Raw genomic sequence first — 72,089 nt, forward strand, 5'->3', positions numbered from 1 at the left:
AAAATTAATTTATGTTTTGGACACACAATAAATTTTTATAAAAATTAATATCATATGACATTTTTTGAAGAATTATATAAATTCTTTATTAAAAGATATTTTTATTAAAAATATTTATTTTTATCCTATATAGTATTATACAGTACATTACCAAATACTAGATGATATTTTCTTATACAATATATTATTTTATACAATACTGTGCCAAACGCTAGATAGTATTAAAATTCAATCAGGTCTTATACAATCATGTCTTATACTATCAGGCCTTATCATATACTATGCATCAAACATGCCCTAAGTGATTAAGGGCTTATGGCTTTGTGAGAAGCCTAAAGACACGAAACGTAAAGGAAAGACGTTGTCTTTATATCATATGCTTGTAGAGTATGAATATTGATATGATTATTGGTCCAAACAGATTGTGATTGTGTTGTGTGTGGACTTTGAGCTGGTGTGGACCTTGGATTGGATTGATTGCTTAGAGGCAAGCTTTCGTGTCCTCGGTTTAGCCATTGTTGGTTCCACCATACTCCATGGGGGCATGGTTTATATGAATGATGTGTTTTCATGTATTACTTTATTGAAATGCTTTTAGCTGTTAAGTACAAATGCCTTATGATATGTATGTGATGTTTCGCCTAGACGGGATAATGATCCTATGGGCAGGTAAGGCATGGACGTGTACTATGTGGGTAATAGACGTGTGTAAATCCTGCATTTCTCTGGCCAGTAGAATAGTTAACTCACATGACATGATTATCTGCTGCATTGCACTGATTTGGAAGTTATATTGTTAAGCTGCTTTTTGAACTTATATTGCACGTGTAAGTGAGCTTGGGATGGAGAAATTCTTGAGGACCCCTTGCCTTACTGAGATTTCTGTTTAGAGATCTCACCCCACGTTTGGGACGCTTATTTCAGGTTCAAGTAACCCAGGGGTTGAGACCTCGGGCGGCAGGAGGCCAGAGCTTAGTTGATTGATGTTTACCTGCTTATGTTGATTATGCTTGGATGCTGGATTATGTCTTTTGCTATTATGTTATTAGCTTCATTTTGTGGATTATTGAGCTGAGATTTTTTTGACTATGTTGCCTTATTTAGTGAGCATGGAGATTGTCCATGCCACATTGATTATATTTTGTTTACTTTGACTTTTTATGTATAATGAACCAGGATATTCTCCGGACTACGTGTTGTAGATCCGTAAGTAGATACACATCTTTATTATGAGGTATTTTAGTTAGTTGTTGAATTGCAATTACATTACAGGCAATGTTTTGAAAAAGAATTAAGTAATCAACTTGGTAATTGATAATGACGTCATAATTGAAAAGAAAAAGATATTCCGCATTTTTAATTAAGCGTGGCTTAATACGATGACATGTTAACAAACCGGGTATACTCGGGGTGTTACAATAATTCTTAGAAAAATGTCTAGTTCAGAATTTTAAGTTTGGTAGAAAAATAATTAACAGAGTTATTAGAACTAATATTGTTGATTAGTGGGTATAATAATATAAATAGTCATTTGCACTAAACCTTAGGTCAGTTTTTTTGATCCCATGGCTGCCACTTTCCTCCTCCATGAAAGCTTGAGTTTTGTGCATGAGAATTTGGTGTAATAATTACGTTTTTGATCCCAAGGTTGATCCCATGGTATAATAATTACTTTTGGTTTCTGATCCGGATAAAATATAGGCCCAATCATGGCCCCATAAGGAAAGCCCAAGCCCCTCTGAAGCACAAGGAACAAGTATTGGCGCGATGAACACATCGCGGCGTTCCAGACGCGATGTTCCCCATCGCGACGTTCCAGACACGACGTCCCCCATCGCGACGTACAGGCCTCGATGGTCTCATCGCGGCACAACAAGACTCGATTCTCGTATTGCCCATGAAATCTTCTAAGAGAAGTAAACGTACGGCTCAAGGTAACTCCACCGCGCCTTAGCTCCAGTAAACAACAAACACTCCAGCTTGCCTCAAATCTACTACTAGACCCTCTAGAAGATAAGGCTACACAGGTCCCCTAAACAACCTGCAGCCCAAAGCTGGCCACTCAGAAGCCAAGCCGCCTTAACTAAGGCGGCATCCCAGTCACTATATAAATACACGATATACCACCAAGGTACGATCATCCTTTACTTTCACAACATAAACACTTGCCTCTAATACTGACTTAAGCATCAGAGTGTCTTCGCAGGTACCCCCCCATTTGGTGCAACGAGAAGGACGAAGGACAGAGAGCTTAGGCTCACCCCAACTGCAATACCAGGACCAGACCTGAAACTACCGAAGGAGTCCAACCGTGTTCGATTTGGGCTTAATACGTATTGAGCCACTCATACCGTATTTGGTCCGATCAGTTTCTAAAAACAAAAAAATTCCAAGGTCAAAATCTTTCCCAGAATTTGATTTTCTTCAAAAAATTGAGTACGATCTCCAGCTAAAAAATTCCATATATTATATGGAAATGTTTCTTGCCAGAGCAAGTGGAAATTAACCTTGGTTATTGTGGACAAAATTAACCTTGGTTATTGTACCATATGTGACCACAGCAGAGAAGGTAAAGGTGGGGTTATTTTCGTAAAATAACCTCATATTCTCACTAATATTTAACAATCAACCAAACACACACTCAGCAAATTTAACCATAAAATTCCAGAAAAATTTGTCCATACCAAACACCTTTTTAGTAACATTCTAGTAAAATATATTTTCCATTAAATAAAAATTTCTCTTCTATCAAATGCCCTCTTAGTGTACAAAGATTAAGTAAAGAATTAATTCAACACAAAAATTTAAATTGCTAATTGAAAGCTCGTCAATAATTTATATATTTTTCTAATATGCTCACTCACACTAGAGTTTATTGGACATGAATAATAGATAATGCTCAGACCCATTTATTTGTACTAAATTTTGTAAGAGAAAGTGGAAGGATAATCAAATCCATAATAACAAAATTTTGATATCATATAACAAATTAATTCAATCCAAAAATTTAAACTGTTGATCGATAATTTATATACTTCGACTCTAGTGAGAGAGAATAATCAAGTATGAGAAAAATCATGTGTTCTTACATGCTTGGGTGGCCTGGTCATCCGACTCATCCCAACAGTCCAAAACACTTTATTTAACATTTTCCTTTTCAAATAATTACAAAGATTCTTGTAAACTGGTTTATGGAGGAAGTTGCTTTACTCAATGCATATTTGACCCATTTCTTTTCAAACTCTGTTAAAGAAATGGAAATCAACGGTAGTCATCCACAGACACAGTGAAAGTGACAGAGCTCCTAAAAAACAAAATGCCTTAAGGAGCAGACCAGAGTCCAGAGAGAGAGGAAGATGGTAGGGGAAGATTCGACTCAAGTGCTGTTCTGTATCTTTTGAAGATTCTCCCGTGCGCGCAAAATACATAGTTTAGCTGTAGCTCTGTACTTATGTGACCCAAAAGGTTGAAAGCTCGTGGAAACGCAATTAACACCACAACACTGACAACAGCCTTCGGTCAGGGTACTGTCTAAACGGTTCGTGCAGGCCGGGTCAGGTTCACTGGTTCATTGTTACTCTCCGGTTTTCCTATAAAGATATTCTTTGATGATAATTCTTTTTAGGGAAATACTTTTCTTATATTACAGGAAAATTGTTACCTCATGTTGTAGAAATAAAATTATAAGTAAGATTTACAAGTAAGAGGAGAGAGATAAAAGAGTGGTGGAACTTAATTTTTTTTTTTTGTGCGTAAGAAAGTTGTTTATCTCATATAAAATGAGATAAACACAACCCTTCTTTTTATATATTGATGTTTCTTATATGAAATAAAATTATCTCATATACATACATAAAAATATATTAGGCCCATGTGGAGTCAGGTAGAAAGAAGAGAGAAAAAAAATTATGAATTTCACACACTTTTATATATATAAGAGATAACATTAATATTCATTCTTAAAAGGCTTGATGTTTCTCATATTATAAGAAATAAAGTTATTTCTTAAAAATATGTGGTGTCTATGTAAGATTATATCAAAAGAAAAGAGAGTAAAAGAACATATGATGAGTGGAAATTAAACACACTGCAAGAAATTTTTCTTGTTTCATCTCATTGAATATATATCAATTTTTTTTTATACAATGATGAAAATTCAACACATGACTTAATACCAACTACCAAAATCTCTCATCATTATATCAATCCTAGTGGTTTAAATATGTATATATATATATATATATATATATATATATATATATATATAATCAAAAAATAAGATATAATAAAAAAATTCATAATTAAGATAATACAGTTTAAATAATATAGAGCATATTTTTTTTTTAATTTTCTGTTAGAGTTTGTTATAAATTCAGACTCGATCCAGATACTAAATTAATAGGTCACTAGTATAGTAGATGGATAATTAGTTAAACAGCTTGAATTGAATTTATGTAAAAAGACATACTACATGTATAAATAAAAGTTATAAAACAAGTAAAGTTTGTCTTCCTAGAGTTTTGCCTATTTCTCTTCCATTTTCCTAACTCTTAATTTGCTCCACCAGCTTCTGCAATATGATGTAATTAGTAAAGCTCTGATAGTGATAGGTATCAGATAGCAGGACATTAGTTTTTTTATTTTGATTTTGATCGAAAAGAGCAAAAGGTCTGATAGATCAATGGGAATGCTTCTTTTCTTTGAATTTTAGAATGATGTTGGTCTCATTTGAGGGGGGGCAGCATGTCTGTTAAAGTGAGGAGGTTCGTTTCAGGAACCAACCCGCACATTGTGCTTTGGGAGTGGAAACCTCAGTGGAATCGCTTCTTTAGCTTCAATCTATTTCTGGTGAAAGTGACTTCAAATTTTTCTGCTTAATTAATTAATTATTAGTTACGAGGCATACATATAAAATAGAAGAATAAAGCAAATTTTAAAAGGCATAAGGAATCCCGGTGTTGGCAGCAGGGTAGTTTTTTTATTCATACTGAATTGCAGTACAATCCGAGTTTCACTTCGTAATCATGGTGAAAAGTATGTAGACGGAGACGAGGTATCTATGTTCAATTTATATATTCAACTAAGGGAAAAATTATTCTCATGTTACATGAAATAAGTTTTTTTTCTTATGCACTCTTCGATAACTGTATCAGTATCATTTTTTTTTTTTTCAGGTGATGGAGCTCACAAGTTTGTATATGAGATAACTTATCTCCTTTAACATAAAATTAATAAAACCCTTAAACTAATTTATTGATTGAATTTAAATATATAAAAGTTTAATTAACATATTCTACATGTAAGGATGTTAACGGGCCGAACCGAGCTTTGGTCTTAAAAGACTAAGCTTGTGTTTAAATGTGTCGGCCTGACCAAGCCATACCTGTTATGAATATAATTTCAGCCTGTGGCCTGTCTTATTTACAAAAAATAAAAGTCTGGTTTAGCTTGTTAGCTGGTTTAAAACAAAACAAGACAACAAAAATTTATCCAAACAAAATATACAGTCAACAACACTAGTAATTCCATAAATATTCATAAATTTAATGTATATCCAAACAGCATAATATAAAACAAAATCATTCAAAAAGTCTTTAATTAATAAAATGAGATGAAATGGATTGAGGAGAGAGAGGGGGGGGCTATCACTAGTGGTATAAAAAATATAAAATAAAAATAAAAATTAATATATTAGGCCAGCCTGAGAGACTTTAAGGCCGAACTTTTAAATTGGAGCCTGAGGCCTTTTTATTAAACGAGCTTTTATACAAGTCCAAGCCTGGTCCAACAATCAATTTTAGACATAAAAGCTCAGGCCTTCATGAGCCAAGCCAAAAGCTCCTGTAAAGTCCCTGGCTCGTTTAGCACCCGTATCTACAGGTGACAAAATGAGCAACCCGGTAGACCGACCCATCCCGTCCAAATATGGTGGGTGGGTTATGTTTTATAACCCGTCTAACCCACCCCCGCCACGAGACGGGTTGGCCAGTATAACCGCATCCCCCCTTTTTTTAATGCATAATTACTTGACATCTAAACTTTGTGTTTGGTCATAGTTTAATATTTGTTATCTTAATATTGACTTGTGTTTGTTGAATACTTGTAATGGTGATTTATCAATATCCAATCTATTTTGATAAAACAAATTATGATTAATTTAGCTATTATTGGTCTTTTCTTCCCGCCTACTACTCCTTGAACGAATATATCTTATTTGGCAGGTTGGCAAGACGGGGCAGGTTAGAGGTAGGGCGAGATGGGTTGAGTTTCTCAACCCACTTTCAAAAACGGGACGAGGCGGGTTGACTTGTTTTTAGTCGGGTTGATGGCGAGGTAGACAGGTTGCCCGCTTTGCTACTTCTAAACATGCACAATAAATAATAAAAATAAAATTTATTCCATATAAAAGAAATATTTAATATCTAGAAATATATAAACGAAATTACTATGCCATTCTTCAAATAGTTGAGATAATTTGATAAATGGTACTAAATATTTCTTAATAATGTTTAAGAACAACTTATCTGACACTAAAAAGCAATTAAACTCACTTAATGAGTCTAACTTCGTTAACAACATAGACTGAATAAGTGGAGAGAAAATCTGAGTTTGATTTCATCAAATACATCTTTGGGGAGGGCTGAGAAACTTTAACTATGTCTAAACCCCAACTCAAGATAAGTATTAAAAATATAATTAGGGTCGGTATACCGTTATTCTACGTATAAAATACATTTTTTTATAAATTTTGGACATAAATTATATTACATATCATTTATTATAAATTTTGTAATGATCGATCATAATAAACGATCGGCGAATAAAAAGATTCTCCCCTTTTGATCTTAATCATCATTATTTATTTATGTGATTTGGGTATATGTGTGTGTGTCAAACCGCTTGACGTCCAACAAATAAATTCAGGGAATCTTTACGATACAAAGGTGGGTGAAAGCATTAAATGTGAGAAATCATAACCAATCTTTCATAACCAATCAACGGTGTAAGACCTATTGTTAGACGTCCAGTAGCCGGAGAAATGATTTTATCACATATATATATATATATATATATATATATATATTAGAGAAATATAAAATCATTAATGTAGCCTCACCCAACAGATTAAGCTTTTGGGTTGAATTGGTTCTTTACATTGTATCAAAGCCTCGGTGTTACGTGTTCGGTCCTATTAAGGATATTATAGTTTTTTTGTATTTTTGTTACAGTTTTACTGCTTGTTTTTTTACCTCAGTTAATAATTTCTAGAATAGGTGAGGTGTACTAATTCTAGAACTTACCTTTGTTGTTGTATTGCTGAGCTATCATGTGCAGCTCCACTATTTATCTTATTGCACTGTTCATCTTTTGTATCAATCAGAGAATATACAGAACATTTTTACGTTTTGACTCTTTTCTATTGTCTCTTCTTTTCTTTGATGGTATCAGAGCTCCATTTGAGGGCCTGACCTAGAAATCTTCCCTACTTAATGGCTTCCGTTGAATCCAAATTTGGGCTTATTGCTCACCATATGACGGTGAAACTCACCGAAAGCAACTTCCTCATCTAGAAGCAGCTCGTAAAACCAATGATAAAATCAATAGGCTTCAAAATTATCTCGTTAATCCACAAATACCACACTAGTATCTTTTAGAAGAGGATCGTGTTACAGATCAGGTCAACCCAGCTTACATTGAGTGGGAAACCCAGGATCAAACTCTTCTTTCATGGCTGATGACCACATTGTCAGACCTGATATTGAACAAAGTCCTTGGTCTTGTTCACTCTTGGCAAGTGAGGGAGAATATACATAAATATTTTCATGGGCTCATAAAATTAAAGGCACGCCAACTGCGAGCTGAGTTAAGGAGTATCAAAAGGGGAGGAAGAACCATTTTTGAATACCTTGCTTGAGTAAAATCTCTCAGTGATGCACTCATTGCTATTGGGTCTCAAATTTCTGATGAAGAGCAAGTGAAGCTCATTTTGAAGGACTTCCATAGGAGTATGACTCATTCATTACCACAATACAAGCACGTGATGTTCCTTTCTCGGTTGATGACCTTGAGATTGAACTCCTTGCTCAAGAGTCCAGGTTCATTAAACATCAAGGATCTCTAATTAATGATTCAATATATATTAATATAACACATCAATCTAACTTCTCCAAAGCCCACTAACACTAGTACAACCCAATATTTGTTTAACCGTATTTTTTAGCCTCTTGGACAGAGAATACAGCAGCAGCACTTTGGAGGCTTGTTTGATTCTAGAAAAGGTCGTGGTCATTTCAAAGGCAGAGGAAATAGAGGCAGGGGAGGAGGAAGAAGTAATCTGCAATGTCAACTCTGTTATAAATTTGGCCATGAGGTACAATCATGTTGGTACCAATTTGATCAAAGTTTTGTTCCCACTCAGCCATCTCCTTTTAATGCTCAATTCTTCACTACACAAAAACCTTTAACTTCTCCTCAGCAAAATACCCAGCCCCATCAACACCTATTTTTCTTTGCAACTCCCCAAACAAGGAATAATATTAATCAACTCCAGAATTCCTTTTCCTTCAACAATCACTATTTACAATATCAACCACATCAAAGTTAGCCTCAAGCATTATTGATAACTCAGTACTTTCCACCTAATAACCAAGGATTGCTTCCTACTCCTACTTCATCATAAAATCTGGAGTGGTTTCCCTATTCTGGTGCATCCCATCATGTGACACCAGATCCATAAACCTTCCTTCAGAGCACTCAATTAACTGGAGCATAACAAGTCATTCTAGGGAATGGTCAAGGTTTGGTAGTAATAGTTATAGGCTCTTCACAATTTTCTTCACCAACTCAACCACACACTACACTTTTTCTTAATAATCTTCTATTAGTTCGTTCCATTACAAAGAATTTGGTCGATATTAGCAAGTTTACTAAGGACAATTCTGTCTATTTTGAGTTTCATCCTCACTGATGTTTTGTAAAATCACAGGATTTTCATCAAATTCTTCTTGAAGGTGTTCTTGGCAGTGATGACTTGTATTGGTTCAAGGACATCTCTCCTCAGCAATATTCTTCTTGTGCTTTTTCTTGTCTCACTACTACCTTTCTAATAACAACTTTTTTTTTCAAGTGATACCTCTTGTTCTTCTACTGAACCATCAACTGATATTCAAGATGTTGACACTTCTTCTATATATGCTCTCTGGCATAATAGATTAGGTCATCCTCTGGCTTTAAAAATTGTCTTGAAATCTTGAAAATTTTAGTTTAGTAATATATTTTTTTTGAATTTTGTCTTGCTTGTTGTATGGGAAAATCTCACAAATTGCCATCTTCTCCCTCAAATATTGTGTATTCTCAACTTTTTTTTTTTTGATAACAGTGTATTCTCAACTTTTTGACTTGATATTTAGTGATCTTTGGGGGCCTGATCCTATGACTTCCAGCATAGGGTATTCTTATTATATAACCTTTGTAGATGCTCATACACGATTCACATGGATTTTTCTTATTAAACAAAAATCTGAGGCACTTGATGTCTTCAAACAAAAATGTTTTGTATATTCTCTGATTAATACAAAAGATGAACAATTCAATAAGATAAATAGTGGAGCTGCACATGAAAGCTCGGTAATAAAGCAACAAAGGTAAGTTCTAGAATTAGTACACCTCAGCTATTCTAGAAACTATTAAGTGAGGTAAAAAAACAAGCAGGAAAACTGTAATAAAAATAAAAAAGACTATAATATCCTTAATACATCCCCTTAAACTCATGGGTGTGATGAAAACAGTGTTGAACCCAGAACCATGAGTTTGGTTCTAAGATCAGTGAAGCGTGCTGCAGACAAGGGTTTTGTAAATGTATCTGCAATCTGATCACAAGCTGGGACATGAGACACTTGAAGTTGCTTTGCAATGACTTTTTCATGAAAAAGAAAATATCCAACTCCATATGTTTAGTCCTAACATGTAAGATTGGATTATAGGAAAGAGCAACAATATTGAGATTGTCACAGAAAATAAGAGGAACTTGTGAATTAATTTGGAGTTCGCATAGCAAAGATTGAATCCAAATCAGTTCAGCACCAGTCAAGGCTAGACTCCTATACTCCACTTCAGTGCTAGAACGAGCCACAAGACTTTACTTCTTTGACCACCAAGAAATTAAATTAGATCTAAGACAGATATAAGCACCTGAAGTAGATCTTCGATCATCAAGATCACTTCCCCACTCTGCATCACAAAATGCAGTCAAAGGCATGATAGTAGCTGGATCAGTAAGACGGAGAACAAAACCAAGGGAAATGGTGCCTTTAAGATATCTGAGAATTCTTTTAACAAACTTCCAATGTTCTTCAAGGGACTGGCTCATGAACTGACAAGCTTTATTTACAGCAAAGCTAATTTTTGGTCTTGTTAAAGTTGCATATTGTAAAGCAACCAAAACAGATCTATATTGAAAAGGATCTAAAAAATAATTAGCTGCGTAACGAGAGAGCTTGCAGCCTCTTGGCAAAGGTGTAGAAATACCTTTTGTATCCATCATGTTAGTCTTTATTAGAAGATCGTTGATGTATTTCGATTGAGAAAGAAGAAGAGCACTTGAAGTGAGCTTTTTGACCTCAATACCAAGGAAATAGTCAAGCTCTCCAAGATCTTTAAGATCAAACTGAGAATAAACATGAAAAATGAGCTGCTGAATAAAATTAGCACCATTGCCAGTCACAATTACATCATCTACATAGACCAAGATGTAAATATAGTGACTGGAAGTGTGAAGAATAAATAAGGATGGATCACAACGACTAGCTTTAAATCCAAACTAAAATAAAGTATTCTTGAGCTTATCAAACCAGGCATTTGGTGCCTATTTCAGGTCATAAAGAGCTTTGTGCAGTCTACAAACAAGAGTCTTGTTATGGGATTCAAAATCGGGTGGCGGCTGCATGTATACCTCTTCCTCTAAAACTCCATTGAGGACGGCATTACTTACATCAAGCTGCCTAAGATTCCAGCCAAAAGAAACAGCAATGTTAGTATTATTCGAATGGTAATTGGCTTTACAATAGGAGAAAAAGTTTCACTATAGTCAAAACTAGGCTGTCGATGAAATCCCTTAGCTACTAGACGAGCTTTATACTTGTTAATTGAACCATCTGGGTTTTCTTTTATGCAAAAAACCCATTTACAGCTTATTGTCTTTCTGCCAGGAAGAAGAGAAACTAGAGACCAAGTGGCATTAGTGTTCAGTGCATTAATTTCATCCTGCATAGCAACAAGCCACTTAGGATGTGCAAAGGCTTGTTTAACAGATGTAGGCTCCAAGGAAATGAGAAGAGTAGTAGGTTGGATAGCTTTTTTTGATCGAGTGATGATGGACCTGGTTGAAGATGGAGTACCAAGAGAATATGAAGGTAATTACTCTGATGGTGAGGAAGATGTCTGGGAAGAGACGGAACAAGGTGATCTTGGAGAAGAACCGTGTGAAGAATCAGTGGCAGCAGGCAAGGAATTTAGATGAGATGAATGAGAAGAGGTGCTTGAAGATGAAGCACCAGATGAGGAGCTGTTGGATGGTGTTTCTACAGCAAGTGGTTAAGTTATTGGAATAGAAACATTGAACTTAGGTACTGATCTTTGATCAGTGTTATCTTTGGTAAACAAGGCAGAATAAGGGAAATAATTTTCATGAAAAAGAACATCCTTAAAGATATACAATCTGCCATCAATACCTAAATACTTATATCCATTGTGATTATGTGAGTAACCAAGGAATAAACACACCTGAGACCTATATTGTAGCTTGTGTTTGTTGTAGGGTCTTAGATGAGGATAACAAGCACACCCAAAGACCTTAAGGAAAGAATAGCCAGGTTGTGCTTTGTAAAAAAGACTTCAAAATTTCAAGGCTGCAGTAGGCAATCTATTAATAAGGTAATCAGCTGAAATAAAAGCATGGTCCTAAAATTTTAAAGGCAAGGAAGCATAAGACAGCATAGTCAAACCCATATCAATAATTTGTCTATGTTTTCTTTCAACAACTCCATTTTGGTGATGTGTATGTGGACAAATGAGTATATGAACAATACCAAGAGAATTTAGATATCTAGTGAAAGGTCTAAATTCACCTCCCCAATCAGTTTGAAGAGCTTTGATAGAAGTCTTGAATTGAGTTTGAATTAGTGAATAAAATTGTTTGAAGACATCAAGTGCCTCAGATTTTTGTTTAATAAGAAAAATCCATGTGAATCGTGTATGAGCATCTACAAAGGTTATATAGTAAGAATACCCCATGCTGTAAGTCTTAGGAGCAGGCCCCCAGAGATCCTCACTGCCCCCATTTAATTAATAAATAGTTAAGTATTGTGGAGTTTTCTTAGCACATGTAGGTAGGCTTGTGCATTACCCACCCTTCAAGCTTAGTGGTCTCTCATGTGAGGGAGCATGTCAGAGAAATATAAAATCGTTAATGTAAAATCACCAAACTATATATATATATATATATATATATATATATATATATATATATTGGAATGCCATCAAAATCAACTTTAATAGCATTAAGAACTAAAGTTTTTTCTTCTTCAGAAAGATAATTATCCCACTAACCTTTGAGTTGACAGAGAAGCCAGAGACAATAATATTGACAATGATTTCTTCAGAACAGTTATGAGAAGTTTGATAGGCAGTTGCAACCATAGTCATATGGTGCAGAGTATTGAGTATGTTATACTCTGATTGACCATCTATGTTCCATTCATAGACGTTGTTACCATTGAAACGTTTGAAGCTTGTGTTCTTTTCTTCAAGTAGAAGATCAGGAGCAGTTGCCTTCTGATAATAGAGTTTGGAAGGGTTTCTCTAGTTATTAATACCAGTTATGGGATTAATTTCAATTTCAGAATTATTTTCCGACTCAGGAGATTCATCACATTGACTTAAAGTGTTGACATGTTTTGCAGACCGAGTGGCCATTTTATGAGACTGTTGAGTCTCCTGATCAGAATATTGAGGAGTATCAGGAATGGTTAAAGTACTTAATTTCTCATCAATTTTCTTAAGAAATTCATCCTGCGACTGAGATTGAGTAGGTTTTAATTTTGCAAACTCATTCTTAATCTGATCAGTCATTTTGAAAGGTTTGAATAAAGGTTTTTCTAAGATCTTAGAAGAAGATGCTGAGGATGAAGGTTCAGCAGTTTTGTTAAGTTTTTCACCCAAAATTTGAAGATATTTGTTGGTGTAATTGGATTGTTCAATAAGATTTTTAAAGTCCATTGGGGAGACTTGTTCATTTTCATCTTTTGATTTAAAAGGTGAAGCAAGAACAGATCTACTTTTGCTATCACAAACATTTGGGAGATGGAAAGAAGTTTTGGGAGAAAATTCAGACTTGATGATTTCTCTTCTTTCAGGCGCCAAACAGTGATGACGTTTGCAGATTGTGGAGTTTTGAATAGATAATCAATGTCCTATTGGACAGAATAAGCTTGAAACCAATCAAAGAAAGGAATGTTTAACTCTACTTTGTTAAGAAAGTTATAAAATTCTTCTTGAATTAGTTGTCTTTTAATTCCCTTATAATTTTGAAAGAGTTTTCTCTTCTTCTTTGTTTTCTCTTTAATCTTTGAATCTGTAACTGTAATCTTTATGTTTTGAATAAAACCTGCTTCTATAACTGCATATGTAAAATTAATTCTTCTCTTCTCATCCTTTCACGCTAGTGGAATTACCCTAGCGTTCACCTTAAATTTATTTATGCCTTTAAATTCTGCATTTTAATTTACTGCTAATATTCATGTAGTAGTCTGTCTACTTTCATGCTTTCCTTTTCTGCTATATTTTACTTTATTTTCCCTCTTTCCCTTCCGCAACCCACTGGTATCAGAGCCTGATGGGGAAGTAGGAATATATGGATAGATCTAAATTATCTGTTATTTATCTGAGCTTTATGTTAACATTTTAGCATGTATGATTGTAGGATGAGAAATGAAAGTCTTGAGAACTTGTTCAGCAGTTGCAGTAAGTCCCATATATATATATATATATGAGAAATATAGCTCTCATGTTGTAGGTGAAGTTTTCTTCTTCTGCAACAAATTAACACTATGTACTACGAGTAGTATATAATTATAATTTTAAAAGCTATTTTTCTCTATCCTCAAAGGTTGTCGGCTGATATGGCAGAGAGAGAAAAACCAACTTTAATATTAAAAATATATACTACCGGTAGTACATAGTGTAATTGGTTGCAGGAGAAATTTTTTCTCCTACAAATGAGAAGTTGGGGACCATATATATATATATATATATATATATATATATATATATATATATATATATATATATATATATATATATATATATATATATATAGGGTTTTATAAGAGTTATGTTGTAGGAAAAGTGATTGTGTAATGTTATAGAGATTCGTTTTGCGTGCCTTAATTTTTATTTATTTTTTTGTTTTAAAAAGTGTGGGCCCCACAAAATGTTGTGAGTGTAGGAAAGTTTGTTGTGTTATGTTAAAGGATAAAATGAAAACCCATATATATATATGGCTGGAACAGTTACCAATATGCCACTTTTTTAAAAAAAAATTGCCTAACTACCACGCTAACAGTAATATTTTTCAAAGTACCACGCGTACAAGTTCACTACAGCAGGTAACGAACTTCATTTGCTGACGTGACATGTTTCTAGTGGCCACCTAGTTCGCTACTATTAGTAGGAAACTACGTGATCAAAATATCAGTCTACTCTAAGCAAAAGCAGGATATGCGTCAGCCATGAAAGAAGTTTGCTACAGGACACAACAAACTAAGTGTAACTGTCAGAAAAAAATAGCCATTGGGCCACGTGTCTGATTGTAACAAGTTCACTTCTCATTCTAGGAAACTTGGGTGAAGTGTAGATGGACACCAAGGAAAAGAATCTATAAAATGATGAAAATCCTGAAGGCCTTTTCTTGCTGAACTCTGAATTGCTCTCTCTCTTTCTCACACTGCAAGCTATGAATCAAGTGGTTGAAACCTAAAAACAAGACAAAGAATTATAATTTATAACAACCTTTTACGGCAAAGGTTGGAACTTGGAATTATGTAGAAGCTCACAATATTTATTTTTTATTTATTTGAAATTGAAAATAAATTAGTTGTTCGTGTGGGAAAAATCTCATTGATATATTCGTTTAATTCTCATAAATAATTTTTGATTTCTAACCTTTATCTACTTAGCTTGGGGAACAAACAAAATGTATTTCCACCCCCTTTCACTATGTTCTCTTATTCACATAGTTTATATAACGTGAAAGTAAAAGGAAGGTTGAGTCTAGTTTACGCTAAATGTGTCGTCTTATTCTTCTCCTTGGTGTCAGACCCATTACTACAAAAGAAGCTACACTTCACCAAGTTCGCTAGGCTGAAAAGCAAACTTGTTACAATCAAATACGTGGCCCAATGATTATTTTTTTCTGACAGTTACACCATGTTTGTTGTGACCCGTAGCGAACTTCTCTATGGCTGACACGTATGCTGCTTTTGCTCAGAGCATACTGACATTTTGACCACGTAGTTTGCTACCGATAGTAACAAAATATGTGGCCATCAAAAATGTGCCACGTCAGCAAACGAAGTTCGCTACTTGCTGTAGCAAACTTGTACGCGTGGCACTTTAGGAAATTTTACTGTTCGCATGGCAGTTGGGCAATTTATTTTTAAAAAAGTGGTAAATCAGACATTGTTCCTATATGGCTTATCACCTCTCATGTTACTGCAGATGACACTTCTCATGCCACATAGACGAGGAAAGTGGAGCCCACCATGAAGAGAAAAATAAAAAATTAGTAGCTCAATTTTTGAAGGGTCATCTGCACAAAGTTTTCATCTGCAGCAACATAAGACTTGATTATCCCATATTTTATATATATATATATATATGTATATGTATATATATATATATATATATATATATATATAGAGGTAAGATCCTTTAACACTGGTGTCAAATTTGAAGTTTGACACTTCATCTGAGAGCCGTTAGATAAAAAAAATCAACGGCTCTGATTTGTAAGCATGTGATACCATTGATCTTTTTTGATCTAACGGCTCTCAGATGAGGTGACAAACTTCAAATTTGACACCGGTGTCAAAGGATCCTACCTATATATATATATATATATATATATATATATATATATATATGAAAAAATATTTCTCCAACCACTTGAAATAAACTTATCTCAAGTCACACACTTATAACTATGTACTACGTAGTACATAGTTATAATGTTAAAGATGCTTTTTTCTCTCTCTTCACGTTAGTAGACAAATTTTGAAAAGTGTCTGAAAAGAGAAAAAAAACAACTTTAACATTATAACTGTGTATTACCCGTAATACATAGTTATAAGGGGTGACTTAAGACAAGCTTATCTCAAGTGGCTGGAGAAATAATTATTATATATATAGATGTTTACATTTCTGTAACTACTGCACGAGCAACAATCAAATACTTGCCATATATATACATGAAAGCATTAAATGCAGGAAATCATAATCATACAAAAGATGAAAGCATTAAATGTAGGGAATCATAACTATACATCTGTCGTTGTTGTACGTAAAGCAACTGTAGAAATGATTTTACCACACACACACATATATATATATATATATATATATATATATATATATATATATATGACATTGATGCTTTCAAGCAATGTTATTAAAATCGGCCCGATCATTGACCCGGTCGAGGTACCGGGTCACTGGTTCAACCAGTGGGTCACTGGTTCAATCGCATGACCCGATAATTATATGTAATTTTATAATTTATATTAAAAAATTATAAACATACTCAAATATCTAAAAAAAAATGATAAAAATTTCAAATATTTTAATACAAAAAATAATAAATCACATATTATTATCAAATAAAAAATCAAACAAAAATATAATGATCGTGATACGGGACTTTAGGTTCATAAAATGACATCTCTAACTATAAATTAATTCAAATTTTTATGTATAGTACATAATAGAGATAATATTAGTGTTGTAGGTACATAACTTATGTAAGTCAATAAGCAAAAAAATATTTAAATATGGCTATTATGATTTTTTTTGAAAAAAACTAAAATTTGGATTTTTTTTTTGGGACCGGGCCGGGTCACCGGTTTTTTTTTATGAAAATCGACCGGGTCGCACCGGTTCTGATACATGACCGGTCCATTGCTTCAACCGAATCGATTATATGACCAGTTTATCGATTTCTGGATCGATCCGGCCGGATCGGTCTGGTTTTAATAACTATGCTTTCAAGCAACTTGCGTAATGCTAACCTTTAAATATATAAAATTATGAATTCTGCTTTATTTTCGGGGTCGTCTATCTAACTAAAAATTTGAAAAAAAAAGTCGCATTTTGATATACATGATATTAGAGGCCATTATTACTTTAGTCATGATTATCCATTGAATGGTTAAGATTGAAAAAATTTGCGTGGGGTATGTGTACGGGCATCGTGAATTGTTTAATATTGTATTAGAAAATTGCTAAAAGAATTAAGCATGGCCCAAAAATAAAGTATATTGTACACATTGGTAGTGTATGAGTACATATTATACTTAAATGACAATGTATTATTCAATAGGAAAAAAGAGGGTAATGACCACTAGGGTGTGATACCCATAACAAGTAGGATGAGTTGGGTTTAGGCTTTCACGGGATGAGAATAGAATAGGGTATCCATCCACCACCCCGCTCGTGCGTGTTATCTATCGGTGGCGGCTAGGCCATGGCTCAATTATCATCATTAGTGTCATAGTGCCAAAGCAAAACCTGTTAAATTGTAATCAATAATAACATCCGTCATCGATTCGGCAGGATATTCAGTCAATGGATTTCCGGTTCAATTAATGGATCACTTAATCACATGAAGTAAATATATATAATAAAGCGTTTGCTTTTTCTAACTTATTTATATTGAGCCCAAAATGACATCGTTTTGAGACGAAAATCAAGGTATTTTTGTAATTATAATTTATTTCAAGGTTATAATAGTCTTTTTCATTATAATTTTTTAATTTTTCAACCCAAAACAACGTCATTTTGGGAGCAAATGTAGATAACTTATCTACATTCACTTTAAAAACATTAAAATCTATAATAAAATATAAAACTAGAAATATTTTAGCCCATAATTAGAATTAGTTTAGTGATAAGTGTTATTAAATTATAATTCACATGGCCTAAATTCGAATTTTATTATCAAAATTACATAAAAGGATCAAATATATGATCGATCCAATACCTAAATGTCAATTTATGAGTCAACCGGTCGTTCGAACGGGCAGGATCAGTTTTGGTAACACAGTGAATCTCTTTGGACTCTCTCCTCTCTCACAAACACGCTCCTAGCTCTAGGCTCAGTAGGCTCTATTGCTCTTTTTCTTCAATTTTAACCCAAAGTGCGATGGGGAGGATTAGCAGAGAATGTGGGAGACAACCAAAAAACATTTGAAGGGTACCAACAGTTGATGTAACGTCTTTTTGGGGTGTTGTGGGCCATACCTATATTGCTTCTATTCCATACTTCTTTTTCCAATCCCTCTCACTCCTCACTATATTTATATCCCTTTACTCGCATCTTTCTCTTCACCACTTCCTACCCTTCTCTTTGACCAACTAAGACTAGCTAGGTCTCAATTATTTGGTCTAGTTGTTGTAGTCACTTCTCCAATGGCTGATTCAGGCTCAGGCTCTTCCAAGAGAATGTGGTGCTCCATCCCCGAAAAACTTCAGCTTCATGGAGCCATGTTGGCCCTGCAGTTTGGCTATGCTGGGTTCCATGTGGTCTCAAGAGCTGCACTTAACATGGGTGTTAGCAAACTTGTTTTCCCAGTCTATCGGAACATCATTGCTTTGCTTTTGCTCCTTCCCTTTGCCTACTTCTTAGAAAAGTTAGTACTACTCTAACAAATTAATATGTGTGTCTATATATATATATATAAATGATCCGTTTATAAATTTTTTTTACAAATTATATTAAATGATTCGTTTATAAATTTTTTTTACAAATTATATTAAATATGATCGGTCATATACTTTTGATTAGTGTATGACCGGTAAGACATAGTGTAGTTTGTAAATATAATCTTCCATGTTTATATATATATATATATATATATATATATATATATATATATATATATAAACAAACAAACAAATAAATAAATATATAATAATATTATAAGTTTTTCAATTTATAGTCCCTAATTATTTGTCTATATATCTATCTGTCTAACCTACGACTTGTTTTCCTTTGTTTCTTTTCCTTATTCAGGAAGGAAAGGCCAGCGATTACTTTAAACTTCCTCTGCCAGTTCTTTTTTCTGGCACTTGTCGGGTATGTCTAATTAATTAAACCATACAAAATTAATTAGAAAGTTCAATAAAAAAAGAATATAAAAACTTAAATTAAGGCCTTATAATTTCTTGTTTTTCTTTTCCAAAATAATATAATATAATTTAGAATGTTCCTGTGGTAATAATAATCTTGCATTAAACAGGATTACAGCAAACCAAGGTTTCTACTTGCTTGGCTTGGAGAACACAACCCCAACCTTCGCATCAGCAATACAAAACTCTGTCCCAGCCATTACATTTCTCATGGCAGTCATACTCAGGCAAGCCCTTAATTAATTAATCAATTTATTATTATGTATATGCCTTACCCCTATATATGTGACACATAAATATTAATGAGAACAATTGCATATATATATATATATATATATATGCAATTTCAGAATAGAGCAAGTGCAACTGAACCGAAAAGACGGGGTGGCTAAGGTGGCAGGAACCGTATTGTGTGTTACAGGAGCAACCGTGATTACACTTTACAAAGGCCCAACAATATACAGCCCAATACCTCCTCTAAATAGCAGCAACACAACACAAGTGTTTGATTTTGGATCACTCTCACTGGGAGATGCAAAGGGAAAAAACTGGACCCTTGGTTGTCTCTACCTCATTGGGCATTGCTTATCCTGGTCTGCTTGGCTCGTGTTTCAAGCACCAGTTCTCAAGAAGTACCCTGCTCGCCTCTCTGTTACTTCCTACACATGTTTCTTTGGACTCTTGCAATTTCTGGTTATTGCTTTGATCCTTGAAAGAGACTCACAGGCTTGGGTTTTCCACTCTGGTGGCGAAGCTTTCACAATTTTATACGCGGTTAGTAACTACTATACCAGTATATTGTAGTCTCCGTAAATCATTGGTTAGATTAAAAAAAATAAAAATAAATCACTCCCAGCTAAATACGACTAGTGAGTGCGGGGTAAATGTAGTTTTTGTACGCGGCTTTATTCTTGTATAATTGCAAAGAAATTATTTTTTGGATTCGAACTTATAACCTTTTAATCATGAATGAACATAATCATTGGTTAGATACATTTAAAAAAATTAAAATGCTTGGTCACTTTCTTGTTTGTAATTGAAGTTTGGTGTCAAAAGTTTTTTCAAAAATTGCATGGGATTGAGTTGTGACATGTTATACTTATATATACGTTGGTAGAGAAATGAGCTGTTTTTATTTTAATTTTTAATATGTATTGCAGGGAGTGGTAGCATCCGGAATTGCCTTCGCTGTTCAGATATGGTGCATTGACAGAGGTGGCCCTGTGTTCGTTGCTGTGTATCAGCCTGTTCAGACATTTGTTGTTGCCATTATGGCTTCCATTGCTTTAGGAGAAGAGTTCTACTTGGGCGGGTTAGTCCTTAGCTCTCTAATTATCCTTCTAGTTTTCTTGATATTGATGATTTAATATGACCTAATTAACATGAGAGATAAAAAAAAAAAAAAAAACTAAAAAAGCTAGAGAAATTTTTAGATAAAGTATACATTCCAATCAATAATTTGCATAGGTAAAGACATACGTTAAAGTTAAGTGCATTTCTATGTTCTAACTTAATACATATAATATATCACACAATTCAACTGGTACAGAATTATTTCAGTATAACCAATGATTTTGAGTTCAAGTGTATGAGAACACAATTATGTTAAAATTTTGTAAGGAGCACTTTGCCGCTCATTTAATCCTACCGTATTCGAATCGGACTGGTTGAGTAATTGATGAATTAATGGGTAAGAAAAAAAAAAATTAGACAATTCAACTGTTAATTTAAATGTTCAAGATAAATTGTGTTTGCTTAAAAAAAATAAAATAATTCTCTGGGTATCATATGTAATTAAAAATGCAGGAGATCTAGATCGAAACACCCACAAGATAATAATTTCAATTTTTAATGCTTGATGACTTTGGCCACATATTTTATATATTTATACCGAGTCGAAATGACCTAAAGCAAACATGATGAAGAGCACTTTTGGTTGTATGAAGATTTACAAAATGACAAAAGTCACTAAACGACAAATGAGCTAGAGCTGAGGTACTGTTTGTTGCCTTTCGGTGAGAACTGTGAAGGGCTTCAGCTTTCAATGATTCTACATTTCATAGGGTTAATAAAGTTTGAAGAATTATTATATCTATTGAATGGAAGATCGTGTCTCGTGTGTTTCTTTATCTCGTATGCTTTCTGCTGCTCCCTTTTATTTTACTTTTTTCTAAAATAATATTCTTTCTAATTTGGTTCTTGCCTTTGTGGCTGGATGTGAATTTTTTATGTTGTAGGATCATTGGGGCAGTGGTGATTGTGGTGGGACTGTACTGTGTATTGTGGGGTAAAAATGAAGAGAAGAAGGTTGCAAAAGAACAACTTGTGCTTACATCTTCAGCAGAGCATAGCATCATAAGGCCCGCAAGCCACGCCAAAGCATCACTTAATCAACCACTCCTCTCTTCATCAACAGAGAATGTCTGATAAAGGGAATCATAACTTTAAATCACAGCATTTTCTGGTGAGATGAAAAAGAAAAGAGACAAATGATGCCAGTTATACATTACTACTACCTTATGTGTCAGGAAGTTTGTGTGTGCACGAATCAGTTTTCATCTTTTCCTCTTTTTATTATTTAAGTTTTTTCTTTCAATTCAAATGCTTTCTTAGTAGATCATTTAGAATGAGAGATTTAATGGGAATGATTGTAACGGTGGATGTCACTTAAAGTGGGGCCTAGAGCCTGAAATCCCATATGATTCTATATGTTAATTTATGGTTTGGTTTACGAAATGAAATTATTTAAGATATACAGTCAATATCATTATGACATGACCGGGAAGGGACAGAGAGACCCACATAATTTCTAAGACGTGAACTCCTGTTTCGAAAGTAGGCTATAAGCATGAAGATGTTGATAAGTGATAAATAGTCACCTTCAAACGGAATCATCATTACCGTTGGATTTAATCAAAATCTCTAATTTCATTATTAGTAAGTTTAAATAAAGAGGAGCATGTTGGTAAAATATCAAGCACAAATAACTGGAGCCATTGCGGGTGTCAGAAGTAACCAGAAAGAAAGAAGCTCGAATTGAAGCACATATAATGTGCTGTGTGCATGTGCTTTAGCAATGACAGATCGAGAGTATGTGACCGCATGATTAATTTTCTGAAGGTTTAATTTATTTGCATTCTTGATGTGGAATAATTAAGCTCACTTATATAGATTTGTATCTAATTATATACATAGTGTGTCATCTTGAGATGTAGCGAAAATTTAAATATATTATCGTATTACCTACATCTGTTCAATAAAAACACAACTTCTGACATATTTCCTAAAGAGAAAGAAAGAAAGAAAGAAAAACTAAATTTTTTGTATTCCTAGAAATATATACTATGTAATTTCATTTTGGACAGGAGTGATATTCACTAATCACTACTCAGTGCAACGGTAGTGCCAAAAAGATATACTTGTGATGTAGGATGTCCAATCGGTTTTGCATTGTCTCCATTATGTCGTTAGCACATATAAGAAGACATGTATATAAAATAAGGAAATAAGGACCAATATATAGAGTTGGTTTATGAGATACTGACATGAGGCTACAAGCCAACATGTCGTTGTTAATTCTTGTGAAGACACGGACTACTTGACAAAGTTCTAGGTGAAATTTAAGTATATTCAACTACTAGATCCAAGGTTATACCATTAAAGGCTATATGAATCATTAGGATCTATGATCAGATATCAAGTTAATCTCCTTTTTTAAAAGTTTACTTTTGTTAAGATGATCGATAGATGCTTTTCCTTTTCTGATCAAAGCGAAGGGCATCTCTATCTTTTATTTGGTTTGCTCTTTTTCTACACATCTTTTTATCCTTTTGCTTTACTAGCCGTGTCAAAAGATCCTTAATGGTCATGAGCTGTTGAGGAATGGGCTTAAAATCCCTCTCTTTTACACTTAAATTACCAAGGTAAGCGGTGGGAGATTAAAGTTACAAACCTCTTACTGAACGCGCATAGATCTTACGCGCCAAATTTCTTTTCTCTGAGAAAACCTTCTGCCATGGGAGAAACACGATCAGCCTCGACTGAAGAAGAAGATAACTTGAATCGAAGTATAAAAAAAGCCGAAAGGGCTGGAGATCCAAGATGATGTGATGGATGAACACATGCATGGAGGAGATCCATGCTCTCCGGGACCTCTAATGGGGGGAGAAGTAGGTTCGGCAAGCAAGCCATTGACCCCTGGTAAGGAGACTGATGAAGCTGATCCACCTTCTAGTGGATCCTCAGGAACGAACAGCGGTCAGAGACGCAAGATTGTATCCTATAAGGATAAGTTGATACGGCTTAATGGAGTTGATGATATGTCAGACAGTGAAGATGAGGACTGGATGGAGAAACAAAGAAGAGAAGAAGAGGAGGAGGGCTTGCTAGAGGAGGGTGCTGATGATGGTCTGGAGGACCCTCTTTGTCCTTCGTACAAGTTTTCGAAGAGTCAACATAAAGAAGACTGTAGACAGTGGAGGAAAGCTCTCATTATTAAGCTACTGGGGAAGAAAATGGGAGCCCGTTTTCTGATGGCTAGGCTGGTGAGGTTGTGGAATCTTATGGGGATCTACGAGGTCATCGACATGGATAATGGATATTTGGTGATTAGGTTTCAGAAGGATGGTGATTACAACCATGTTCTTCATGAGGGGCCATGGATAGTGGCTGACCACTATTTGACAGTGTAGAGGTGGAGGCCATTCTTTAATCCTTATGATGAGCATATGAAGAGACTTGATATCTAGATTAGAATTCCAGGTTTGCCTCTGGAATTTTATACCACCCATAATTTGTGGAAGATTGGTAGTATTTTTGAGGGGACTCTCAAGATAGACAAAATTTATCTGAGGAGAAATGAGATAGGAGATGGGGACATCACTGAGAGAGCTAGGTTTGCTCGAATCTGTGTTGAAGTGGACCTTAGGAAAAGTTTCTTGTCAAAATTTAAAATAGGAGGAAGAGTGCTGCATGTGAGGTACGAGGGACTCCATATGATTTGCTTTGCGTGTGGCATGTATGGCCATAGGAAGGATTCCTGTCCTAGCTCAGAGGGTCAAAAACATATCCCTGAAGTTGGGAGAGCTGGGAAGGAGAATCAGAAGGGGGTTGAGAAGGAGAAAGGAGAGGTGCAGCTGAAGGAAAGGAGGAATTTGGCAATTGGATGGTGGTCCAGAAACCAGGAAGAGGGTGAAATATGAGAGTCACTCCAGTCAAACAAGTTGTAAATAAGGAAGGTAGTTCTAAGCCTACTGAAGAGCCAGGGTCTTCTGTGATTGAGAGTTCGGGTGTTGGAGTTTTAATGAACTCAGATTGTCCAATGGAAGAAGTTGTCCCTGAGGGTGGTATTAAAACAGTGGGGAAAAAAAGAAGATGTGGTGAATAAAATAAATTATGGAGGTGGAAATAGGAGGAGGACAAATGAATCTCCATTGATTACTAATAATGCTGGGCTTGACAAGCAAAAAAAAGGAGGAGGGAAGGTTAATGTGACTAAAGCTACATGTGCAGGGCCTACTAGGCTGCAGAAAAAAAAAAAGAATTCAAAAGGGACTGTGAATAAGGGTTATGGTTCAGAAAATCAACCTCCTAGTTCAGTCATGGTGGGATCTCAGAAGGGGGGAATAGGGGCAGAGGCCCTGACAGTGGAATTCTTCAACCTGCGAATGAGATACCTATCCAGCCTACTGGAAAATGCAAGGGATAGGGGACTTGGAATATGATGAAGTCTAGTTTGTGTGTTCAGAATGGTATGGAACTGGATCAGGGGAATATAGCCCTGGGTGGGGCTAGGAACCTCAATAATAGCTGATGGGCCAACCCTTTGTGGTTGAGGTACTTTTATTTTTTTGTACAATTACTTTTGTGAATCTTTGCTCTTGGAACTGTAGAGGGGTGTGTAAGAAGGAATTTCATGCACTGATTAGGGATTTGAAATTTAGATTTAATATTAAAGTTTTGGCTCTGTTAGAAACTAAAATTCAGGGAGACAGATGGGAGACTATTATTAGGAAGTTGGGTTTTCCAAAAAAAATTTAAACAAGAAGCTGTGGGGTTTTCTGGAAGAATTTGGATTTTATGGGATGATAGAGATGTGGAGGTGGAGATTATCCAGTTTCATCAACAATATGTACATACTAAAATTCAATATTTGGAAGATAAAAAATTTGACTTTGTTACTTTCGTTTATGGAAGTCCTAGGAGGACTGAGAGAAGTAGACTTTGGGAGGACTTGGAGGAGTTGGCTGAGGTGATCAATTCTTCTTGGATCATTCTTGGGGATGTCAATTCTGTTCTGAGCCCATATGAGAAGGTTGGGGAAAGGAGGTGAGTTGGAAGAGTATTCAGGATGTGAAGGAGTGTATGGAGATATGTGGTTTAGCTGACATTGGCTATAAAGGTCCAAGTTTTACCTAGAAAAGGGAAAGACTTCAAGAAATAATTGATAGAGCTTTTGCTAATGAAGAGAGGAACTTAGCCTGGCCTAACAGAGTTCTAGGCCATCTGCCTTACTTTAATTTTGACCAAAGGCCAATTTTACTTAGCTGCTGTCATGATTCTCAAAGAAAAAAGAGTGTGAAGCAGTTTAAATTCCTGGCTGGATGGCTAACAAGCTCTGATTTTGGGAATATTGTTAAAAATTGCTGGGATAAGGATGTGGATTGGGTGGCTGCTAGAAAGGAGTTTGAGGGGGAGGCTACCAAGTGGCATCAGAATGTTTATAGAGAGGAAATGAGACAGAAGCATCGCATTTATGCTAGAATTCAAGGTTTAGATCTCCAGCTGGAGCCTTGTTATGACAGAAATCTTGAGAGGCTTCAGGAAGATTTATAGAAAGATTTGGAAAAAAATTTCTTAAGGGAGGAGTTAACTTGGTTCCAAAGATCAAGAGTGAAGTGGCTAAAATTTGGTGATAAAAATTCGAAGTTTTTTCATTCAACTACTGTGGCCAGAAGGAGATTTAATAAGGTGACTGCCATCAAGGATGATTCAGGAAAATGGCTAATTGTGGAAAAGGAGATGGTGGATACAGCTGTAAGCTATTTTGAGAAGTTGTTCCGAGCAGAGGGTGATGATTATGAGGAATTTCCTATTAGAGATGCCTTTCCTAAGATGGAGGATCTGGAGATGAATAAACTGGCTAGAATTCCAGATGATGAAGAGATAAGGAAAACTGTTTTCAAGATGGGCAGGTTTAAGGCTCCAGGCCCAGATGGGTTGCATACAGTTTTTTTTCAAACCCAATGGCATATAATTAGCAGGTCTGTGTGTGATCTGGTCAGAAGCATTTTTGGTGAGCCTAAGAGGGTGCAGCTAGTCAACAAAACTCATATATGTTTGATTCCTAAGAAGGATAATCCTGAATGCATGAGAGAATTCAGGCCCATCAGCCTATGCAATGTGTCTTACAAAATTGTTACTAAGATGATTGCTGAGAAGTTGAGAAGCTGGATGCCTAATTGGGTTACTCCTAATCAATGTGCCTTTGTGAAAGGTAGACATAGTGCTGACAACATTCTAGTTGCTCAGGAGATTATTCATTCGATGAGAAGGAAAAAAGGAAAGAAAGGATGGATGATGATTAAAGTTGACTTGGACAAAGCCTATGCTAGGCTTAGCTGGGAATTCATTCATGAGACTCTCAAAGACATGGGGCTGCCAATTGATTTAATTTCCTTGATTGATAATTGTGTCAGCACCAGTGATCTCAACTTACTTTGGAATGGACAGCCCACTAGATACTTTAAACCTTCTTGTGGAATTAGATAAGGGGATCCCTTATCCCCTTATCTATTTGTCCTTTGAGTGGAAAGACCAGCCCAGCTAATCCAAGTAGTCACTGAGGTAAAAGCTTGGAAACCAATTTCCTTGGGAAAGAAGGGTCCCCCCATTTCCCATTTATTTTTTGCTGATGATATCATCTTGTGTGCTGAAGCCTCCATTGATCAAACTCATGTTATCAATCAAGTTCTTAGAGTTTTTACAGGGTGTTCTGGTCAGAGAATCAGTAAAGAGAAAACGAGGGTTTTCTTTTCAGAAAATGTGAGCTTCAGAAGAGCTAAAGATATAAGTGATTGCCTTGGCATAAGATCTACTCAGAATTTGGGGAAATATTTGGGTGTGATGTTGAATCATTCTAGAGAGAATAGAGCTACCTTTGGGAATGTCATGGACAGGGTTAATAGTAGATTGAATGCTTGGAGTGCAAAATCTTTATCCTTAGCTGGGAGGCTAACCTAAGCCAAATAAGTGTTATTTGCCTACATATGATATGCAGACTGCCTGGTTACCTAAAGTTGTGTGTGATGATAATGAGAAGCATTGTTGCGTAAAATCGGCAAGTGCACTGATCGTACCAAGTAATAAAAGGGTAAGTAGAGTATCGTCTCCACGAGGATTGAGGCACCAAAATTATTTTAACTATTCCTTTCTTGTTGGATTAATAAAATTGGTTTTGAGAATATTTGTGATTGTAAAAATTGAGAATTATTCAAGACTTGTGAACAATCCAAAGAGAAAATTGAAAACTTAAAATAAAAGGTTTTTGAGAAAATACTTTAAAAGCTATTGCAGTAAAGGACGTCAACACCTTTCTGATCCCCACCTTTCTGATCTCCATCAGGTTTGAATGAACTGGTTTAAGGCTCAAAAGGGCTTAACAATGGGAATTCTTATAGGTAGGCTGTTTGGCTCTAAGTTAGCAAGAATAAAAATGCCCTTATCATATCAGTAATGCATGCAAGCCAGAGAAACAGTTCAAGTTCTAGAAACTAGTACAGTGAGGCCTCTCTAAAAAAAAATAAAAATTGTTTAGGCTCAAATCCTCACAGTTATAATTCAAACTAGAATCTCAATTCAAAGTTTCACATCAAGCATTATCCGAAAATTTTAACCAAAACAGTTATAAAAACGAGCAGTCATCATTCTTAGATAAAAACAATTAATTGCTCACAGATATCATGCTTCCTCTAACTCAATCTAATTACTTACTGAGTAAGCTTAAAACACTCTGGGACTGCTTGTTCAGGAATACTCTAAAATTTTTCTCTTTTTCTTTAAAAATTGAATCTAACTAAAAACAGCAAATAAAAAAAATTGAAGGTTAAAATATCTCCCCTTTTTCAGAAAATTTCTGTTTAGACGTCTTTTCCGTGGTGTAGTTTCGCAGTATTTAGCAAGTCTCGCATACAGCATGCGACAATTCTCAGATTTAGAACGTTGTTGTCCTCAGCAACAACTATACTGGTCGAGAAGCTAATTCTGCCAGGTGGAACACACAAACACACTTGTTAAACAGTAAAACAGAATAATCATCAGAGTGTACTACATAAAGAGAAATAATTCAACCAACTAATCCAACAAAATACTCAAAACAGCAAAATAAAATGCCAAAGTAAATGTCATGGTGCAGTGAACTGGCGCTCACAGCGTGGGTTTCACGCTGTGAGCGTGGCACTTACTGCCTCATTTTTCTTGATGGAGCTCACAACGTGGAATTCACGCTATTGACGCGAGTATTTCTTGAGGTTTCCACGCTGATGGCGTGGTTACCACGCTGTGAGCGTGGAACTCACTGTCTCTTTTGGCCTTGTGGCGCTACTAGCGCCAAATTGGCGCTCACAGCGCCAATTTCCAGATTTAAAATTTTTCCATATGGTCACTAATTCACCACTTACTTGACTTATTAAAAATTAAAGTATCCTAAGAAAATAAAATAAATAAAATAAAAACAGAAAAACAACTATTGGGTTGCCTCCCAATTAGCGCTTGTTTAACGTCACGAGCCTGACGTACCCCTTGTGATTTATGGTGGTTGGAAACATGCTACCATTGATGACCCAATCTTCTTGATCCAGTATTGTTTCCTTCCATGATCATATGCATGTGGATGAGGATGAGGGTTCTCAGGAACTTTGAACTTAGTCTTCACATGCTTTTCCTTACTCTTGGGCTTTTCCATCTTAACCTTTGGCTTGCTTTCTTTATACTACTAATGGACTTCCTTATTGATGATAACAGGATATTGTTCTTCGTCTCCCAAGAAAGCATACTTAAGAGTTTGAGGCAACTCTTTTAATTCCACCTTTGGTACCAATGTAGCTGAGTCATCTTCTTTCTTTTCTAGCACCTCAAAGACAGTTGCTCGTTCTTCTTCTGGAGCAGCTTCATCTAGAGCCTTCAACTCTTCTTCAAGCTCTTGATAATCACTTTTCTCTTCCATAACCACCTCTTCAAACACTTCAAGTTTGAAACAATCACTATGATCAGAGGGATTCTTCATAGCATCGAAAACATTGATAGTGATTTTCTAATCATTCATCCTAAACTCGAGCTTTCCTTGTTCTACATCAATCATAGCTCGAGCTGAGGCCAAGAACGGTCTACCCAACAGAAGGGGCATTTCACTCTCTTCCTCCATGTCTAACACGATGAAATCAGCAAGGAAGATGAACTTGTCAACTTTAACAAGAACATCTTCTATGATTCCATTAGGTCTCCTCAAAGAACGGTCAGCGAGCTGTAGAGAGACCATGGTTGGCTTCAACTCAGTAATTCCCAATGACTTGTATATTGATAATAGCATCAAGTTGATGCTTGCTCCGAGATCACATAGTGCCCGACCAACATTAGTGTTGCCTACTGCAATTGGGATGTTGAAACTCCCAGGATCTTGAAGCTTTGGTGGGAACTTCTTTTGTATGATGGCACTGCACTCTTCAGTAAGTGCTACTGTCTCACAATCCTGTAACTTATGCTTTCTTGACAATAAATCTTTCATAAATTTAGCATAGTTAGGTATATTAGCAAGAGCTTCAGCAAATGGAATATTAATATGCAATTTTTTAAACATATCTAAAAACCTGGCATATTGTTGCTTCTGTGCTTGTTGCTTGAGCTTCATAGGATAAGGAGGTTTCTCAAAACGAGAAAAATCCATCGGTTGCTTTGGAGCTTCAACAGCTTTCTCCTTTGCTTCTTCTTTGTCTTGCCTTGCAGGTTCTTCTTTTTCACTGGCAGGTGCTTCTTCTACTTTCTCATGCTGAACCAATTTTGGCTTGTCTTGAGGAGTGATCACAATCCTACTCCTGGTTACAATGGACTTGTAGTCTGCCTTTGGATTCATAATTGTATCTCCTGGGAACTGTCCTTGAGCTCTTTCAGCCAACTGCCTAGACAACTGGCCTATTTGACTCTCCAAGTTTCGGATGGAAGCATCCTGGATCTTGTGGTAGGCTCTTGTCTCAATTATGTGATCATTAGTGATCTTGGCCAGTTGTATCATCGCTTTCTCCAATTCGGATGGCTGTTTTTGTGGCAGAGGAGGAGGTTGCAGATAGTTGTTGGATTTATAATCCAAGCCGCTCCCTTGATTCCTCCTTTGAAAGTTGTTCCCTTGACCTCCATTCTGATTTCTCTGGTAACTTTGGGTATCCTGTGGTGGCCTTGGATCATACCACACTCCATTGACTTGGAATGGTTCAGCTTCATTGAATGTAGGGCACTCATTAGTCTCATGTGGCTCTTTGCAGTACTCACAGTTGAATACATTAACTTTAGATGAGATCTGCATTCTATCTAGCTTGGTGTTTAGACTGGCTAGCTGTTGTGAGATCATCTTTTGCTCAGCTAGTGACGCATCATTGTTCCCCAGTTGTATAATTCCCCTCTTGGGTTGAGTGGGCTGAACTGGATGAGCTTCCGTCGAAGCATTATCGTTCCGTGCCATGTAATCAATCAGTTCCAGAGTTTCAGTTGCTTTCTTCCTTCCTATGGTTCCACCGGCTACACCGTTGACAACCATCCTGGAGTCGGGTGTCATCCCATTATAGAAGACTCTGCCCAGGCTGCACAAAGTGTCTCTACCGGCTGCTGAATGAAGTTGGTGATCTCGTTCACCAACTTGTTGTACTTTTCTCGCGAAAAATGCTCAGCAAAGAATATAGCTGCTAGATCATCCCATGTTCGGATACTGTTAGGGGCTTGTCGGTCTAGCCATCTGAGGGATTTCGTGGTCAAAGCAAAGGGAAACAGCCTGAGTCTGATGGCATCATCAGACACTCCATGATGCTTGGTAGTGTCACAGATTCTCAGAAATCTGTCCATGAAGTCGTGAGGATCTTCGTAATCCTCTCCACCGAAAGGGTTCTTCTCCACCAGGTTTATCAGATACGGGTTGATGTCGAAATCGTTGGCCTCTATCTGTGGCCGGACGACACTAGAGTTTGGCCTTGTGAACATAGGAGCCAGAATTGAATCCATCAACTCCGCTGCAGGTGGTGGAGTAGGCGGAGGTTGATTATTAGCAGCCATCACTAATTCTTTGTGTGGCTTTGAACCTGAAGATTCTTCTTGCTTTTTTTGCTTGGCTTGCTTCCGATTTTTCTTTGCAGTTTTCTCGATTTCTTGATCAAACTGTAAAGAATCTCGATGAACTTTACCTCGCATAAACTACAGCAAAAAGGTCAGTAACAAACAAAATCCGATAAAAAAATTCAAAAGTTAAAAATAAATTAGGCGTAGTCAATCCCCGGCAACGGCGCCAAAAACTTGTTGCGTAAAATCGGCAAGTGCGCCGATCGTCCCAAATAATAAAAGGGTAAGTAGAGTATCGTCTCCATGAGGATTGAGGCACCAAAATTATTTTAACTATTCCTTTCTTGTTGGATTAATAAAATTGGTTTTGAGAATATTTGTGATTATAAAAATTGAGAATTATTCAAGACTTGTGAACAATCCAAAGAGAAAATTGAAAACTTAAAATAAAAGGTTTTTGAGAAAATATTTTAAAAGCTATTGCAGTAAAGGACGCCAATACCTTTCTGATCCCCACCTTGTAATATTAATTAATATTTGCATTTAATTATTCATTGATCAAACAATTCACCGTCTATTAATTGGTTAGTTAAGCCCTAATCCCTTAGTGATCTTAACTTTATTAACCCTATTAGAATCCTAATCCCTTAGAAAAATTTTTTCAAGTTAATCCTTTAACCCAGTGAATTTTCCACGTTTGCAGTTCATGTAGCCTATCCCTAGTGCATACATGAACTGTTATTTTACCCTTGTCAGGAACTAGAATCCCAATATTCCTATTGAAAACCCTAACCCTCGCAATCCTAATAGAGTGATCAATTCTAAAAGAATTAAAAGATGAAGAACAGGATAAAATAAATGCAATTTAAAATAATTAAATATAAATTTAACCAAACTACATGGGGTTCACATCAAGGGTTGTGACCTTTACCACAATAATAAAAACTAGCCAGACATATTCATGCCTGACAATTCAAAGTATTGAAAAGAATTCATAAATAAATAAAAACCAGAAAATTGGAGAAGAAGATTGCTCTGCGTTCTGCCTCCGTCAATCTCTCTCTGTGCAAAAGTTTTTTTTCTCTTGAGTTCTGAGTCTCTATTTATAGAGTCTTTGACCTTGTGGAGAATCTTGATCTAATCTTTTCCGCATCTCAGTGCAATCTGTCTTTGATTTAAACAAGGATTTAATGCTGATTGTCTGCATCTCCCGCGCCACTAGCGTGGGAGGTTTTCTTCAAAATCGTGGAGCACCACGCAACTAGCGTGGTTGCCACGCTGCAAGCGTGGACTGTTTGAGGGTCTGGCACTACTAGCGTCAACCCCACACTAATAGCATGGTAGCTTCTGCCTGAATTGGATTTCTGGCGCCACTAGCGTGAATCCCACGCTAGTAGTGTGGATGCCTCTGGCTGAAAAGCTCCTTTCATGCTTTGAGCGTCATACCCATGCTGTGAGCGTGGGCCTTCACTTTTTAGCTCCAGTTTGTCTGTTTTTTCTACGAAATCAACATAAAATCAGTATGCAATCTCTTATTAAGATTTTGACAGATCAACAGTGATTATTGCCCTTTTTGCTTAAGATTTAATCAACATTCTTTCTCTTTTTGGCTTAGATTTCGTTATATGCTGAATGCATATCAAGCATACTCGTGGCTTTATATGGGGATCTTCCAAGGATAAGAGAGGCACTCATCTTGTTAAATGGGAGAGGATGTGTTCTGCTAAACAATATGGGGGTGTTGGGTTGAGGGATTTAAGGAACTCTAATCAAGATTTTTCTATGAAGGTGGGGCATGGACTGCTGGCTAATAAAGATGCTTTGTGGGCTAGAGTCTTGAGGAACAAGTACAAGTTAGAGGATAGATTAACTCCTCAGATCTCAATTCCTGACAATGCTAGTAATATATGGAAGGGCATATGCTCATCTTGGAATAACATTTTGGAAGGGACTAGGATCTTAATTGGTAATGGCAGAAAAATTAGATTCTGGTATGATAGTTGGGTCCCTGGTTTTGGCAAGCTTATTGAAAGAATTATTGCTGCAGTGCTGGAAGAAGACAGTCTATGGGATGTGGCTTTCTGCGTGAATCAAGATGGAGAGAGGGATTATGGGAAGCTCATGAGATACCTCCCCGTTGATGTTTGTGAAGCTATAATAAGGATGGAGACACCAAAGGAGGAAGGGGGGATGACAAAGTTTTTTTTGGAGGCACTCAAGCAATGGAATTTGCTCTGTGAAGTCAGCCTACCAGGCTATTGAGACTGAGCTGTCTGTGATGCAGGTTCAGAATCAGTGGTGGAATCTAGCCTGGAATTGGAGGGGTCCAAAAAGGATTAAGCATTTTCTTTGGCTTCTATTGGGAAGCAATATACTAACTAATGAACAGAGATGCCGTAGACACATGGGTGGGGAGGCTCAATGTTTTAGATGCCAGCATCCTTGTGAAGACTGTAGCCATGTGATGAGGGATTGTTATTGGGCTAAACAGGTGTGGAGATGTCTTATGCAGAAATCCAGGTATGATTTCTTTTTTGCTGATAGCTTTGTGGACTGGATTCATAATAATCTGAAGAAATGAAAGGATAATGATCAAGGCCATACATGGAGACTTACTTTTGGAGTCACATGTTGGATGTTTTGGCAGTCTAGAAATAATTTTGTGTTTAAGAAGGAAGTTTGTCACCCTGAATTTGTTAGTCATAAGATCAGGATTTATGTTCAAAATATAATCTAGGCTGAAACAACTCTTGATGAGGCTGCTATTAACTCGAAGCATAAGGATGATATTAGAGTTCAATGGAACCCTCCTGGTAATGGCTGGATTAAGATAAACTCTGATGGTGCTTGCTCTCTTGATGGAAGCCGAAGTAGTTGTGGGGGAGTTTTAAGGAACAGTGAGGGAAAATGGTTGTTAGGCTATATGAAAAAGGTGGGGCAAGGTAATGCTCTTAAGGCTGAACTTTAGGGAGCTTTGGTAGGACTCCAGGTAGCTTGGGACCATGGATTCAGGAAGATACACATGGAAGGTGACTAATTAGAAATGATTCAGCTGATCCAGGGAGGAAGTGCAGTCGATCATCCCCTATGCTCGTTGATTACCAGAATCCAGGAAATGGTTGCTAAACCATGGAGGGTTATGTTCTCTCATATAAACAGGGAAGGAAATGAAGTTGCTAACTGGATGGCTACTAAGGTGGACCATAGATCTTGGGATGTTGTTATTATTCCCAATGTTCCCCTGGATTGTAGGATGCTAGTTGAGAAGGATCTGTTGGGGGTTAGAGCCTTCAACAGTCCTTAGTCTATTTCTGGTTGTATCCTTTGACACAAATGTCAAATTTAAAGTTTGACACCTCATCTGAGAGCCATTAGATCAAAAAAGATCAATGACTCTGATTTGTAAGCATGTGACACTAATGATTTTTTTTTATCTAACAGCTCTCAGATGAGCTGTCAAACTTTAAATTTGACATTTGTACAAGGATCCTATCTATATATATGAGAAAATATTTCTACAGCCACTTTAGATAATGTTATTTACAGCTACTCCAAAAATTACGTCGTTTTGATTAATGAAGGGTGTTTTTGTATTTTAAGTGAATTAATTAAGGGTGTTTCAGTAAAATGTATATGGTAAAAAATAAACAAAATTACAAAAACATCCTTCATTAATTCACCCAAAATTACAAAAACACCATTCATTAATCAAAACGACGTAGTTTTTGAGGTAACTGTAGATAACTTTATCTAAAGTGGTTGTAGAAATATTTATCCCATATATATATATATATATATATATACATATACATATAGTGGGTAGAAGATAAAATTATCTCATACATACACATAAAAGTGTGGGGCCCATTTGGGGCCATGTGAGGAGAAGAGAGAAAAAAAAGAAAACATGAACCTCATCCACTTTTATATGTGTGTAAGAGATAATTTTATCTCCTATAACATAAGAAATATTAAACCTATATATATATAAAGAGAGAGATTTGCATAAAATGTAAAATATTGGATTAAATTCTTCAATTTTTTAAATTAGTCTCTTTCTCACACACACAAGTAAAAAATTGGATTAAATTCTTCAATTTTTGAAATTAGTCTCACACACACAAGTGGATGGGTATATATATATTAACAAAAATATTATAAATGAAAGAGAAAGTAAGTCAGGATTCCGGAATAAAAGAGAGAAAATAAAAAATAAGGAAAATTGCGAAGAAAACCGAGAAGATAGAAAGATTATTATTATAAATCTTATATATCTTTCTCCTTGATATTACTCCTATAGTCCTATTCACGAGAGTCTTAAGTTCTTAACTAATATTAAAATTGCAAAATTTAAACTATGAAAAATTCTCTAACTACTATGGCGGGATGATGCTTCTTTGGCTGGTAGGCTGCTTAATGCTTATGTGAGTACATCATAGGCTCTCAATGTATTTGGGAATGGGTTGGGCTTTTGGTTTCATCTTTTACCTTTTTTTTTTCTTTCGAATGTACTCATCTTCCCCTTTTGGTTTCATTAAAGATGACAATAATTTCTTTATTAAAAGAAAAAACCCGTAGTTGTGGAACTAGCTGTTATTTAATTAAATTAAATATTCTCTAAATTTAATTTAGACCTGAACTACACTTTAGAATTTCTAAAATAATTTTAAATTTTAGAGTATATATAGTCTTTGGTACACTTCTTTACCTGTATCAAGGGAAATGCAGAAATAAAAATTTAAATGTAATTTCTAAAGTAAAAATCTTTATAAATAATTTCTCGAACTATAATGCATAAAAAAACATTCGTACGAAGATAATAAAATGGTTGACATATATAACAGCTATGGTGATAATACCAATGTCTACTGCTTTCACATGAATGTATCACGAACCAAATTTAGATCCATCATGATATGATTCATACTTCGTATTCAGATGAAGATTTTTGTCTGTGGAGTCAGCAGAAAGTCAACTGAAATTATGTTCCAATGTGAGTGGTTGGGGGTCCGAGAGAGCCACTCCAGCGGTGATGCAGGGAGCAGCGCCCCCGAGCCCGCAGAGACATGGTACTGTTGTAAGCCTCTGACTTATAGTAATTTTATTTTTCTTAATAGTTTGGACTTGGGCCCATGCATAGTTGTTGCGACTTCGGCAAGTGCACTGATTGTACAAGTAATAAAGTGATAAGAATAAGTTGTCAATCTCACGAGAACTAATGAACAATCACTAATTTATCTATTTAAATAAAGTTGGATCGATCATGAAAGGTTGGTTTGAGAATATTTTAAAACAGAATTTTTAAACTTATTTTTAGTTTTCAATATTTAAGAAATTAAATTCATAAATAATTATGCTAGAAAATTGGTTTTAAGTTTTTATAAAAGACGTAGCTAGGACTCAACTTCCCCAATGTTTTCCTAACTAATTTACCTATTCTTATAACTTCATTCAAGCTCCGTTTATTAACAGTTCTTTCTATATTCGATTAAATCTCAATCCCTTGGTAATCCAATCCTTTACTCCGCTTAAAGGCATAATCCCTTAGTACTTTTTCACAAAGTAAGCATTAACGCAAGAACATAGAGTTATAGAATTCATAAGTCTATCCCTAGATCATACAAATTCCAGCAATCAACAAATCAGAATCATACACCAGCATCCATATTGTCATGTACGACTCATATGTTTATCTACGAGTGATCAAGTCATAAATAAAACTAAGCATAAATAACAGATTGATTGCATAACTTCAAATCAAGAATGTAAATAATAAGAAAGGCAAACAACGTTCAAGAACCCATTGGTTCCATCTCGCCCTAACTACTTAAAGAAAACTAGCCTAACATATTCAAGAAAACTAAAGAAAGAGATGAAAAGAAACAATAATTCATAAAAGAAATATAAAATCCGGTTTCCACGGTGAAGTTTTGACCGTTCCTCCACTCCTCTGCCTTCTGAATGTGCTCCTCTGCCTCTTCTTCCGAATCTCTCAAAATCCCTAATTGCGTCCCTTTTAAAGAAATAAAATTGGGCTTTTAATTTGGATCAGGTTCGCTGAACAAGAATTAATTCTGATTAATTCTTTATTTTTCTTGATCTTTATCCTTTGCAACTGCCTTTGTACCTTAATATTTGTAATTAATTACTTTAAACCTGAAACAATATTAAAAAGGATCATAATCTTATCTATTTGTTAGAATCTTGATATCTTTTGAATTTATTAATTAACACTATATTCTTAATCATATTAATCATTATTTAAACTAAATTTGTTATTAAAAATATAGTGTCTTTGACACTTATCAAATCATTCCCAGATTTTCTCATTGCTGTCCTCAGCAATGAATTAAATTTAAAACATGGAATAATGTAATAGTGTAAAAAACATGCTCAATGTAAGACTCAGACAATATATCAATCTAAAAATGATCAGACTTAGGTATAAAATAACAGAGTTTAAGAACAATAATTTAACTAAGCAGTCTTGAAAGCAAGCAAGTCATAAAAATAAAACATGAGTTCTACCAATCAAGCACAAAAACTAAATGTTAACACACCCCTCACTAGAAATATCAAGTCACTCATTACTCATCTGTCTAAGGATAAGTGTTTCACTCAATCTTTCACTGTATCAATACTCTCATAAGCTAGATAATATTCTCACTTTCCACAGTTAATTTACATGCACAAAAGATCAAGAGGTCTTTATTAGGGTTGTATTGGAGCCTGGCTAAAGGAAGGATAAATAAGAGGGAACTAGTTAAAACACCGGTACACGAAAAGATCATGGTAAAGTGTAAACACTCAAACAAATAATCATTTTTCCCCCTCTTTTCTCTTTTTCCTTTTTCAGCACTTTTATTTTTTCTGTATTTTTCTTTTTCAACATCCAATACTTTTCTTTTTCATTTTCATTTTTTTCAACACTTTTATTTGCATAGAAAAAATAAATATTTTTATTTTTCACCATTTGCTTTTTCAACCTTTGCTTTTGCTCCATTCACCTAACCTCTTTTTTCACTACTTTGAATTACATGATAAAGTACACATGTTTACACCTTACCATGAAATTTCTACAATTCAATCCTATTTAAGGCAGATGTGTATGTGGAGTGGCTAATTAAAACAACAGGTATTAAGACAAGAAAATGCTTAGGTTCAAAGGGCTAAACAAAAGATATCATAATGGTTAGCTTTTTGGATAAGTAACTAAAATAATAAAATGTCTTAATCATTTCAAACATGCATGTAAACAACCATTTTAAGGAGAAACAAAGCAAGTTCTGGTAGTATTTTCAACAATGAAATGCACACTGAAAAGAAATTTCTGTTTAGGCTCAAATCTCATGGCTATAAGTGTGCAATTCAGTAAATTATGCTCTTTCTCAATCACTCATACTGTAATTTCATTATTCTTACTGACTCGTAGACTAACTCAATCAATGCTTATTCTTTAAAATATAAAATATTTTTAAGTCATCTCATAATAAATTAACCTTACTGACTAATTCTTAATTAACATGATTTACTAATTCAGACAAAGAGAAGAAATAAATAAAAATTAAAAATAAGAGGAAATAAGAAAAAGAATTTTCCCTGTTTTTTTTGAAAAAAGTTCAGCTCTACTCATCCTCATAGGGAAATCTGATTGCTACTGTATATGATGATGCTCCCCATTCCCAGATTTAGAATTTTGTTGTCCTCAGCAATGAACTACACATCATAAACAAAGAGCACATAGCAATAACAAAAACAAGTAGTAGCATAGAAAATCATCAAATATACATCCCCATAGAGATCAAAAGTTAAAACTAAAATAAAAAAAGAAGAATGAAAACAAAAACTAAATGCAGCAAAATAAAATAAAAGCATAAATCTGTTGGGTTGCCTCCTAAAAAGGGCTTGTTTAACGTCATTAGCTTGACGTTACAACTTCTTTAGTCATGGTGGTTTGTAGCCAGAGTTCAAAGACGAGGCCATCCCTTTTCTCATAAATTGTGCTTTGTCGTAATAATACTCTCGTGCATATAGGCGATAAGGTTTGACCTCAAGAACTCTAAATTTAGTCTTGATATGATTTCCCTTTTTCTTAGGTTTTGCCCTCTTCACCTTCGGTTTGCAGCTCTCATTTTTCTTTTCTTCCTCTTCAGCCTTCTTTTCCTCAATAAAGAAAATTTTATCTGGTTGAGCTGTAGGTGGTGGAGTTTCTGTTAATTCTAACTTTGAAAACTGAGGGGACTGAGTAGCATTTATTTTATTTTGCATAAATTTGTTGTCTTGATCGGTATCCAAAGACTCAAACTCATAATCGTCAGAGACAACATCAATGGCTTTAACTACTTCTTCCAATAGAGCCTCATTTAATGGATTAGGAGATTGCAAAAACCTTGCATATGATTCCTCTATTGTAGGTGCAGAGTTAATCTCATCTGCAACAGCTGCTACAACTTCATCGATCACGTCGATTTGAAAGCAGTCACCTTTTTCTTCCAGGTATTTCATGGCTTCAAACACATTGACAATAAATTGCTCACCATTTACCCTAGATACTAACTCTCCTTGCTCGACATCAATCAGAACTCTGGCTGAAGCTAAGAAAGGTCTTCCCAAAAGGAGAGGTACTTCAGAATCTTCTTTCATATCTAATACCACAAAGTCTGCAGGGAAGATGTAATCATTAACCTTCACAAGTACGTCTTCAACCACCCCTTCTGGTTTCTTGGTAGATCTATCTGCAAGTTGCAAAGAGAGTAGTGTAGGCTTTAATTTAGTAATTCCTAGGGACTTGGCAAAGGAAAGTGGCATCAAATTGATGCTAGCCCCAAGGTCACAAAATGCTCTACCCAAATGAACACTTCTTATAGTGCAAGGTATGCTGAAACTACCAAGATCCTTGAGCTTCGGCGGTACCATTTTTTTGGATAATTGCACTACATTTCGCGATCAAAGTTACTGTCTCCATTTCTTCTTTGAGTTTGTGCTTCCTTGAAAGCAAGCTCTTCATGAACTTCGCATAACTGGGCATAGTTTCTAATGCTTCAATGAACGGAATGTTTATCTGCAGCTTATTAAACATTTCTAAGAATTTAGAATATTGTCGCTTTTGTGCTGACTGTTTTAGCCTTTGAGGATATAGAGCCTTAACATACAGGTTATCCCCCAGCAATTTCATTCTTTCTTCTAAAGGAGGTTTCTTTATTAATTTTTTACGTGGAGTATCATTTAATGGTCCTCCAAAAATTATGACCTCATTATCAACAGGGTCATTAGCTTTTTCTTCAGCAGGCTTTTCTTTTTCTGAATCGTTTTTACTGCTTGGTACAGCTATAGGCTTTTCCATAGGTTGAATTACTATCACACTCCTTGTAGTGATGGCATTACATTGTTCTTTAGGATTAATGATAGTATCACTAGGAAAGGTACCTGGAGGCCTCTCAGCCATCTGCTTGGCAAGCTGACCAATCTGAATTTCCAGATTCTTAATAGATGCTTCTTGATTTTTGAGAGATGCTGTTGTTGTCAGAGCCAATTTCTCTATAGCTATTTCCCACGCAGCAGGTTGAGGAGTAAGTTGTATTGGCTGAATTCCCAGATTAGCTTGTCATGGTGCTTCTTGATTATATGAAAGAGCAGGATGGTTCCTCCAGCTAGGATTATAAGTGTTGTTGTAAAGATTGTTCTCCCTACGTTGGTCGTACCAAAGGGAATTCACCTGAGCTAGGTTTATAGTAACCATAGCCTCACAATTATCGGCACTATGAGGTCCACCACAAGTGTTGCATACCACATGAAACTGGGTGTAAGAACTCGCACCGTTAATTAAGGTATTTAATTAATAAATTATGCAAAATTAGGAAATGATTCCATAATTGACCCTAATAATTATTATGAGGCTTTAATAATTATAGTAAGTGAGTAATAACGCTGAAAGTCGCTTTTCGGAAGAAAAGTGCAGATACCGGTTCTGCTAGTCGGTATAAATTCGTACGGAAAAAGTATCCCGGAAAATTAAAGTAAGTGTATGATAATTACTAGAATAATATGTAGGACTTGTAAAACGAGTTTCAAGTCCAGATAATGAGAACTGGTGCTAGAAACTGGTACTAGCTTGGAGAAGCGCGTACCGGAAAAGGTGCTCAGAAAAATATAAGAAAAATTTGATAAATCTTAGAAAATTATGTAGTTTCATAATCCAAAGTTTGGGATTAAAATGCTAAGCGTAGTAATTAAAATTAATATTGTGTGTTTAAGTGCGTTTGGGCTATAAATACCCTTATTAAGGGCACATTGCCCTAGATACCAGACTTTGAGCGTGAGTTGTTGGTGGAGGCTGATCAGTTTCTATTCCTTTGGCCTTCTCCCTCATTCTTGAGTCAAGTTGTGACCTTTATTGGTTTTCTTCACCCTTTCTTCTTGTATACACTTGGGTGGTGACTTGTGAGTGTGGAGAGTGGGCTTGTGGGAGTGTTCAGCCACTGTTGGTGAGGGGTTTTGGGGCTGACTTGGTTGGCTTGATTGTGAGAAGCTTGACTTTGGTTTTTGGAGGTCCAAGTGGGGAACTTTGCTCTAAGGAACCAACCTTTATGGTGCTATTTTCGTGCACCTTGTTGAGTCAGTCTTGAGGGGCTGATTGTGAGCTCCAAAGAGCAACCTCTTCTTCTGTTTTGAGCTGGGGTATGTGTACCAACCTTTGATCATGAGTTTAATGCTTGAAAATGAAAGCTTGATGCATGTTAAGGTTTAAAGATGATAACTTGTTGTTGGGTAATGTTGAACACACCTAGAAATACATGTTTAGGTGCTTTAAATCTTAAAAACCCAACCTTGGAAGGATATCTTCACGAAATGCATTTTCTACATTCTGTCGTGAAATATCCGGATATCTGCCCGTGGAATATCCGGATATTGTATATCCGGATATGGGATTCTGGATATCCGGATATTGCAATCCGGATATGTCCAGTGAGATATCCGGATATGGTCCCGAGGAATATCCGGATATTGCATATCCGAATATGGTCCCGAGGAATATCCGGATATTCTGGGATTTCGTGGAACAGTAGTTGTGCTGTGTGTTCAGTAGGCTATTAGGGGTTTGTGGACCCTAGTTTGATGAAGTTGAACTTCTGTAATTAATGAACTAAGTCAGAATCAAGTGATTAGGGGCTTATGGCTTGGTGAGTAGGTGATAGACGTATACCTGCACTGTCTCTGGCAAGTAGATTAGTATTGACACACATGGCATGATTATCTGCTGCATTGCATTGTTTTAGAAATGATAAATGATAAACTGCTTTTGAACTTATATTGCACATGTAAGTGAGCTTGGGGTGGAAGATCCTTGAGGACTCACTGACTTACTGAGATTTCTAGATTAGAGATCTTACCCCACGTTTGGCGAATGCTTATTTCAGGATTAGGTAGTATGGGTACTGATGTCTCAGGCGGCAGGAGGCCGGAGCTTAGCTGATTATGTTGTTTCTGCTTATTTGTTAGCATGACTGGATATTGATGCTGATTATGTTTTATGCCTTTTATCATTATGTTGTTGTTGAGACTGATGTTGGGCATGTTGCCTTATTTGAGTGAGCATGGGGATTGTCCATGACACTTTATGTTAGTGCTTTTGATTTGAAGTTGTATAAACTGTTAGATGGTCCGGTCTACATTGTTGTAGTTCTGTGACTAGAGCCACACTTATATTATCTATGTTATGAGGTATTTCAGTTAGCTGTTTTATTGCAATTACATACAGGCGATGCTTTATTAATTGATTATTAAGCAAGTTGGTAATGTTAATGGCATCATAATTGAAAAGAAAAAGTAATTCCGCAAGTTTAATTAAGCGCAGCTTAATACGATATTATGATAACATTACCAGATATATACGGGGTGTTACACTGGGCATTAACACTAAAGAAATCTGAGACCGAGTGAGAAGTTTTGTGATTTCCTCTAACCTCTGATCCATCTTCTCTTGTTTGGTCAGCACAACGTCATAACCTTCCAACTGCATCACGCCTTAACGCTATCGTGACCTCGTTGTCTTCGGAGGCCATTTTCTCAATTAGCTTGACGGCTCTGGTTGGAGTAATCTCTCATATACTACCTCCAGCTACAGCATTAAGGAGTACTCTATAGGTTGTCGTAATCCCTTTGTAAAAGATTCGCACCTTCTCGCCATTCGATAAAACGTACTGCGAACATATCTTGATTAGCTCTTTAAATCGCCCTCACCCCACACACAGGGATTCTCCTTCGAGTTGCTTGAAGTTGTCAATTTGTTCTTTCAAATCATAGAATCGGGAGAGTGGGAAAAACTTCTTTTGGAATTTTTAAACTAATTCTTCCCACGTGGAGATGCTATCAGCAGGTTGCAATTCCAACCAATTAAGTGATCTCCCTTTTAAAGAAAAGGGAAAAAACACCAGTCAAATTGCTTCTGACGGTACCCTATTAGCCTTAATGAGATTACACAACTGTAGGAATTTATTGATATGGCGATTTGGGTCTTCAATCGGGTCTCCTTCAAATAGATTACTTTGGATTAAATTTAGGAAGGAGGCTTTTATTTCGAAATTATTGGCTAGAATTTGAGGCCTTCTAATACTCGTAGTCGGATGCAAGAAATTAGGACTTAGGAAGTGGTTCTTTAGTTCTTCTGGTGGATTTTGGTTATCCTCTGCCATGACTGGTTCTTCAGTAGAACTGGACCTCGATGTGTCTTGTATCTTCTTCGCAGTCAAACGCTTCCTATTGGTTATTTTCTAATCGTCCAAAGTCTGGTTCATATTGTAGGTCACTGGGGTTAACAGTGCCTCGCAGATGCATAAACCAGAAATCTAAGGCTCAGTAGACCCAACTAACGGAAACCACTGACTAAAAGAAAATTTAAAATTTAAAGTAAACAAATTAAACTAAGAAAATAAAATAACAAAACTAAATAAATAACGATAAAAATATTAAACTAACAAAGAAATAAAATGACAATAAAATAAGATAAAAGAAAATAAGCAAAACAAAAATAAAAGAAACAAAAATAAAATGAAAATAAAAATAAAAAACAAAATAAAATAAAATAGAATAAAAAAAACCAAAAACTAAACTAATAAAATAAAAGCAAATGATCCAATCTATAATTTTACAGATATGATTAATGTTGATTAAATCAGTCCCCAGCAACGGCGCTAAAAACTTATTGCTACTTCGACAAATGCACCAGTCGTACAAGTAATAAAGTGATAAAAATAAGTTGTGGATCCCACGAGGACTGATGACCAATCACTAATTTACCTATTTAATTAAAGTTGGATCAACAATGAAAGGTTGGTTTGAGAATATTTTAAAACATAATTTTTAAACTTATTTTTTGTTTTCAATATTTAAGAAATTAAATTCAGAAATAATAATGCTAGAAAATTGGTTTTAAGTTCTTATAAAAGACGTAGCTAGGACTCAACTTTTCCAATGTTTTCCTAACTAATTTACCTATTTTTATAATTTCATTCAAGATCCAGTTATTAACAATTCTTTCTATATTCGATTATATCACAATCCCTTGGTAATCTAATCCTTTACTCCGCTCAAAAGCCTATTCCCTTAGTACTTTTTCACAAAGTAAGCCTTAACGCAAGAGCTTACAGTTATAGAATTCATAAGTCTATCCCTAGATCATACAAATTCCAGCAATATAATCAACCAATCAGAATCATACACTAACATCCCTATTGTCATGTACGACTCATATGTTTATCTACGAGTGATCAAGTAATAAATAAAACTAAGCATAAATAACAGTTTGATTGCATAACTTCAAATCAAGAATGTAAATAATAAGAAAGGCAAACAACGTTCAAGAACCCATTGGTTCCATCGCGCCCTAACTACTTAAAGAAAACTAGCCTAACATAATCAAGAAAACTAAACAAAGAGATGAAAAGAAACAATAATTCATAAAAGAAATATAAAACTCGGTCTCCACATTGAAGCTTTGATCGTTCCTCCACTCCTCTGCCTTCTGAATGCGCTCCCCTGCCTCCTCTTCTGAATCTCTCAAAAGCCCTAATTGCGTCCCTTCTAAAGAAATAAATTTGGGCTTTTAATTTGAATCAGGTTCGTTGAACAAGAATTAATTCTGATTAATTCTTTATTTTTCTTGATCTTTATCCTTTGCAACTGCCTTTATACCTTAATATTTGTAATTAATTACTTTAAACCTGAAACAATATTAAAAGGGATCATAATCTTATCTATTTGTTAGAATCTTGATATCTTTTGAATTTATTAATTAACACTATATTCTTAATCATATTAATCATTATTTAAACTAAATTTGATATTAAAAATATAGTGTCTTTGACACTTATCAATAGTTGCTGTTAGGGTTTTCTAAATCCTATTTATATTCCCTTATATACCGAGTGACTTGTAACAAGCGACGTTGTACATCGGGTGAACCGATGTAAATCATTATGTCAAATCTCTCTTCCCTTTCTCTCTTGTTTTTCGATTTGTGTAATTGTCGATTTCCATCATTTGGTATCAAGAGCTTTGGTTTTGCGACCAAGGTTTCCTATGGCAGATTGGGATTTCGCGATTTAGGATTTTTTTGGCGTAAAGAAAACTGCAAAATTGATCTGAAAAGGATGTCGACTGGCCAATCACGAATCGAAGTTGAAAAGTTTGAAGGAAAGGGGTTCGTGTTATGAAAACTGAAAGTAGAAGATTTGTCCGTTGATAAGGACGTGTGGTATATGATCAAAGATTTAAATTTTAATTTTGAAAAGAGTTTTTTAAAAAATGATTTTGATATTTAAAAATTTATTTGAGACATGTTTATTTTAACTAGACAAAGCCCGACTCGTGATTAATCCTATAACCAACTTAGAGTTAAAGTTTGTGAAAATATCTAAGATATAATTAAGTTCAGTATAAAAAAAAAAATTAAATCATTAACTGTTGCGGATCTAGTGACTTTAATTAAGAAGCTGTCATAGAATTAAGAATCCGCTTAATAATACTTTTCCTATAAATTAGATTAACTTTTAAAAGAAAATTATCATTATCTTTTATTATTTATTGTATTGTTTTTCTTATTTTATGATTTTGAATTTTTAGTACAAGATTAATAAAGAAAAAGTAAATATCCTTTTTGGTCCTAGCAAATTTCACGATACCCGCTTTAGTCCCTAACAAATAAAAAGACCGATCGTGGTCCCTAAGAAAGTCAAAATGGACCCATTTTAGTCCTTTTAGGGACTAATACGTTGAATTTGTGAGGGACCACGATTTCACCTAAATGGGTTCATTTTAAATTTTTTAGGGACCACAATTAGCCTTTTTATTTGCTAGGGACTAAAACGGGCATCATGAAATTTGCTGATAACCAAAAATGGTATTTATTCATAAAGAAAAAACTCTTTTATATTTAGTATTGAATCACCTGAAAATTTTATATTATCGGTTACAGCTTAATTAATATATATTTTTTGCTACATAATTAATATTTTTTAATTAGAAATCAATTATTTTTTACAAATTTTTTTAAATTGATGTAAAAATCAATAACTAATTAGGAGTAGAAGCCACAATGGTTGAAATTTTCATATCTACAATAAAAATGAATTAAATCAAATTGTATGATATTAATAACTTGTCATAGTTCAACTTATTTTTTTAATCAAAATAAAATTAATTTTTAACATTTTATTTTTTTAACTTAATTCAAAATATGTAATTAAAAAAGACAATTATCAATTTAAAACGAAAATTTGCATCACCAAACTATCACAATTAAAATCACCTTAATTAGGTAAAAATCATTGTTGTTAAAATCTCGATTTATCACTACTATTTTACATTTTTACGATTTTTTTCATCAAAACGATTTTACTAATATTCCAAACAATTTTACGATTTTGTACGATTTTTTCACATTACAATTTTACGTTTTACGATTTTTTAATCATTTTCCGATTTTACTAAAGATCTCGATTTTAACAACACCGGTAAAAGCCATAAAATCGCAAACAATTCTATTTAAATTAATATCTACAGGAGTTAAAAATATTATTGTAAATCTAGATTTTTTATATTTTAAGAATTCATTTAAAAATATATAAAAAAATTTGACAATGCAATTAACAAATAAACATGTCAAAAACAATAAATGAAAAAAAAAAAAAAAAAACTTGGCCTGATAGAAAATTAGTAACCTTAGTCACAACACAACTAACCGGTTCAATCCCAACTAGACCAAACAGATTCCCCCACAAGCCCAAACCCTCCCCCTTCTGAAACACAACCCGACGGTGTTGCGGCGGTGAAGGGCTGAATGCTCGCCGAACCTGGTGGATTACGGTGGCTGTGGCTGAGACGCGGTGGGATCTGGTTAGGTGGAACAGCGTGGGACAACTGTTGCGTGTTGTCTTGGAGGCTTGAATCAAGGGTTCCAAGTTTCTGTGGTTTTTGGTTAATTAGTTATTGGGCTTCATTTGGGTGGAGGTGTGTGAATTTTTTGGTAATTACTAATTTATGTTCAATGTGATGCTTGAAAGAGGACCAAATGCCTTGGTGGAACTTCACCAAGAGGGCATCAACATAAAAATACAATGTGCATTTTACTTTGTGACAACCTCATTCATAACAAATCATGTTTTAATGAAAACCTTTTACTTACATGCAGAGTGCCAAAGACTTTAATTTCCTCTCCATTTTCAAACTCCTTACTAATCTTCCTCTTGTTTCTGTGTGTCTCTATGCAGCAAATTAAAGTGTGTTGGCGTTGGGGGGTGGAGAAGTGTCTTTTGCAGACTAAGTGAGCCTTAACTGTCTCTTTTTCTTCTTTCTTTATATTCATGTTTATTCTGCAATATTTGCCTTTTCTCCTTTTTTCTTTGCAGGTTTTATGCAGCTTAATTGACTTTTTCATTTGTTGTTTCTTTCTTGAATTTTCTTAGTAATTGATTACCTCAAGTTTCTAGTATATGTACATTAACTTCCTTAATAGATTTTGTCTTTATCCTGGGCGAAAGCAATTGCAACAGCATCCAACATCTCACTTGCTTCTCGTCCATCAAGAACCGCAGCACTTGCAGGTGTGTCATCAGTTTTGGTCTCAGCATAATAACCCATGTAGTAACTTACAGATATGCATCTAAACTTAAAATAAACACTCCCTTAATGTTTCATTATGTTATATAATTTTTTCATTCTTATATATTTTTTTTTTTCTGTAAAAAAACTCTATAATAAAATGAAATTCAGCAATTAGATGTGATGTATTATTTTTCTTCTAGAAGTATTTTTTCATCATTCATTGTAAGCGTGAAAGATGTACATAATTTTGAGAGTGTGAAAGTACTTGCTAAATCTTTACAATTTCAAAAAGATTTGTTTATTTTAAATGTCTACCCTTAAAATTTGAATATAATTTCCCTTTGAATTTATGTTATGACTTTTTTATAATATAGATTATATTTTTGTTATGGACTTGTTGCTTGAAAAATGTTATGACTCTAGAGACTTCTAGATGCTTGTATGAGGAGTTCTAATCAACAGGCCTGAAAAGTTCAAACATATTTTTAGTTTATATAAATATCTAGATATTTAAAAAAAAAAATAATGTAAATATATATCTTAAAACATATTTTTAAAGTCACTAAGTATCTAGATATTTTTAGAAATATCTATTTAGAAGGTTTTCTCATTATATATGTGCTACCTATCTACAACACAACTATATATATATATATATATGTATATACATGCATGCTTTATATATTGTTCATATTCTATCAATAAGAATTTCTAATTATCTTAGCCCATCTAATTTACCGAAGAAGAAAAACAAAATTTTAAAATCTTGCCTCGATTCCTAGGGCAACTAATAGTCATATAACGACAAAAACATATAACCTAGCATGCACACGTGAGTGATTCATAACTAATCAAGCCACGAGCAGTATTCCGCATCACAATTCGTTAAAAAATTTACGTAATATTTACATGTAGGAAGACGGTATGTCCTTTTTGTACTTTGAAAAGCTGGTGTTAACTCTGTAAGTATTTATAATGCAATGCACACTCCATTGATATATGGACAGTATCTGCACAGTCTATCTATACGTATAAACTCGTGAAATTATTTAGGATAGAGATTACTCGGTACAGAACTTGAACTTCTCCTTGTTGTTCATAAGTCACTTTCCACTGGCTTAGTGTTTGGTTTCCAATGGAAGGGAGCTTAGAGTTGGTTTCCAAGGATGGGAGCTTTTTGAGTCACTTTCCACAGGCTTAAATAATGGAAGGGATGCTAAAGTTGTTGGTATAGATTGGTTCAATTTGCTGAGAATGAGACTACTTGGTTCATGTTGTTACTTAGATTCTTGCAATGTACAAATTATGAGGCTGCTGCATCTGGGCAATTTGGGTGTTGGACATTGAGATATCACAGACACAGAGAGCTCAGACACATTTAACTTGGCATCTGAACCATCACTATCCAGATACATATTTGCTACTTCTCTGCCATATACATGCTACATTTCCACTTTTTATTAAAAAGGTGAAAAAATTATGGGTGAAAATTTCTTGAGCCAAAAATATATGTACAGCTTCTGTGCAATTTCTGTGCAATATCTGTGCAATATCTAGGGGGTTTTACTGTATATATCCTAAACTGAAGAAGAAAAATTAAAGTTTGAAATTTTGCCTCATAGTCATGTGTCCACACAAATAAGTTATGATTTGTATGAGTCTGAAACGGGGAAACCATTTACATTCATTTCTTTCTTTTTTTTTTTTTTTTTTTATGAAATCATGCTTCTTAATAATCTTTTAAATAATAATAATAATAAAAAAGTACTTTAACTTTTAATAAACACGTGAAAAATACGTAAATCACTGTTGCAAACAAAGCATCATATCCATAAAACTATTACATAACATAACATGCAGACGTGACTGATTTATATCTAATCAAATCACGATCCTTATTCCTCCATTACCATAATATTTACATATAATATTAACAAGTGATAAAGCCACTTGCACTATTCCCCCACCAACACACCTTAACACTATTATATAATATTTACATATGATAATTATTATTATTGATACGAAAGGACTACGACGATTCTAGCTCTTACGCCCTTACCTGTGCAAGTATTTACACAGACTATATATATATATATATATATACTGTCCACCATGGTGTGAATTATTCATTATACTTAATTTCTATAGAGATATTTTCTTGACAGTGATTACATGCACCATGGAGTTTGAAGAGAGTCCCAAGCACCAGCTCCTGCATCTGCCATGTTTGCAGCCGAGTAAATCTCGGCATCTGCAATCATAGGAATATCATCGAGAGACATGGCAGCTTCTGTCCAAATGGATTCATCAAACACGGGCATGGTCTCGGTCTCATTCATAGTCCCCCAAAAGTTGTCCATAGCCTGAAAATCACTTCCTGCTGGCATAGTGTTGGTCTCAAATGGAAGGGACATGTTAAAGTCGTTTGCATACATTGGTTCAATATGATGAGAAACCATAGGGTTCATGTTGTTATTGAGATCAGAAAGGGTGATACCAGAGAAATCAAAATCAAAGTCAGGCTGAATCTGAGGCTGCACCACTTGAGACTGCTGCATCATCTGAGGAATCATCAGGGTTTCACCAGAGGAAGGTGGAACACTTTGAGAATTCACATAGGAAATCTGGGTTTCACCAGGAGGAGGTGGAACACATTGAGGATTCACATGGGGAATCTGGGTGGTTGAAACAACAGAAGAAGAAGATGAACCCTGAGAATTCACATTCACATTCACAGGTGCTGAGAGTTCTGGCAGGTTGAGCTTAGCATCAGAACCATAAAGCTTACGTGCAGCAGCATCATAAGCCAAAGCAGCTGCATGAGAGGTCTCAAATGTTCCAAGCCAGAGGCGTGCACCACGGTTTGGTTCACGGATTTCAGCAACCCATTTTCCCCATGTTCTCTGCCTCACACCTTTGTAGGTGCAAGAAGCATTCTCAGGGCCTCCTTTGCCCCTCATGCAACCCTTTCTAGAGCTGGCCTGTGCTGACCTCCTCATCTGTCTTCTCTCCTCAGTTCCCATGCCTGATCTCTGCATTGTTCTGTGTGTGTTGTTGAAATGTGGGGTACTAGGGACAAATTGTTATAATTATAGGAGTTACCAAAGCAGAGATAAGAGCTCTTTGGGGTTAGTGAGGAAATAAAGAGGGGGTGAGGGGTGCTATTTATATTGGAAAAAGCAAGAAAAATGTGAAGAGTGAATACTATACTATACATACAAGTATCTGAAACGTGGCCATTAGTGAGGTTTAGCTGCTACTTGGCATGATGAACAAGGGTGATCGTGTCAACTATGTGCCTCAATGTTGATTTCTCTTATACACACTTGGCCTGCTTCTTTTGTTTGTATATCAACAACCTAAGAGAAAAATTCTCACTTGAGTTCCCCTTTCCTTTTATTTTTCTTTAATTTGTGAATTTAATGAGGCCATGAATGTGAGAATAAAAAAATATAAGATGTGGAGGAAACGGTAAAAGAAAATTTAAAGCTGTGGGGAAGAGAAAGCGGTTGTTTGGATAATGGATGCTTATCTATAAGGTTTTTTTTTAAATTTTTTCTTTTGAGCTAGGTTGGATTTGTATAATACTCATTTACTAGTGTTTGGGTGGGTTTCGGTGACGTTTGGAAGAAACGGTTGAAGATAAGTACGTGCAGGGTTTTTGAAAACTACTCAAAATGACATAGCAATGAAGCCCTCGTACGTGGGGAGAAACAATTCCTAGGTGTTTCACAGTCCAGGAATTGGAATCAGTCATCAGTGTGTAGTAAAAAAGCCAAAACGAGATCCAATGGACTGAGACACCACAATGCCAACAAGTGACACATGTACAAGTTTATCGGAATAGATGTGGCATTTTACATTATGTTTATTATTTATCATTGCACATTTTACACTACACTACTACTGGGAGTTTTGTTTTGTTGTGGTTAAAAAAAACAAAGTGGTTCCTCCAACCCCCGGTAAGGAATATCACTAGAACTGTGTAGAACATCCTCCAAAAGCACGTTTCTGTATCTATAAATAAAAAAACAAAATTATAAAAAAGAACTCAACTTGGTTGTCATCACAATAGAAAGCCATGATACTATAGAATATGGATAGCACTTACCCAAAAGTTTCAACAACAAAGGTAACATCTCTGTGGTTGAACAGACTAGCTTATTTAATACTATTATATATTAAGGCTTGCGTGATTTTTATGGGAAGAGTGCACAGCACAATTGATGTCACCCTTCATTGTACACTTCTTAAAAGTAACTGAAGCTTTTTCAGAGGACCAAACTCAAGGGCAAGGTTGAGGGTATCAGCAAGGATCGGTTACAACACATTGCTTTCGTCCAGCTTAAGGTTTTCAAAAAAAACTCCTCTGAGTTTTATTTGTCTTCAAAGTTTTTTGTTTGTTTGTTTGTTTTTTTTATTGAGATGCGTTGTACATTGTAAACTTCAAATTAGCTCTCTATCCAAATGTTCTGTTGCATTCGATTCCAAATTTTCTACCCAAATTTTAAGGCTACCAAGCACCATCTTGCTTATAGCTGGCAAAAATAACGTGTGCCAGTTATATGGAAACAAGTAACATGTTGCAAACTTTAGGCGCCAAGGAAAATATGGTTGAGGTTCCAATATTGAAAAGCCAAATAATTTAGAGTAAAATGAAAACAAATAATACGGACTTAACAGAAGTCTGAGTTAATAATTTAATACTCAATAGAGTACCAGTGTTTTAAAACTCGGACCGGTCATCGAACCGGTCGAGGTACTGGGTCACTGGTTCAACCGGGTTCAACTGGGTTGAACCGGTTTTACTGTTCACATATTAAAAATATAAAAATATTACTTATATTAATAAAAATTCATATAAGAAAACTATCAATGAGCTTCAAGAAATAAATTGGTTTTCAATGATAGCAAATATTATATACTTCTAAGCTTCTAGCTCTAGACCGTATCCTAATATTGGATTAAACCATGCAATATAAGTTAAATGCACTTTTTGTGCTTGACATGATACGGATAAATTAAATTATGATAACAAATAGTATGCATGAAATATACACTATAAGAAAAAAGTGTTCACCGTTGAGATGAGATCATGAGACCATCAGTGTTTATCACCACTTAACTTCATGAGATCATTATAAGATGCAACTAAATTACATAAACGAACTACACTAATCTAAAATACCTTATTATTTTCACCTTACTTTTAATCATATTCATCATAAAATATGAATATGATTTAATTCAAGAGTTCTTATCAACAACAAAAAAATTTACCAAAAAAAAAAAAAAAGAAAAACCGGTTTAATCCGAGTCAACCGGGTCGCCAGGTTTCGGCCGGGTCAACCGGTCCAATTCGGGCTGACTGCATAACCGGTCCAACTACCCGCTCGGACCGGGGAACCCACCGGGTCACCGAGTCCCGGGTCGACCCGGCTGGTCCGAGCCGGGTTTTAAAACACTGGTACTATGTTTGTTTGTCCGAATAATTTATTCCAAAAGGCTAACATGTCAAGTAAGAAAACAAACATGACCACTTTCGTCATGCATTGAAGTTTCATATAATACTTATCATACTAACATGGGGCTAGCAGATATAACATCTTAGGCAAAATTGTCATAGTGCATAAATCATTTACAATTTAACTACAAGTGATATAACTTCTCATGCCAAATTGTCAATCTTGTTTACAATAATATGAAGTTGAGGCCTCGACGGGAGCAGTTATTTTAACTGTGTTTAATATATATTTGGAGGTGGTTATGGTTTAACCGCCTCTAAAGATAATAATTAGAGGTGGTTTTAATGTAACTGTCTCTGAATGATAAATAGAAACAATTATTTTAACCGTCTCTAGTACACATTTAGAGGCGGTTTCATGTGAATCGTCTCGAATTAATTAAATCGCTGAAAATACTGCTATGTATTAATTGGAGGCACAGCCTCCAAATAATAGTGAGGAGCTAGTCTAAGTCATAATGCTTCCATCCTCTCACATAGTATTTTCTCTAAAACCAATTTGTAATTTTCTTAATTTGTTCTCTGGTAAAGCTAAATTAATATCAGAATCAATTTATGTGCAGACTCTTCCAGAAAGCCTCTTTGAGCTGCAATATTGTTCAACAAAGCATAGCGGGTGAAGCTCGATCATGGTGGCACACTCAATGCCATTGGGATCAGTGCACTTCCTTTTATTTATTAATTTTGATATTAAACTTGGAGTCTTGGACTATATATTTAAGATGTTCTAAATTTCATACGTACTTTTATTTATTGAAAGGTGGGTGTCACTCAACTTCTTGGAGTTTTGTTTAATTAATGTTTACTAAAAAAATCTAATAATTAAAATTTTAAACTATAATAAAATTTTAACTGAATAATAAAGACCTTCAATGCAAGTATTACTTAAAAATGAATATATATATATATATATATATGAGGAGAGATTTTTTTACTCCAGTGTAAGACCAAAAAGTCTTACTCTCTATTTTAGATATTAATTTTTGTCTATCTAACAATTGTAATTTCTTTGAAATTAATAATTAATTAATATAACTTATAATAAACTATAATTATTAAATGGACAGAAATCAACAAATAATGAAATAAGATTTCTTGGTCTTAGACTTGAATCAAAATATCTATCAAAAGATCTCTACTCTATAATCATTCCATAACATAATAAAAAGTGAGGACTTCAATATTTTTTTTATATAGAACCAACTATTCAAGGATTATTAGGAAAATAATTAAAACATTACTTACATTTTAATTGTATATTTATGTGTAAATAATATTTTATTAAAAAATTATGAAAAATTAATATTTTGTATAAAATATTTTAAGAATGTTAAATATTTATTTATTAAAATAATTTAAACGCATTGAATCCAATGAAAGAGCTAAAATATTTTAAAATTGTAACTTTGTAACCCACAGGTTGACCGCAAAGCCTGGGACGCCTTTATTATTACGGTTTTGGCCTTATAGATGTTTTAATCATAACTCACATATGCTAAGACCTAACAAGGTGGCCAGTCCGTTTTGACAGCTATATAAATACTTTATTGATAACTTATTATAAGCTCTTAAAACTTGAAAAATGTTCTAAGGATTCTAATCATTAGACAGCAGGGTCATCTAAATATTTATGATATTTAAAACAATGTTTTAAATCAGATAAATATCTTTAAAAATACATAAGTGAGAAAATCTAATTTTCACTATAGTTTGCTACTTTTCTATTATACACGCTCCATCTACACCTTTTATTGAAAAGGAGAAATAATTAATGCTGATTGTAGCGATGGCATTGAGATAAAAAATTTTCTAAATTCTTCTAAGTGCTGTAATTTCTTAATTTCTATTTTTAATTAATTGTGTTTCTGTTGTAAAGCATTTTCTTAAATAGTGAATTGTAATAATAAAAAATCGTAATGATTTATGATAAATAATTGCAAAAAAATATTCTAGGCTTAATTCTCTCGGATTTGGATTCTCTCATGCGAAAAAATAATTATGTGGTCATGTTATTTGATCACAACTATTTATTTAAAAATCATACATTTTTCTCTCTCTTATCTCATCATCAATGAGTGGAAATAAGTGGTTGTAATCAAATAACATATCACATAACCACTTTTTCACATTAAAGGATCTAAGTCCAATTCTCTATTCCCATTCTTCTCCCTCAATTCTTTTTCCAGATTCCCCTCTTCCTCGTGGCAATCTTTCTCTGCTGTGTCATTATGTGTTTCCTTCAATTCACTGAAAATGTCCGCTACATTCATAAATAAGAGTTTTAAATATATTCATTCAGAGGGATTTAAAGATTTAATTTTGGATCCGTGCCGAATTGGATTAGCCGCGAAGTGATAAACCGATTGGAATATTTCCAAAAAAATAATAATAATAATAATAATTGAAACTTTGGCTCGATTCTTAGGGCAACTAACGCTTGTATATTCACACAAATAAGGTAAGATTTATTTTCATATTTTTTTACCTTATAGAAACCATGCTTCTTAATATATATATATATATATATATATATATATATATATATATATATATATATATATATATATATATATATATATGGTGTAAACATTTTAGAGTCATTTTAGATAAGATTATCTATAGCTAACTCAAAAACTAAGTCGTTTTGATTAATGAATGATGTTTCTGTAATTTTAAGTGAATTAATGAAGGGTGTTTTCATAATTTTATTTATTTTTTTATCATATACATTTTACTGAAACACCCTTCATTAATTCACCTAAAATTACATAAACATCCTTCATTAATCAAAACGACGTAGTTTTTGGGATAGTTGTAGATAATCTTATCTAAAGTGGCTGTAGAAATATATTTTTTCCTATATATATATATATATATATATATATGGTAAAATCATATCTGAAGTTGTTGTACGTGCAGCTAGGGGTGTTAACGGGCCGAGCCGAGCCGAGCTTTGGTTTTAAAAGGTTAAGCCTGTGTCTAAATGTGTCAGTCTGACCAAGTCTACCTGTTATAAATATAACTATCGGCCTGAGGCCTGACTTATTTACAAAAAATAAAAGCCTTGTTTAGCCTGTTATCCTGTTTAAAAAAAACAAGGCAACAAAAATTTAAACAGAATATACAATCAACAACCCTTGTAATTACATAAATATTCATAAATTCAATTTATATTCAAACAACATAATATAGAACAAAATCATTCAAAAAGTCTGTTTAACCAATAAAATGGAGTGAAATGGACTGAGGAGAAAGAGATGGCTATTACAAGTAGTATAAAAAATATAAAATATAAATATAAAATATAAATAAAAAATAATATACTAGGCCAGCCTGAGAGGCTTTAAGGACGAGCTTTTGAGTTGGAGCCTGAGACTTTTTTTATTAAACGAGCTTTTTAAAAGTCCAAGCATGTGCCAACAACCGATTTTAGACATGTAAGTTCAGGCTTTCACGAGCCGAGCCAAAGGCCCCTGGTTTGTTTAGCACCCCTACGTGCAGCAATGACATGTATATGATTATGATTCTCCACATTTAATACTTTCAGATATATATATATATATATATATATATATATATATATATATATATGAAAAATTTATTATTGTTGTACGTAAAGCGGCCGCAGAAAAATCGAACTCGTATATATATATATATATATATATATATATATATATATATTCTTTTAACTTAGATATATCTAACTAATATTTTTATATGTAGGTATCATAGTTCTTTGTTTTCCACGTTTGGTTCAGAATATTACAAAATTTTGATAGGAAATACATTTCCCTAGACTTTGACATTTGTGTGTAAAACGAAAGGAAAATCACTGTTCAATAAAATCACTTTGAATGTGGTATTGTGAGTTAGACTGCTAAATGGATAAAAGGCAACGAAAAATCTGACCATAATACCCTTATCCATATGTAAATGCTTGAGACTTATGCTCAAACTACCCTTATCCATATTTTTGCATATGTCTTTTCTGAAGCATTTTCCAGGTGACGGAATGCAATTTCCAGTACTAATTTTTGCATTTGCAGTTGTTGTCTGGCGCTTTTTTGCTAAGAGAGTACCTTATGAAGAATACTTTTGCATTGGAAGTGTGTGGAGTTGGATAAAGTTAAAGATAAAAATTCAAAAATAATAAAAAGGTTATTTTCGTATTTTCAACCCATTTTTCATAAATATTTTATTTTTAACCAAACATAGACTCAGTAAACTTAATCCAATTTTCTCGGTAATATTTCGGCCTACCAAACAAGTTTTTTTTAACTTTCCTACCAAACTCATTTTCACACCACATTCTTAGTAATTGTATTTTCCTGATAAAATTTTTTTTCTACTCTGCCAAACACTCCCTAAGGGGATAATAAGTCTATATATAAAAGAAGAGGAATATTACTCTCATGTTACATGAGAGTAGTTCTCTTATGTTATAGAGAGAATCGAAGTGGAGCCCACCATTAAAAAGCAAAAAAGAAAAAAGAAGGGGTGCGATTTTTGAAGTGAAACAAAATGAGATAACTATCTTATATAAAATGAAAGTAGTATTTCCCATAAAAGAACTGGGCAAAACATCCTCCAAAAAGCATGTTTATGTGCATATAAATAAATAAATAAAAAAAAAATGACTCAACTGACTCGATGTCATCACAATAGAGAGCCACGATACTATGGAATATGGATAGCCAAAGGTAACACAGCTGTGGACGGAGAGACTGTGTTTAAGGAGTTAGGAGAGAAAGGCGGACTAGCTTATTTAATACTTGCATACATTAAAAAATGGGTAATAATTTTCTTATGTAGTAGAAGATAAGAGTTATCTTCTACACACTTATTGGTACAGGTGGGGTCCATTTTTAAGGAAAGAGAGAGAAAAAGTAAAGTGAAACTCATCTTAAATTTGTGTGTGTAGGAAATAGATTATATTTTATGCAACATAAGAATAATAAATTCCTTAAAAAATTTATGATTTATTTGGGAAGAGCGATTTAAATTGCTTAAAGAAACTGTTACAACATATTGCTTTTTTGTCCAATTTGAGGTTTCCAAAACCACAACTCCTGGGAGTTTTGTTTATAGCTTAACTTCTATCTGTTTGTTTGTTTATACTGGGATATGTTGTGCATTGACAAACTTCAACTTAGATCTCTGTCCAAACATTCTGATGCACTAAATTCAAAATTTCCTACCCAAACAAAGGCTTAGTAAGCACCATTTTGCTTCCAGCTGGCAAAACTACCGTGTGCCAGTTATATAGAAATAACTACCATGACAAGGAAAATATGGTCGCAATTTATATTAATCAGTTCACGTGAAAGAGTATACATCTGTGCATGAACAACCGTTGCTTTCATGCTATCATTTCATAGAAGTCCCAATAATAAAAATTTGAGCAAAATGAAAACAAGACAGCCATCATAGAGGCCTGAGTTGTACATAATTTGATACTCAATAGAGTACTTTGTTTTGTTTGTCCTAACAATTTATCTAGAAGGTACTTGAACACCTCCATCATGCATGACATTATCTCTTATAAAACTTATCATGCTAATATGGGGCTAGCAGATATATCATGATTCTTTTCCTAATATAACTAGTCATTGATATTGCTTAAATAATTTACAAAATTTCTACAAATGATATAACTTGTTATGCAAAATTGCCAATCTTGCTTACAATTATATGAGGTTGAGGAACTTGGACTATGAACTCATATTGCTTCCATCGTCTCAGATGTGTATTTTCTCCAAAACCAACGGGTAATTTGCTTAATATTTGTTCTCTGGCAAACCCAAATTAATATCAGAACCAATTTATGTATAGTCTCAGCCAGAAAGCCTCGTTGAGCTGCAATGTTGTTTAACAAAGCATAGCACGCAAATCTCATGGTAGCACACTCGAAGGCAATGATTCATTGGAATCTGTGCACTTCCTTAAAGCCGCCCTTATCTTCTTTAACATCTCATTTATCCTGATACCTTTTCTGCAAGAAGCAACATGAAAATCTGACCTAAGCCAATGTGGATAATATGAAAAGTAAGATATAAATTGTCCAAACAATTACTGCACCAGTCTGAACTGTAAAGAAGAAAAACACTTTCAAAACAAATATAAAACAAAATGTCAAGCACTTACAGAACACTAACTCCAACAACAGAGAGAGGTCGTGGATAGTCCTCGAGTTTTCTTTCCTTCCTGTCACTTTCATCAGACAATAATTGAGCTGGAACTTCAGAGCTTGGTTCTGGTTCAGAAGCTGCACCATCGTTGCCAATTCTTAGAATTTCTTGAGTCAATGATGGAAGTCTATCCTTCGCCTGAAATTATAATGAGCAAACATGTTAGTTACGTGCCTTAATTTTGCATATTACAAGACAACAGGAAAAAGGGTGAGTCTTGGCTCAACAATAAAGTAGCTGCATTGTGCCCTAGTGGTTTTGGGTTATAGTCGTAAAAATAGCACTTCCCCTTAACACTAAGTACATATGACTCTTGCCAGACCCAACAATGATGGGAGCTCCATGCACTGGGCCTCACTTTACAAGATAATAGGAAATTAAAAGACAATACTTAACCCAGATAGAGGCTGGGAATAGGAAACCACATACCTCTGGGAGATCAATTTTATTCAAAATAACAATGTATGGTCGTTCAAGGTACTCAGGATTATACATGCGCAACTCCTGCAAAACAGAATTACCATGGAGAGAGCAAAAGTAAGATAAAACACTCCAAGGTGTATGGGATGGAAACAGATTACAACAAGAACAGCTGGTCTGAACACAGATTACTTCCTGCTCATATAGGGAATAAGATTTATTGGCATTACTTTACCTCAAACATCCCAAAAGACAAGAAACGGTAAAGAATAAACAACGAACAACAGAATTGTGATCATCAACAACACAACATCATAATAAGACTTACAAATAGATGACTTTTAAGTGGAAAGTTGATGGAACCCAGAATATTCAACAACAAAGATAACCACAATTGAACAGTAAAATGCTTCCATTATATCAGTATTCATTACAGAGACGCTAACTACTCAGCATAACAAAGAGATACAAGAAATATAAAGGAATAACAAATAAAGCACCAAAAATCTCACTCACTCCCAAGCCAAAATACCAAGGCCAAAGAGATCCCAAGAGATCCTCTCCAAAACCCAATTTACCAAAATACTCAATAATCTCCTCTCCCCCTCCCCACACTCCTTTTATTCTATTCTTTAGGAATATTCTACAATAATTTCTCTAACAACTAACTAATTTACTATATTGCTAAACTTGGGCCCACTAATCATAGCCCATCAATACTCCCCTTTCAAAATTCACCTTGTCCTCAAGGTGAGGAAGAGAATAGGGGATGTAATTGAACATCTACCAGGGTCCCATTGCTTAAAGAACATTGATCCCGTCACTCTTGAAACTGAAAAATTGTCGGATCCCCTTTCCCCCTTCTCTCCATACTGCACATATCTGGCCATGAAACAAGGTATATCTCCATATTTCCCATGCTCTGTTTTTTTCTTGTTTTGCTGGCCCCTTCCAAACAAAAATTTCGGGCCACAATCACCGTTATTCAAGCCTAAATGTGTCTGGTCGTGTAACCCCATGGTGAAACCCATTGGGTTTGACCCAAATGAACAGCTCAGTAATTTTAACATTACTCCATCACCATCCACAACCTCCATCCATCGTCTTTGTAAGATTCCAAAGCTCAGTAGAACTTCTGCCGCCGGCAACCACAGGAACCACTCGCGCCTGTCACTGTCGTTTGTTGCCTCCAATTGAATCTGAAATATATTGTATATTCAAGTGTGTAAGTCTGTACAAGGAGGCTCTCTATTTATAGAGACTAAAAGACCTAACAGAATGACCTAATGGGCCAAGCCCACAATCTAGACTATTCTAGACTATTCTAATAATAATAAATTAATATTATAAATTAATATTATTTCTAACACTCCCCCTCAAGCTGGTGCGTATATATCAAAAGCTCCCAGCTTGTTACAAATATGATCTATTCGAGGACCTCTAAGAGCTTTAGTGAATACATCCGCAAGTTGATCATTGGAATTGACAAATGCTGTCTCGATCTCCCTTGACTGGATCTTTTCTCTAACAAAATGACAGTCAATTTCTATATGCTTGGTCCTCTCATGAAAGACTGGGTTAGAGGATATATGCAAAGCGGCTTGGTTGTCACAAATGAGCTTCATAGGCCTTTGTTCACAGAGATGGAGTTCCTTCAGCAATTGACTCAGCCAGATGAGCTCACAGGTTGCATTTGCCATTGCCCGATATTCTGCCTCCGCACTGGATCTGGCGACCACAGTTTGCTTCTTACTCTTCCAAGAGATCAAATTTCCTCCGAAGAGAACACAATACCCTGAGGTGGATCGTCTATCTGAAGGAGAACCTGCCCAGTCAGCATCTGAATAACTAGAGATCTCTGAACTCCCTTTATTTGTATATAATAAACCTCTTCCTGGCGCCCTTTTAATATATCGAAGAATTCTAATAACTGCATCCCAATGGGAGTCACAGGGAGAATCAAGAAATTGACTTGCAACACTCACTGCGAAGGAGATATCTGGCCTTGTCACAGTAAGATAATTCAATTTTCCAACTAATCGGCGGTAGCGACTAGGATCTGGCAGTGGCTCCCCCTGTCCTGGTAATAACTTAACATTGGGGTCCATAGGTGTATCAATGGGTTTACAGCCTAACATGCCAGTCTCATCTAGGATATCCAGTGCATACTTCCTCTGACAGATGGAAATGCCCCGCCTAGACTGTGCAACTTCGATCCCCAAGAAATATCGAAGTCTGCCAAGATCTTTGGTCTGAAATTGATTGAATAAATGCTCTTTCAACTGATCAATCCCGGTCTGATCACTGCCTGTAATGATAATGTCATCAACATAGACCAGGAGATAAACACACTGGCCAGAAGAGCTATGCCGGTAAAAGACAGAATGATCGGCTTTGCTTCTGATTAAGCCAAAGGATTCAACAACTGAACTAAAGCGGCTAAACCAGGCCCGAGGAGATTGCTTCAGGCCATATAAAGATTTTCGAAGTTTACATATCATTCCAGAACTCTCCCCCTGAGCAACAAAACCTGGTGGTTGCTCCATATAAACTTCCTCCTGCAAGTCACCATGTAGAAAAGCATTCTTAATATCAAGTTGGAGAAGGGGCCAGTGATGAATGGCGGCAAGGGCAAGAAACAGGCGAACAGAAGCCATCTTAGCAACAGGAGAAAAGGTATCCCCATAATCAAGACCAAAGATCTGTGTGTATCCCTTGGCCACTAAGCGAGCTTTAAGGCGATCAACAGTGCCATCAGGACCAACTTTAACTGTGAACACCCATCGACAACCAACAACAGACTTCCCGGGAGGAGCACGAACAAGATCCCAAGTGCCATTGGAGTGAAGTGCCTGCATTTCATCAAGCATCGCCTGGCGCCACCCTGGATGAGATAGTGCTTCACCTGTGGTTTTAGGGATGGAAACAGAAGAGAGACTAGAAACAAAAGTAAAATGTTGTGAAGAAAGTCTGTCATAACTCAAGAAAGAATAAAGGGGATGAGGATTTCGAGTGGATCGAATACCTTTCCAAAGGGCAATGGGAGGAGTCTCTGATGGAGGATCCGGAGGAGAAGAGCCGACAGGAAAGGGCGATGAGTCATCAAGAGGCAAAGTCGGAGGAGGTGCAGGCTGACGACGCTGGTATGTGAGGAGAGGACGATCCGCAGGTATGGAGGTAATTGGTTGCTCGCTCTGATACCAAATTGAATCTGAAATATATTGTATATTCAAGTGTGTAAGTCTGTACAAGGAGGCTCTCTATTTATAGAGACTAAAAGACCTAACGGAATGACCTAATGGGCCAAGCCCACAATCTAGACTATTCTAATAATAATAAATTAATATTATAAATTAATATTATTTCTAACACCTCCGACGACCCGTCTTGTTCATAAACCAGCCCCTCGTTCTGTCCGTTCAAGTCCAGCTCCTCTTGAGTCAGTCTTCCACATCGCGTTCCTCGTCGGTGTTTTTGGCCGCCGCTCGCCGTCGTCACTCTGCCTTGGGTGGAATTGTTTTTGTCGATTGTTGCCCCTATGAATCGATTAGGGTTCACACTGCCCACACTAACTGCTGAAGATTGTATTTCATGGGTTGGTTTAATGATTTGGGCCGCTGGTGATTTAGGACTGTGGTGAGGCCCAACTCGATCTCCCCCCATACTATTGGACCTCCGTTGGGAATTAGTAGGCCCCTGACATGTGTTAAGACCCAACCCATTACCTCGGTCCACACTTGTCCTTTGCTGATTAATGGGTTTGTTCATTAATGCGGGTTGACCCATTTTTCTCGCTCCATTGCTGGCCAGCCCAAATCGCTTTTTTGATTCAGCAAATCCAGGCTCAGGACTATGAGGTAACACTTCGTCCCTCTCCTCGAAAAGTTGTGCCCCTGCCTTCATGCGTTCCACATCCATCAATGGGTGCAAACAGATTTCAACTCCAATTTCTTCCGTCAAGCCACTGCGAACAACCGCTCCCATCTCCTCCTTCGTGTATTTATCTTCTGCTCCCTCTACTTCATCCGCTTCTGGATCTTTGTCATCCTCTTCTTCGCCTTCAACTTCTGCGTCTTCCGCTTCTTCCCTTTCTGTCTCTTCAACTTCTGTTTCCTTCGCCGTTTCTTTTTCTTCTCCTATTTTGATTTCTTCTTTTGCTATTTCATTACCACCAACTGTTGGATCTGATTTTAGAGCTGTGATTCCCTCCTTATCTTCTAGAATGGAATGCTCCGATTCTGGCTCTTCATCTACCAATAAAATTTCCGGTAAATATTTCTCTATGAACGCCTTCTCAAACTTCTTCAAGTTTGCGGTAAGATTCAACCACTTCCAACCTTGATACCAATTGAACGCACTCCCTCTTAGCCCTCTCACCGTTTCCCTATATTTTTTATCTTCATTGATTCCTTCGATCTGGAAATATTGTTCCAAATCGATCAGTCATCCCCAAGCATCATCTCTTTCTTCTCCAAAGAATTTTGGAACATCAGTAAATCTGAATTTCATTTCATTTTTTTTCTTTCTTTTTTTTTTTGTTTTTTTCTGGATCTGGACCAGAAAGCACTCTCTAGATCGGAAATGCTCTGATACCAAATTGATGGAACCCAGAATATTCAACAACAAAGATAACCACAATTGAACAGTAAAATGCTTCCATTATATCAGTATTCATTACAGAGACGCTAACTACTCAGCATAACAAAGAGATACAAGAAATATAAAGGAATAACAAATAAAGCACCAAAAAACTCACTCACTCCCAAGCCAAAATACCAAGGCCAAAGAGATCCCAAGAGATCCTCTCCAAAACCCAATTTACCAAAATACTCAATAATCTCCTCTCCCCCTCCCCACACTCCTTTTATTCTATTCTTTAGGAATATTCTAGAATAATTTCTCTAACAACTAACTAATTTACTATATTGCTAAACTTGGGCCACTAATCATAGCCCATCAAAAGTAATCCAAGTTAATAAAACCGATTGCCCAAGTAAACACCCTTAATTTTTGTTAAAATTGAGTCTTCAATGGCATAAAATAAAAATACAATCAATCATAAAAGGCAAAATACATACTTCTCTGACAGTTCTGTAGTCATTTATAGGGTTCTCAGTGGCTGCATCAACAACATGGACCAATAGCCGGGTCCTCCTGAGGTGCCTCAAAAAATTGCGACCAAGACCCTGAAAGATAAAAGCTTTCATTTATCATCTCAATGGTTTAACATGGGGACCTTTGACAAAAACAAAAATATTTTATACCTTTCCTAAGTGAGCACCTTCTATAAGACCAGGCAAATCTGCCAACGTAGCTTCGGATGAATACATCCCTGCCCCCAAGCTGGGATCACCACCAAGGCGTCCAAGATTTGGCATTAATGTTGTAAAAGGATAATCAGCAATATCAGGTTTTGCAAGTGTAATGGCTGCCAGAAGCGTTGATTTCCCAGCATTTGGAAGTCCCTACAACAAGATTAACTTGATCTTGAGCAAATAGATGAAAACATTTGGAGGACCTTCTAAAAAGAAGTTTTCAACTATAAATAACCTATTGTACAGCCAACAAATTTCACTTGGACAAAGAGTAAGAAACAACCAATATACAGTTCACTTTTGTTCACCAAATCACAGCAATAATTTCATACAACAAAGAAACTAAAAGAAACACCTGAAGCTTTACTACAATCCCACATCATCATTCACATTCTTCAATAACTCTAACTCATGATAAAGTCAATATTTTAGTTTCCCAGCAATTTCAAAATTATCTTCATTTATATAGAGATAAGAAAATTCATTCATCAACATCCAATAGATAGTTGTTATGAAGACAAAAGTGAGACAACCCATTACTAATTAAATAGGGCATTATGCATAGATGTAATACTTACAACTAGACCAACGTCAGCAACAACTCGTAGGATCAACTCCAACTTAACTTCCTCCCCAGGTTGACCGTGAACTAAAACCTGTAAAAAAATCAGTAAGATAGGAACACAACTTGCTAATATACAAGGGCATCTAATTGCCAATACTATAAGTAGAACGTTCAAATACTATTGTTTCCAGATTCGAGAGCCATTTTCATTTCCTGAAAAAACCCAATATGAGAATTGATAACTTAAAATCACAGTTCTAGACCCACAGCCAAAGTGACAACTGAGCATGAATTTTGGACAAAAAAACTTGGTTACTCATTATGCATTGAAAAATTCAAACCAGCTTTGATTAAATTGAGACAGCAAGAGAAGAGCCTTGTTGATTTAATCCTTGTATAAGGTTCAATTTGCACAGAGGAGATTGTAACTATATGAGGCCAGTAATGATATCTTTGCAAGGATGACAACGGCAAATATTTCAGTGCAAACATAAATGCTCAATAGGCTTTACCTTATCAGAGTCATCTCTCATCACATTAGTTGTCAAAGCCATCATCTTTTTCCTTTTATGCTGTGGCATTTCTAACAAGCTAATCTGGGAAGGCAAATAATAAGAAATAAAATCAGATTCAGGTGTAAAGTACAAAAATAATAACTAAAGATAGGCATATGCCACATTTAACTCTCTGTACTTTCTAGGGGAAAAAAGAGAAATAAAATGTTGGGTCCACAGCAAAACAAATTCTTACTTACTGTGTCCAAAAATATGAATTTATTTGTATGCATATATGAACTCCATTGGTCTAATTATTCTATTTTATCACCAATATGAAACAGTACAACTTATTTCCCGTCAGTAAACAATCCACAGATGTCTTTAATGGAATGAAATGAGTCTGATGCATTACTCAATTGCAAAAACAATACACTTTAAGATAATTTTAAATATGTATATTACCCCTCCTTGTCCACCCCTCGCAACAAGAACTTCATCACCAGGCCGTGCTAGATCGGCCAACAACTTCCCTCGTTTACTTTTGACAACTGTACCTGTCACATTACAAACTCAATGAGTGAAATGCAATTTTTTAAAGAGTGTTTTCACCAATAAGGTGGCATTTTTTGCATCTATACTAAAAACATATCAATTCAAAATGTAAACAAGAAAACAAACCAACAACACCTTAAGAGTCTGTTTGGTTTAAGGAAATGTTTTCCGTTTATACTAATAATTACAAAAATATCTATCACCTTGTAGGATATAAACCCTAAACAAACAAAGTGAAAACAAGTTGTAATTATTAATAAACCAGAGCATACAAACCTACAGGAACAGGAATACGCAGAGTAGGGGCTACAAGTCCATTGTGCAACTGTGAGGTCAAAACACCCATTGCATCAACATTTCCACCACGTTTTGCATGATAACGGCTTTTGTTATGAAACTCAAGCAATGTATCTTTAGCCTCATCTGTATATATGACCACATCCCCTCCATGACCACCCATTGGGAGTATAAGGGACCCATCAAAATCCCTCTTCAAAGAACTCTTCTTCTTCCTCGTCTTTTCCTGTTCCTGTTTTGCTCTCTGATTTAGTATTGCTCCGTGGCCACCATCTCCTGCACGAACCGTGATGGTTACCTCATCAAAATATTTGTGAGGTTCCTTCATCACAGTCGTTGGGGTTGGGGATGAACCTGATGCATTGGAGCTTATAACTCTGCACTCTACTCTTTTCCATTTACAATTCCCAAAATTGCATCTATGTTGGAATTGGATGCTCCTATACATGACAAAGAACATTAATTAACAAAAGAGAAAGGGGAAATTCGAAGAAGAAAGTAGAATTAGTGAAATAATAATAATAATAATAATAATACCTTGGTGGAAGCAAGAGCGCGGAGAAGAAACCAGTTTCGCGTAAATGATTGCTGCAAAATGAAGGTGGCGAAATCAGAGACACCATTATCCGAATATAGAATGAGAAGAGTGAGAGGGAAAGTGATTGTGAAGAAGAAGCATTTGGCTACGTCATCTTCATAGTCATATATTCTATGCCCAACTATGTTTTGGACAGAAATAAGTTTGTATTGGTGATAGAATATCAGCCCATATCCTATGATCCTAAGCCCATAATTTATTGGAATCTGATTTATAGGATTCGAGAAATCCGATGTCGTTGGAGATAAGTATTTCTTATTAATGTTGTCAATATTAAGTTTTTATACAGAAATTAAAATAAAATAGTAGAAATGTAAATCGTAGAAATGACATAAAATATAAAGTGTTTCTATTACTGAAGGTCAAGATATAAAATTATATATATATGATAAAAGTATTTCTACAGCCACTTTAGATAAGATTATTTACAGTTACCTCTTTTTAACTAAGTATGACCGGTCATACTTACTTATAACGATAAAGCGATTCTTTTCTTCTCTTTCCTGAGACACTGTCGGCTGATGTGACGGAGAGAGAAAATGTAATTTTAATATATGACCAGTCATACTTATTTAAAAAGAAGTAGCTGTAGACAACCTTATCTAAAGTGGCTATAGAAATATTTTCTCATATATATATATATATCACTACTCAAAATTCAATAAATAACTGCATATTTAAAATATATAAGTCATAAATTCAAAAATACAAAAATAGTTTAACAACTCTTATAATCAAGTTTCAAAACATTAAAAGAATAAAGTTTAACAACTCTTATAATCAAGTTCCAAAACATTAAAAGAATAAAGTTTAACAACTCCTAAATGAAATTACAGTGGCCTCGCGTGAGGATTTATTTTTTCTTTAGATAACTAGAAGAAGATACTATACATTTGATTTGAGGAAAATGGAAATAGGATTTATTTTTTTTTTTTTTATTTTTAAATAAAAATATATAGGACCATGTCATGAGTTAAAAGTTGACCCGATTCAATTTTTTTGTTTAAGTAAAAACATAAAAACTTGTGTTTCTACCGTTTTTATATTTTTATACGAAGTTTTTTTACCAATTTTTATGTGTGTTTTAACATATATCACTTTAATAAAAATGTGAAAATATAAGTTTTTATAATTTTACAATATTTTTTGACAATAATATCTCTTGTTATAAATACATGATGTGATCGACCCATAACTTTTTATGTGAAAAGAGCCTAAATGATAGAATGATTACTCTTTCTGTTAAACTCTAAAAATGCAAAGTGAAGAAAGAAAAAAAAGTTAAAATATATTAGTGATTCTGTGGACGTCAAACACTAGTGAGAAACAGGAACCGACCAAATATTTCACAAATCATGATATCTTTTAAAATAAATAGTAAAGTACCACAATTGGTAAGATTATATTAGAAAATCATAGGGCAGAGCGTTTAGTGTCCCTTTTTTTTTCTCGAGAAGATGTTATGTATTTGCTTGGACGCGAAGTATTTAAAAACAATGGGTCTATGTGTTTTGATTTTTTTGTTCTTAAAACTATTTTGTAGAATAGTTATGAAAACAATTGTATTTTGTTTTTTTTTTTTTTGAAAGTTAAAAACCAAAACAGAAAAAAAAAATAACTCAGACATATTCTCTAAATTTGATTCTAAAAACAAAAAAATAGTTACAGTTTTTAAAACTTTTTTACAAAACAGGCTTTACTAAACGAGTTTTTTTTTTTTGAAAACTAAAAAACTGTTTTTAAAAACAGTAATTAAACAGAGCCATGTTTTGATCATAAAATTCCTCACAGGTTAAAAGAAAATTTATATAGAATGACGTTAAGGTCTCCAATATTATACAGAACTCAACATTTGGAAGGACAAAGGCAACATGAATGTAAAATAAGAGTAACAAAAATAAGAATGTAAAAATGGATGCGGGCTCATATAAGAATAGATAAAATTAAGTGGTTGAAAAAATGAAAGAACATAAATTGAGGTGGTTTAGATATATAATGTGAAGACTTTTAAAAAAAATATTAACATTGTGAAGTGTTAGACTCTTTTTTAGTATGTTCTAAATTATTATTTTTTTGTCTTTCTTTTCCCTATATCTTTCTCTATTTATTCATTTACCTCTTTATTTTTTATTTCTTATTTCTTTTTATTTTTTCTCTTATTTATTTTATTTTATTTTTTTATACTTTTAAATTTTTAGTTTCTGGCATTATTTTTTTATTTTTTTTATTTTTTCTTTCTTTCTTTTTATTTGGAACCATCACCCCCACCTCTAATTAATTTGGGTAAAATATTTTGTTGATTAAATAGTACTTGACGGAGGATACCCAAAAAAAGAAAAAAAATTTATAAAAAAAAAATTATTTTTGAGGGAGATTGTTTTCGTTGACATCTCACTAACACCCGTCCGGATCCCAAAACCAAACTGAATGATATGTTCTTGCCTGAAACTAGTGAACAAACTTTTACCTCAATAATATGGGTTTAACCAATGTGTTGCAAAAAGTATGCTTTGGTTTCATTAAAGTTGGAAATTATAATAATTGATTTCCCAAAAATAATAGAAAATTCATAAAATAATTATTACAAGTTATGTAATTTAGACATGGCTTTGGTGAACACAAAACGTTAGAATTATTCCGGAGCTTGGATTCAACAAAAATATTGAAGGCAGACGCTGAATCACTTACACAAAACTCATTATAACCTTCCTAATATATCACAAACATTTAGCCGAACGATGCAGTCGCTTTCACATCAAACATCAGAGCATGAAATAAATGTTGGTTAGCAATCAGCAGAGCCCAATTAGGGAAGATTACTATTCACACGTCAAAATGAATTTAAGCAACAAATCCATAACAAGAGGTTAGACATTATATTTTAATTCAAAACTTTAAGATATTAGTTTTAGGGTTTTATAAGAGTTATGTTATAGGAAAAGTGATTGTGTAATGTTATAGAGATTCGTTTTGTGTGCCGTAATTTTTTTTCTTTTTTCTTCAAAAAGTGTGAACCCCACAAAATGTTATGTGTGTTGGAAAATTTATTGTGTCATGTTAAATGACAAATGCAAATCCCTTAGTTTTATGGGTTCGCTTTTTCTACAGTCAATATAGATAACTTATCTACATTGAGCCCAAAACGACGTCGTTTTGAGGCGGAAATCATGGTATTTTTGTAATTATAATTTATTTCAGGATTATAATTGTCTTTTTCATTATTAATTTTTTAATTTTTTAACCTAAAACGATGTCGT

At 34.9% G+C, this 72,089-nt stretch overlaps 5 protein-coding genes across 5 annotated transcripts; 1 reads left to right on the forward strand and 4 right to left on the reverse strand.

Annotated features, from left to right (window-relative positions):
• The first annotated feature begins 18,738 nt into the window (after positions 1-18,738).
• On the forward strand, positions 18,739-21,938 carry LOC133309684 (protein WALLS ARE THIN 1-like). The gene is made up of 6 exons (XM_061510475.1): positions 18,739-18,959; positions 19,343-19,405; positions 19,569-19,685; positions 19,809-20,232; positions 20,619-20,770; positions 21,696-21,938. The coding sequence occupies exons 1-6, from the start codon at positions 18,739-18,741 to the stop codon at positions 21,883-21,885; spliced, it is 1,167 nt and encodes a 388-aa protein (XP_061366459.1). The 3' UTR covers positions 21,886-21,938.
• Positions 21,939-29,767: 7,829 nt separating this feature from the next.
• On the reverse strand, positions 29,768-31,261 carry LOC133309678 (uncharacterized). Its single transcript, XM_061510469.1, has 3 exons — positions 30,859-31,261; positions 30,385-30,642; positions 29,768-30,099 (listed from the first exon to the last, which is right to left on the reverse strand). The coding sequence occupies exons 1-3, from the start codon at positions 31,259-31,261 to the stop codon at positions 29,768-29,770; spliced, it is 993 nt and encodes a 330-aa protein (XP_061366453.1).
• An 8,147-nt stretch (positions 31,262-39,408) lies between these two features.
• On the reverse strand, positions 39,409-42,142 carry LOC133309679 (uncharacterized). The gene is made up of 4 exons (XM_061510471.1): positions 42,077-42,142; positions 40,711-41,356; positions 40,096-40,508; positions 39,409-39,489 (listed from the first exon to the last, which is right to left on the reverse strand). The coding sequence occupies exons 1-4, from the start codon at positions 42,140-42,142 to the stop codon at positions 39,409-39,411; spliced, it is 1,206 nt and encodes a 401-aa protein (XP_061366455.1).
• Positions 42,143-51,044: 8,902 nt separating this feature from the next.
• On the reverse strand, positions 51,045-51,914 carry LOC133309680 (ethylene-responsive transcription factor ERF037-like). The gene has a single exon (XM_061510472.1). It carries the CDS (start codon positions 51,912-51,914, stop codon positions 51,045-51,047), a length of 870 nt encoding a protein of 289 aa, XP_061366456.1.
• Positions 51,915-59,743: 7,829 nt separating this feature from the next.
• Positions 59,744-68,892, reverse strand: LOC133309674 (probable GTP-binding protein OBGC2). Its single transcript, XM_061510465.1, has 10 exons — positions 68,772-68,892; positions 68,214-68,674; positions 67,848-67,939; positions 67,401-67,484; positions 66,902-66,979; positions 66,273-66,473; positions 66,087-66,194; positions 61,018-61,092; positions 60,545-60,726; positions 59,744-60,392 (listed from the first exon to the last, which is right to left on the reverse strand). The coding sequence occupies exons 1-10, from the start codon at positions 68,855-68,857 to the stop codon at positions 60,293-60,295; spliced, it is 1,467 nt and encodes a 488-aa protein (XP_061366449.1). The 5' UTR covers positions 68,858-68,892; the 3' UTR covers positions 59,744-60,292.
• Positions 68,893-72,089: the final 3,197 nt, after the last annotated feature.

This window comes from Gastrolobium bilobum, unplaced genomic scaffold (genome assembly GCF_033153095.1).
Source record: "Gastrolobium bilobum isolate Gb01-03AN ecotype WA unplaced genomic scaffold, APGP_CSIRO_Gbil_v1 utg25016, whole genome shotgun sequence".
In the NCBI taxonomy this organism is placed as follows: domain Eukaryota; kingdom Viridiplantae; phylum Streptophyta; class Magnoliopsida; order Fabales; family Fabaceae; genus Gastrolobium; species Gastrolobium bilobum.

What these genes read in the sequence shown, in the direction of transcription:
- LOC133309679 (XM_061510471.1), bottom strand. Translation starts at nt 42,142, where the DNA reads ATGAGGGAGAAGGCCAAAGGAATAGAAACTGATCAGCCTCCACCAACA. An exon ending in CAACTCACGCTCAAAGTCTG is followed by an intron (nt 41,357 to 42,076) that starts GTATCTAGGGCA and finishes CTGGGAATTCAG; the next exon opens with CCAATACAACTTACTCCTCA. An exon ending in AGTAACTTTGATCGCGAAAT is followed by an intron (nt 40,509 to 40,710) that starts GTAGTGCAATTA and finishes TGCAACTTGCAG; the next exon opens with ATAGATCTACCAAGAAACCA.
- LOC133309678 (XM_061510469.1), bottom strand. Translation starts at nt 31,261, where the DNA reads ATGGTTGTCAACGGTGTAGCCGGTGGAACCATAGGAAGGAAGAAAGCA. An exon ending in CCAGAGAAATCAGAATGGAG is followed by an intron (nt 30,643 to 30,858) that starts GTCAAGGGAACA and finishes AGAGTCAAATAG; the next exon opens with GCCAGTTGTCTAGGCAGTTG. An exon ending in GCAACCGATGGATTTTTCTC is followed by an intron (nt 30,100 to 30,384) that starts GTTTTGAGAAAC and finishes TCCCAATTGCAG; the next exon opens with TAGGCAACACTAATGTTGGT.
- LOC133309680 (XM_061510472.1), bottom strand. Translation starts at nt 51,914, where the DNA reads ATGCAGAGATCAGGCATGGGAACTGAGGAGAGAAGACAGATGAGGAGG.
- LOC133309684 (XM_061510475.1), top strand. Translation starts at nt 18,739, where the DNA reads ATGGCTGATTCAGGCTCAGGCTCTTCCAAGAGAATGTGGTGCTCCATC. An exon ending in CTTTCACAATTTTATACGCG is followed by an intron (nt 20,233 to 20,618) that starts GTTAGTAACTAC and finishes TATGTATTGCAG; the next exon opens with GGAGTGGTAGCATCCGGAAT. An exon ending in GAAGAGTTCTACTTGGGCGG is followed by an intron (nt 20,771 to 21,695) that starts GTTAGTCCTTAG and finishes TTTATGTTGTAG; the next exon opens with GATCATTGGGGCAGTGGTGA.
- LOC133309674 (XM_061510465.1), bottom strand. Translation starts at nt 68,857, where the DNA reads ATGGTGTCTCTGATTTCGCCACCTTCATTTTGCAGCAATCATTTACGC. An exon ending in ATAAAATTGATCTCCCAGAG is followed by an intron (nt 60,727 to 61,017) that starts GTATGTGGTTTC and finishes TTATAATTTCAG; the next exon opens with GCGAAGGATAGACTTCCATC. An exon ending in GTTGTTGGAGTTAGTGTTCT is followed by an intron (nt 60,393 to 60,544) that starts GTAAGTGCTTGA and finishes TGCTTCTTGCAG; the next exon opens with AAAAGGTATCAGGATAAATG.